At 44.7% G+C, this 72,089-nt stretch overlaps 3 protein-coding genes across 11 annotated transcripts; 1 reads left to right on the top strand and 2 right to left on the bottom strand.

Annotated features, from left to right (window-relative positions):
• Positions 1–4,907: 4,907 nt before the first annotated feature.
• Positions 4,908–16,441, bottom strand: LOC135519140 (immunoglobulin superfamily member 3-like). Of its 2 annotated transcripts, none has more exons than XM_064944209.1 (9): positions 16,227–16,441; positions 15,081–15,455; positions 14,459–14,875; positions 13,799–14,191; positions 8,516–8,905; positions 7,375–7,749; positions 6,883–7,275; positions 5,908–6,327; positions 4,908–5,797 (listed from the first exon to the last, which is right to left on the bottom strand). In XM_064944209.1, exons 1-9 carry the CDS (start codon positions 16,288–16,290, stop codon positions 5,598–5,600), a joined length of 3,027 nt encoding a protein of 1,008 aa, XP_064800281.1. In that variant the 5' UTR covers positions 16,291–16,441; the 3' UTR covers positions 4,908–5,597. The 2 variants fall into 2 exon arrangements, with proteins under 2 accessions (XP_064800281.1, XP_064800280.1); XM_064944208.1 differs by having other exon boundaries at positions 4,908–5,800; positions 16,227–16,440.
• An 8,868-nt stretch (positions 16,442–25,309) lies between these two features.
• On the bottom strand, positions 25,310–30,527 carry LOC135521122 (uncharacterized). Its single transcript, XM_064947058.1, has 6 exons — positions 30,420–30,527; positions 29,238–29,525; positions 28,895–29,140; positions 27,155–27,400; positions 26,923–27,069; positions 25,310–26,764 (listed from the first exon to the last, which is right to left on the bottom strand). Exons 1-6 carry the CDS (start codon positions 30,469–30,471, stop codon positions 26,679–26,681), a joined length of 1,065 nt encoding a protein of 354 aa, XP_064803130.1. The 5' UTR covers positions 30,472–30,527; the 3' UTR covers positions 25,310–26,678.
• Positions 30,528–62,843: 32,316 nt separating this feature from the next.
• On the top strand, positions 62,844–71,028 carry LOC135519141 (mucin-12-like). Of its 8 annotated transcripts, none has more exons than XM_064944211.1 (8): positions 62,845–64,024; positions 67,152–67,445; positions 67,911–68,165; positions 68,542–68,649; positions 69,055–69,114; positions 69,263–69,325; positions 69,415–69,516; positions 69,727–71,028. In XM_064944211.1, the coding sequence occupies exons 1-8, from the start codon at positions 63,973–63,975 to the stop codon at positions 70,887–70,889; spliced, it is 2,097 nt and encodes a 698-aa protein (XP_064800283.1). In that variant the 5' UTR covers positions 62,845–63,972; the 3' UTR covers positions 70,890–71,028. The 8 variants fall into 8 exon arrangements, with proteins under 8 accessions (XP_064800288.1, XP_064800289.1, XP_064800283.1 ...); XM_064944210.1 differs by having other exon boundaries at positions 62,846–64,024; positions 69,052–69,114; XM_064944212.1 differs by lacking the exon at positions 69,263–69,325 and having other exon boundaries at positions 69,052–69,114.
• Positions 71,029–72,089: the final 1,061 nt, after the last annotated feature.

Here is a 72,089-nt window from a genome sequence, read left to right on the forward strand (position 1 = left end):
TCTGAGCCAATGAGAGACACGTCTTAGTCCCAGTACATTAGTAGCGTATGTTGCCTCATCAGTTATTCATAATGATGTAGGATCTTAATTTGATCATCCTGTTGCATGAGAACTTTCCTGCATAGGTATAAAAAGGTTTCTGAAGTTAGTCATTTCCATTTGGAAATTTCAGACTTGATTTTCCCCTACAATAATGTCCATTCATTATAATCCACATAATAATTCACATGTCCCGTTGCTGCAGGATTATTTCCATGCAGTTGCAAACTGGCTCAAATTAAGATATGCACTGGTTCTATGTTGCTGTTACTGGTATTTGTTTGATAGGGATGCCTAATAAATTATTTAAGAGACACTGAATAATTCTGCAGGGAACGATAACAGTTATGATAGTGTGTGAGTGTGTGTGAGTGTGTGTGTGTGTGTGTGTGGGGGGGGGGTCCCAGAATGCTCTCTAGCAGTCACATACAAGCATCAACAGCATGTTGTTTATGCTGTTAAGCCTGTGAGACCAGACTGTGTTTGTCCTTAAAATGTAGATTCTGTGTCGTGTGTATACAGAACAGAGACAGCTACAGACTTACTTGTTTAGCAAAGTGGCCGGTGGAGAATAGAATAGAAAACACAAAAAGAAAACCATTAGAAATGTGAACACTGTACTGCAAAGTAGGCTAACATTACTTGCAGGCATACAGTATGAGTAAATCAAAACATCAAAACATGGCACCTGTCCAATGACTGGACAAAAGGAGGCTCCTAGAAAAGGATAAAGCAGAAGAGACTGCATGACTAGAGAGAAGTAGGAATGGGTGAGGTTTCACATTCATTTTCCTTGTGTTTGTGAAAAGAGAGAGTGCAGCTTATCAAGTTTATCTGGTTTGAGATTTGTTGTTTTATTCATGCAACTCCTGGCACAAACTAAATTGCATACCGCATTTACAATAAGTCTAATTCTATTCCCACGCAGGGCTTTATGAAGTCAGATGGAATTTTGAATTTTTCATTAAAATCCATATTTGTGTTTCTCTCTCAGTGGTCTTTCAAAAATTATTACAGAAACCCAGCTCATACATATGCAGTCAGTCAGGAAAGCAGGATGGTAGGCAGGCAGGAAGGCAGGATGGTAGGCAGGCAGGAAGGCAGGATGGAAGGCAGGCAGGCAGGCAGGCTAGCAGGTTGGTAGGCAGGCAGGAAGGCAGGATGGTAGGCAGATGGGAAGGCAGGATGTTAGACAGGCAGGATGGTAGGCAGGCAGGAAGGCAGGATGGTAGGCAGGCAGGAAGGCAGGATGGTAAGCAGGCAGGAAGTCAAGACGATAGGCAGGCAGGATGGCAGGCAGACAGGATGGCAGGCAGGCAGGATGGCAGGCAGGCAGGATGGCAGGATGGTAGGCAGGCAGGATGGTAACATGGTAGGCAGGCAGGAAGGCAGGATGGTAGGCAGATGTGAATGCAGGATGTTAGGCAGGCAGGATGGTAGGCAGGCAAGAAGGCAGGATGGTAGGCTGGCAGGAAGGTAGGATGCTAGGAAGGCAGAAAGGCAGGATGGAAGGCAGGCAGGAAGGCAGGATGGTAGGCAGACAGGAAGGCAGGATGGTAGGCAGGCAGGAAGGCAGGATGTTAGGCAGGCAGAATGGTAGGCAGGCAGGAAGGCAGGATGGTAGGCAGACAGGAAGTCAAAACGATATGCAGGCAGGATGGTAGGCAGACAGGATGGCAGGCAGACAGGATGGCAGGCAGGCAGGATGGAAAGATGGTAGGCAGGCAGGATGGCAGGCAGGAAGGATGGTCGGTAGGCAGGATGGCAGGCAGGCAGGAAGGCAGGATGGTAGGCAGGCAGGATGGCAGGCAGGACTGCAGGCGGGAAGGATGGTTAGCGGACAGGATGGCAGGCAGGCAAGATGGCAAGATGGCAGGCAGGCAGCATGGCAGGCAGGCAGGATGGCAGGCAGGATAGCAGGCACACAAGCCTGCCTGAAGGCAGTGATGCAACAGCAAAGATGAGGAACTGAATGTTTCCTGTCTTTTCACAAACAGTTGGGATGTCACAAGACAGGAAATACTATACATTTACTATAATTTACTCTGACAAGTGTATGTTAATGAGTCAATACCAGCTGACTTCAGTATTTAATACAATAGCCCTTCGCTACATTCAACTTTTAACAAAAACATTTTTTTATCTTTATTTAACTAAGCAAGTCTTGCCCCAATAAAATATCCTATTTAGCCCCATTGATGGACAGAGTTCCTTAGAGCTCCCCTGTCAGTGAAGAGTACAGACTATTACTTCCTATTGCACCATTTAGTATGTTTTTGTTTTGGGCTTTTCAGCTTCCTCTAGCAGCAGGCAGTGTCTCAGGGGATCAACGTCAGGACTGAGAGAGAGAGAGAGAGAGAGAGAGAGAGAGAGAGAGAGAGAGAGAGAGAGAGAGAGAATGACAGATTATACAGTCCTGAGTGTAGTCTGTGTGTTAGATAGATGGATTCCAGAAAGTTAAAGAGGGAGGTGGAGAAGAAGTAATGAGAGAGAGAAGCTGAGCGAGAGACGGAGAGAGGCAGGGAATCACCGAACATAAACAGGCTATAGATCAATAACAGTTGTTTTTTAATCTATTTTTGGATTCATAATTTCTGTTGCTTGTAAATGCATTGTCGATTAATTTGAGGCGTTTTGTCTGTTTCCTCGAATTGATAGAGTCTAGTATTGCTTTGGCGTGGTATGTTGTATGTCAATCAAGTGTATTATTTTTGCAAGCTAATAATTTCTTCATATTTTTTTCTACATTTGTATATTATGTAAATACAACTGGATCCAATTTTCATCTGCACTAAATAAATAAAACCAATTTACACCTGATATACTAATTCATCTCCTCCATCTTCCACACAGGATCAGGCGGCAAGGTAGACTAGTGGTTTGAGCGTTGAACTAATAACCGGAAGGTTGCAAGTTCAACCCCCCGATCTGACAAGGTGCAAATCTGTTGTTCTGCCCCTGAACAGGCAGTTAACCCACTGTTCCTAGGCTGTCATTGTAAATAAGAATTTGTTCTTAACTGACTTGCGTAGTTAAATAAAAAATAAAAAATATAAAAAATATAAAAAAATTAATAGAGTTTGATCAGCCCTGACACAGGATTCTGGATGAACACACACACACACACACACACACAATGACACGCGATTGACGAACGAACTCTGAAAAACGGTTTGTGCATTGTTTGCACTGTCAGCGCTGCCATAGCAACGCGAGTGGGCAGAAGTGTTGAAAGGGAGAGTTAAGAGTGTTTTTCTTTTGAAGAATCTCCCCTTGGTATTCTACTGCGCTCTGGACCGATGGGGGATTTAACAAGATCCAGACACACAAACCTACTGTATAGCCAAAACATGTATCTGTAGGTTGAAGATTGTGGATTCAATTTAAGCAATAAGGCCAGAGGAGGTGTGGTATATGGCCAATATACCACATCTAAGGGCTTTTCTTACGCACAACACAACATGGAGTGCCTGGATACAGCCCTTAGCTGTGGGTATATTGGCCATATATCACAAACCCCTGAAGTGCCTTATTGCTAGTATGAATTGGTTACCAATGTAATTACAGCAGTAAAAATAAGTTTTGTCATACCCCTGGTACACGGTTTGATTTACAGCTGTCAGCCAATCAGCATTCAGGGCTCGAACCACCCAGTTTATAATGTACATTCTCACCTCTCAACACTTGACAATCTATTCACAGCTTCTTATCATACATTTCTACTCTACATTGTCACATCTTTTAATAGGCTGTACACCGTACTGTTTCCCCTTACACTGTGACCCCGGTGTTTTTTACAGACTGTCCACAGCTGGTACACCCTCAGTTGATTTGCCAGGAACATCTCTTGTAATGTAGGAAGGAGCCTGTTGTCCGAGTCCTTTTGCTCAAAGGTGCGAGAGCAGTAAGTGATGGAGTCTATTCTCTCCCAAACTCCCCCACAGATGGGCTGTGTTAATCATTGATAGGCTGAATACAGAGAGGAGAAAGAGCGAGAAAGAAATAGAGAGCGAGATGAAGGTAGAAAGGAGAGCAGTCCCATGCTGACACTCTTCCTCTGTAGGCAATGTTCAGTACCGCCGGCATTCCATTGTGCAGGAGCAACATCTGCTAGAAGACGCAGCACTCTCTGAAACACAGAGACACACACACAGCATCCCTCTCGGGGTGGTACATGCAATACCACGAGCAATGTGTAAACAAAAGCAATATATTTTTAATATGCTCCTAGCACCATGTTCCTAATATAATATATATTATAAAGTGATTGGTTTATTCACATGTAAATCATAATAGTAGAATAGTATTACTATTAGAAACTGTTATAAATGAATATAAAGACTGATTACAGTAAAGCAACTCTCTGTGCCACCGCACACAGTTTCCACTAGAGTGAGCTGTTTCACTGAGAACCAGTGTACACATAACTAGGCAGCCATAACCACAACTTTTGTCATGTCTCGCATACATGCACAGCCCACTTCCCAATGGCCAAGGCACAGCAGAGATGGAACATTCACTGATGAAAAGCTTGCGATAATGTATACTTTGTAATACACTACTGTGCGTGTGTGAAGGTTTCCGTTCTCTTCGCAGTGTGACTGCTCTGACCTACATTCATGACATTCAGACCGCAGGACCAGAGATGACTGGGCCTTTCAGAGCTCAGCAGAACTCAGCAGGACCACAGATGCTTCCTCTTTACAGGGTAGAGACGCAATTACTTCCTGTTTAACGGGCAGTTAATATGTTTCACATACGACAAAGAGAGAGGTGACATAAACCACCACATTCACATCCACACGAGACAAAGAGGTAGTTTTCCACACAGTCCCATGCTGACAGAGTTAGAAAATCAAGAAGATCAATCATGTGATAATACTCTATTTATTACAAACCAGATAACACACCAGCAACTTTACAAATGATACATGTCTGAGAGCAGCGCTTCATTCATCTCTTCATATAAAATGTTTGTGATACCATAAAGACTTTCTCAGAGTTCTTTCAGAAGTGTTTCAAAAGTCTCGTAAGCAGTCCCAACTCAAACAAGTTAAGAAATAAAACGGATTCATTCTTGAGGCAAAATGTTACAAATGCGTACAGAGCATGGCAGAATATCTTTCAACAATTCACAAATATAATATTTGTGAAAAACTCATTCATACAAACAATGATCAGACATGATCCTTTGAGTTTTGAGTGATCAGAGAATACTGATGTAAAACTACATTTGAAAAAAGTTGCAACAAAGTTAAAGCAGTGCCAATGTACATTTCAAGTTCTAGAAAATGTGTGCAACTGTAAATTCTATTTGTAAACAAGTAAAAAACATCTTGGATCAAAAAATCAACAAGATTAACATTTAAAAAAATGCTCATTCCGCCCTCTCCCCCATCTCCTTTCCTGTTCTCTCACATATCCCCCTTCCCACTCTTATCATCCCTCCCCATCCCACATCCTCTCCTTTTCTCTCCTCATGTCTTCTCCTCACTGATGTACTCTTCCTCTCATCTATGCATCCTCTCTCTGTTTCACTTCTCTCCTCTCCCCTGTGCTCAGTCTTCTGGGCGTGGATTCAGTGGGTTAAACTCCAGCCACAGAGATTTGGCCTGTTTCTTGTTTCCAGCTGAGCCCTGCCGATTCAGCTTGATTGACAGCACCACGACAAGAATCACCAGGATACAGACAAGAGGGATGAAGATGCCTAGAACTGATTCAGTAACGAATCCTCGTTCAAACAGCGACTCAGACACATCTTCTGGGGAAGGAGAGAACAGAAGAAGGTGAGAAATAAAGACAACACATTCTGATTCAGTTGTATTTGTACAGTCTGATGTCATGGACTCATAAGTGATGCCATCATACCTATTGGTCGTCGTACAGTGAGGTTGGTTGTTCCTGATTGGTTGGTGGCGCTTAATTCCCAGTTGCTATGAATGAGCTTGTACTGGTCCACTTGACACTGGTAGACTCCACTGTCACCCTGAAGAGCTCTCTGCAGACCCAGCAGAAAGGTACCATGGGTGGGCCTGGAGAAGATCAGCCTCCCCTTCTGGTCCTGGAGCCCTTGATTGTCCTGGTCCTCAGGGTACTTCAGGACACCATCATGGCCCAGAATCACTAGAGGAACCCTGAGAGAGGAGGAGGAGCCACGCCTCATGTAGAACCAGGTGAGAGAGTAGAGAGAGGCGGGGTCACCTGAGGTCAAGACACAGGTCAACTCTGCCCCCTCCCCCTCTTTGACCTCCATCTCCAGATCTGTCTGGTTAACACTGAGGTCAGTCACTGGGACAGAGAGAGAGACAGAAAGAGAGAGAGGCAGGGTCAGATATTTGTACATTGTTACAACACTGTATATGTACATAATATGACATTTGTAATGTCTTTATTCTTTTGGAACTTCTGTGAGTGTAATGTTTACTGTTCATTTACATTGTTTATTTCACTTTTGTATATTATCTACTTCACTTGCTTTGGCAATGTTAACACATGTTTCCCATGCCAATAAAGCCCCTTGAATTGAATTGAAGAGAAAGTCAGAGAAACTGCAAATCAGCACAACAAGATACTCTATAGATGTGACATACATTGCAGATCCATGTCCTTCTACCAATGCAGCATTGCCTTGCTTTGTTATCAGGGTAACTCGGTTTTGACTTAGATGGAATTCAGCTTTTGTCCGATTTGACTTTTTGTAGCAAGTTAGGAGATCTTACGCTGCAGGTTAGGAGAATTCGAGCAGCAGGTTAGGAAAACTGGGTTAAGGTTAGGAAGAGTGTTAGGGTTAGCTAAACTGCAAAAAAAATAAAAATCACTTCTAGCCATGACCGGATAACACACCTGTCTGGAGTACACGGAGTTCCATGGCTACAGAAGAGGGCAGGAGCTTGTACCATCGACCAAGAGGATCCTGTAGCCACTCCTCCACCACGCAGTAGTACATCCCACTATCCCAGCTACGGGCCTGTCGAATGGTCAGCTCAAAGCTCCGCCCCTCACGTCTTCTCATGCTGATTCGCTGTTCTGTGCCTAATCCCAGCCCTAGTGTTATCACAGCATCACGGTCTGAGCTGAGGACCGTCTTGTTCCCCTCCCCGTTCTTCTGGGCCAACCAGCTGACAGCGAAGCGGGATGAGTTAGAGGTTGCTTTGGCTACGGAGCATTCCATCTGTATGTCTGTGTTGACACTCTGATCCAGAGGGGAGGAGCTAGAGGACAAGGTGAGTACACCCTCTGGAAGAGGGAGAGAGAGAAAGACAGATAAATAAAGAAAGCGTGATGGAGGCTGAGACCCTAACTCTAACCCCAGGTTGACCTGTTGACCTGACCTACTTGGAGTCTGGACCAGCACACCCAGAGCGTTGGAGTTCTGTGGCTTCCTGTGTCTCCCTTGCAGGAACACTGAGATCACACACTGGTAGCGCCCAGCCTCCTTGTGGCTCGCTTTGATGATGCGGAGGTAGTAACGCACTTCCTTCTTCCCGGTGGTCGCCCTCAACTGGTAGTTGCTCTGGTCGCCACTCCACGTGATGTCACCAGTGTACGACAGGGTCAGGATGTTGTCTGGGGCAGACTGCCCCTCACGCTGCAGGCTCCACGTTACAGTAACTGGGAGGGAGGGCCCTTGAACCCGACACACCAGCTCCACCTCACCCCCCACTGTCACCTGGACACCACGACTACTCAGGTGCACACTCAGCAGAGACTCTGCAAGGACAATGATGAGATATCACTGATGACAATGATGAGATACCACTGAGAAGACAATGATGAGATATCACTGATGACAACTATCAGGCCTCTTAGGGCCAAACTCTAACAGTGGCTGTGAGGATAATGAGAATATGGTCATCTGCAAAAATATTTAATCAATCTATCTGATGTGAGAGATCAGTCATCAAGTATACAGTTATTGATCTCTACATAGATAATGTGGGAGCTGAAAGCCTACCTCATGCTTCTTGCTCAGTTGATCTTTACCAACACTGTCTCCAGTAACTTTGAAGAATAAATATTTGTGCTGGGTTAAATTAAATATTCATGGACATCAACGAGGCAAGCAAATATTTTGTTTGAATTTTTATGTTATGTTTGTCAACTTTGAATCTCTCCCTCTCCCTTTCCCATATAGCCACAGGAAGTAGTTTGGGGGTGAGGGTGGAGGTTTTCTGTTTTGCCCTCATTACAGACTGTTATATAGGTCTGTTAATACAGGACTAGTAGGCCCAGCGCACATTTGTTTTTTATTCTGTTTTTTTAGGTGGTGCTGTAGCACCCTCAACAACCCTACTTCCCATGGCTATGACCTCTCTCTCTCATCCCGGCCGGCCAGACCACTAACCCTGGGCCAACGCTGGGCCAATTGTGAGCCGCTTCATGGGTCTTCCGGTCGTGGCCGGCTGCGACATAGCCTTGGATTGAACCCGGGCCTGTAGTGACGCCTCTAGCACCACGATGCAGAAAGTGCTCTTACCCACATGATGAACCTCTACGCTGCAGTCCTGTGATTGGCTGTGAGTTTTCTTGCTGTTGCCGTTGGCTTCCGTGGTCCACTCAGAGACGGTGCACTGATAGGCTCCTGCGTCAGAGGGCGTGACCTCACCCAGCTCCAGGGTGAATATGTCTGCCATGGGACGCATTGTACGAACATTACGCTTCCCAAACTCTGCCCCCAGTTCCATCACACCCACACGGCTCAGGCTGATGACATCACTGAAGGGGCCTGTTGCCATTGAGGCTGATCTGTGTTGCCAGGTGATAGAGAGCTGACCCTTGACCCCGCTCACTCTACAGCTGAGTTGTAGCGCATCCCCTTCGTCAACACTCACCTGTTGGGTCTCCATGGCAACAGCCAAACCACTTTCTGAGAACAGACAAAAAAAAGGTGTTGAGTGTGTGATGAGTGTGTGATAAGTGTGTGTGTGTGTGTGATGAGTGTGTGTGTGATGAGTGCGTGTGTGTGTTGTACATATGTAATAACTGTTTTCAGAGCCAGGTCAATGCACAAACTGAACTTATTGAGGATCTCACCCCCTGTTGTTGCTTGGTGTAGCAACCACATGGAAAGCTGATGAAACACCTACAATTTTGCTCTGGCTCTGACTCAGTGCTTGATGACTCATCTTAATGACCCAGCTGCTCTTTCCTCATCTGACAATGTTTTCTCTCATAGTCCGACAGCATCTGGTCGTCGCGGTGGTGGTACAGGTCTACTCATTTCTCCTAAGTGGAGATTTTCTCTTTTCTCCCTTTCTCACCTGTCCATCTCCTCATTTGAATTCGATGCTGTCACTGTCACTTGTCCACTCAAGCTTAACATTATTGTCATCTATCGCCCACCAAGTGCCATTGGAGTGCTCCTCAATGGGCTTGACACCTTGATAAGCTAATGTCCTGACGAGGGCTCACTGATCTTTGTACTTGGAGACTTCAACCTCCCGACATCTGCCTCCGATTAATTTCTTTCCAACTCTCTCTTTCCCCTCCTCGCCTCTTTTGACCTCACCCTTTCCCAGTCCCCTCCAACTCACAGGGCAGGCAATAATAGAGGCGTATCTGCCCAGCAGCTAGCTAAGCAGCTAGCTAACATCCACTGTCCACCAGCACTGTAGAAACTATTACACTCAACTGAACGACTCGATTAGCGTAGTGTCAGCTAGCTACATAGTTGTCTTCGCTGTCTTCGTATCCAAGATAATTGTGTAGTTTAGAGTGTGTAGACTTAGAGTGATTATCTTAATTTACCGAGGTTAGCTAGCCAGCTATTTGTCGTCCTTAACGTAGGAGATGCTGCTAGCTAGCTAGCCAACAGCTAGCCAACCTCTACCGAATTGAACTTCAACTACCCGGTCAACATTCCGCGTCGCTCCACAGGTAGTATCACATTTTCATTTCACTTCATTACAGTACAACGGTTTGATTTGTTTGATCGTAGCTAGCCAGCTACATAGCCGTCTTTGTATCTAAGACAATTGTGTAGTCTAGAGCGATTTTCTAGGTTAGCTGGCCAGCTATTGTCGTTCTTTTAACGTAGCTAGCCAGCTAGCCCCCGAATAGCAGCACTGTAGAAACTATTACAGTACAACGGTTTGATTTGTTTGATCGTAGCTAGCTAGCTACATAGCCGTCTTTGTATCTAAGACAATTGTGTAGCCTAGAGCAATTTTCTAGGTTAGCTAGCCAGCTATTGTCGTTCTTTTAAGGTAACGTAACGCAATCAACCTGCTAGCTAGCCAGCTAGCCCCCGAATAGCAGCACTGTAGAAACTATTACACTCGACGGAACGACTTGATTAGTGTAGTGTCAACATCACAGCCACTACCAGCTAGCCTACAAAGTCAACAACGCAGCCACTGCCAGCTAGCCTACTCCAGCAGTACTGTAGCATTTCAATCATTTTAGTCAATAAGATTCTTGCTACGTAAGCTTAACTTTCTGAACATTCGAGACGTGTAGTCCACTTGTCATTCCAATCTCCTTTGCATTAGCGTAGCCTCTTCTGTAGCCTGTCAACTATGTGTCTATCTATCCCTGTTCTCTCCTCTCTGCACAGACCATACAAACGCTCCACACCGCGTGGCCGCGGCCACCCTAATCTGGTGGTCCCAGCGCGCACGACCCACGTGGAGTTCCAGGTCTCCGGTAGCCTCTGGAACTGCCGATCTGCGGCCAACAAGGCAGAGTTCATCTCAGCCTATGCCTCCCTCCAGTCCCTCGACTTCTTGGCACTGACGGAAACATGGATCACCACAGATAACACTGCTACTCCTACTGCTCTCTCTTCGTCCGCCCACGTGTTCTCGCACACCCGAGAGCTTCTGGTCAGCGGGGTGGTGGCACCGGGATCCTCATCTCTCCCAAGTGGTCATTCTCTCTCTCCCCTTACCCATCTGTCTATCGCCTCCTTTGAATTCCATGCTGTCACAGTTACCAGCCCTTTCAAGCTTAACATCCTTATCATTTATCGCCCTCCAGGTTCCCTCGGAGAGTTCATCAATGAGCTTGATGCCTTGATAAGCTCCTTTCCTGAGGACGGCTCACCTCTCACAGTCCTGGGCGACTTTAACCTCCCCACGTCTACCTTTGACTCATTCCTCTCTGCCTCCTTCTTTCCACTCCTCTCCTCTTTTGACCTCACCCTCTCACCTTCCCCCTACTCACAAGGCAGGCAATACGCTCGACCTCATCTTCACTAGATGCTGTTCTTCCACTAACCTCATTGCAACTCCCCTCCAAGTCTCCGACCACTACCTTGTATCCTTTTCCCTCTCGCTCTCATCCAACACTTCCCACACTGCCCCTACTCGGATGGTATCGCGCCGTCCCAACCTTCGCTCTCTCTCCCCCGCTACTCTCTCCTCTTCCATCCTATCATCTCTTCCCTCTGCTCATACCTTCTCCAACCTATCTCCTGATTCTGCCTCCTCAACCCTCCTCTCTTCCCTTTCTGCATCCTTTGACTCTCTATGTCCCCTATCCTCCAGGCCGGCTCGGTCCTCCCCTCCCGCTCCGTGGCTCGATGACTCATTGCGAGCTCACAGAACAGAGCTCCGGGCAGCCGAGCGGAAATGGAGGAAAACTCGCCTCCCTGCGGACCTGGCATCCTTTCACTCCCTCCTCTCTACATTTTCCTCCTCTGTCTCTGCTGCTAAAGCCACTTTCTACCACTCTAAATTCCAAGCATCTGCCTCTAACCCTAGGAAGCTCTTTGCCACCTTCTCCTCCCTCCTGAATCCTCCTCCCCCTCCCCCCTCCTCCCTCTCTGCAGATGACTTCGTCAACCATTTTGAAAAGAAGGTCGACGACATCCGATCCTCGTTTGCTAAGTCAAACGACACCGCTGGTTCTGCTCACACTGCCCTACCCTGTGCTCTGACCTCTTTCTCCCTCTCTCTCCAGATGAAATCTCGCTTCTTGTGACGGCCGGCCGCCCAACAACCTGCCCGCTTGACCCTATCCCCTCCTCTCTTCTCCAGACCATTTCCGGAGACCTTCTCCCTTACCTCACCTCGCTCATCAACTCATCCCTGACCGCTGGCTACGTCCCTTCCGTCTTCAAGAGAGCGAGAGTTGCACCCCTTCTGAAAAAACCTACACTCGATCCCTCCGATGTCAACAACTACAGACCAGTATCCCTTCTTTCTTTTCTCTCCAAAACTCTTGAACGTGCCGTCCTTGGCCAGCTCTCCCGCTATCTCTCTCAGAATGACCTTCTTGATCCAAATCAGTCAGGTTTCAAGACTAGTCATTCAACTGAGACTGCTCTTCTCTGTATCACGGAGGCACTCCGCACTGCTAAAGCTAACTCTCTCTCCTCTGCTCTCATCCTTCTAGACCTATCGGCTGCCTTCGATACTGTGAACCATCAGATCCTCCTCTCCACCCTCTCCGAGTTGGGTATCTCCGGCGCGGCCCACGCTTGGATTGCGTCCTACCTGACAGGTCGCTCCTACCAGGTGGCGTGGCGAGAATCTGTCTCCTCGCCACGCGCTCTCACCACTGGTGTCCCCCAGGGCTCTGTTCTAGGCCCTCTCCTATTCTCGCTATACACCAAGTCACTTGGCTCTGTCATAACCTCACATGGTCTCTCCTATCATTGCTATGCAGACGACACACAATTAATCTTCTCCTTTCCCCCTTCTGATGACCAGGTGGCGAATCGCATCTCTGCATGTCTGGCAGACATATCAGTGTGGATGACGGATCACCACCTCAAGCTGAACCTCGGCAAGACGGAGCTGCTCTTCCTCCCGGGGAAGGACTGCCCGTTCCATGATCTCGCCATCACGGTTGACAACTCCATTGTGTCCTCCTCCCAGAGCGCTAAGAACCTTGGCGTGATCCTGGACAACACCCTGTCGTTCTCAACCAACATCATGGCGGTGGCCCGTTCCTGTAGGTTCATGCTCTACAACATCCGCAGAGTACGACCCTGCCTCACACAGGAAGCGGCGCAGGTCCTAATCCAGGCACTTGTCATCTCCCGTCTGGATTACTGCAACTCGCTGTTGGCTGGGCTCCCTGCCTGTGCCATTAAACCCCTACAACTCATCCAGAACGCCGCAGCCCGTCTGGTGTTCAACCTTCCCAAGTTCTCTCACGTCACCCCGCTCCTCCGCTCTCTCCACTGGCTTCCAGTTGAAGCTCGCATCCGCTACAAGACCATGGTGCTTGCCTACGGAGCTGTGAGGGGAACGGCACCGCAGTACCTCCAGGCTCTGATCAGGCCCTACACCCAAGCAAGGGCACTGCGTTCATCCACCTCTGGCCTGCTCGCCTCCCTACCACTGAGGAAGTACAGTTCCCGCTCAGCCCAGTCAAAACTGTTCGCTGCTCTGGCCCCCAATGGTGGAACAAACTCCCTCACAACGCCAGGACAGCGGAGTCAATCACCACCTTCCGGAGACACCTGAAACCCCACCTCTTCAAGGAATACCTAGGATAGGATAAGTAATCCTTCTCACCCCCCTTAATGATTTAGATGCACTATTGTAAAGTGGCTGTTCCACTGGATGTCAGAAGGTGAATTCACCAATTTGTAAGTCGCTCTGGAGAAGAGCGTCTGCTAAATGACTTAAATGTAAATGTAAATGTAATGCTCGCCTACTAATCTCACTGCAACTCCCCTCCAGGTCTCCAGGTCTGCTATTAATTTTAAAATGTAAGCGTAAAAATGTAGCTCTGACTTGGATTGGCTTCTTACTTGCTTACACACCTGTAGCCTTGCTTCTGATTGGCTTGGTGTCAGATCACTCACCTGTAGCTGTGATGGTGATAGTCTCTGTGGTGGAGTCCTGGGTGGATCCCTGTGTGAAGACTCCGTTCCCATCCCTCTCCTCTGGCCAGGCCCTGCAGTGGTATACTCCCTGGTCCTGGGTTCTGACAGGTCGCAGGGTGAGCAGGTGTGTCTTCTCCCTCGTTCGCACAGCTCTCAGCTCGCTCCCTCTCTCTCGCCCCCCATACTCCGGCCCCACAGACAGGACCCCCGTGGGCCCAATATGGGCCAGCTCCTGGTTGTCCTTGACCCAGGCCACTGAGAAGAACTGACCCACCGGGCCCTGTGTGTTCACAATGCACTGCAAGGATAGCTCCTCCCCCTCTTGAAGGTGTGTTTTGTGCACGGTCATACTCACCACCATAGAACCCTGGTCTGGAGCCACCACAGAGAAAGACAGGAAATAACTCACAATAATCTCTTAGACATACAGTTAACTCAGCCCTCATAATCACCTCTGAGACACAGGAGACCCCATCTCAGCATTTACTTAGAGGAAATAAGACAAAAGAGTGAATGGGCGTAAGTCCTCTTAAGCCACAAGTCCTCATAACCCAGAACAATCAACCAAATATTTGATGGCTGTGTAAACACAATTTAGGCTAAGGATGGGAAGCAAAAAAACACCAAGGTGTTTCTCACCTATGGCTTTGACCTCCAAAGTGGTTGGCTGTGTGTCTTTTTGGGCGATTGGGTACCAGCTCCGGTCTGGGTCTTGGATCCACTCCTGGGCCTGGCAGGAGATCCTCCCTGCATCGGACAGCTCAATCCTGGCCATCTTCAGCCTGTAGGTGGCCTCCTCCAGCTTGTCCAAAACAATGAACCCTGCCTGGTATCGACCCTCAAACCGCTGACCCGGACTCACCTTCAAATCACGGTCCAGAGAGATGATGGGGTGGGGTGAGGCTTCCCTGTCTCCATGGTGATACCAGGTGATGGACAGGTGGGTGTGCTGGAAGGTGTTGCTGGAGGCGAGACATTGCAGGGTTAGGTCGTCACCCTCTGATAGGCTAAATGAGGCGGGGCCAGTAGAGGAGGCGGTCAGGGTGTCCCCAATCACTATGGAAACAGGATTTGAGGGATGGACATCAACACTACAATATGGTTCTGATTGACTGATACAGTATATCTGGTAGACAAATCACTACGTGATAAGTCCAGAGTTATTTCAAATAATGGCTTGTTAATGATACACATACAGCAACCACAGAAGGCATTGTCATTTAGGCAGAATTAGATGAATAAGTAAGAAAAAAAACATTACCCTTCAATGTGGTCTTTGCGTTGTATGTCCCGTCATATACAGCTTCTGAGTTTGGGGTGTGGCACTCATACTCTCCCTCGTCCCCATCCTCCAGACTCTTCACGTGGAAAAGGACCGAGGTCACTGACAGGCGCTCCAGAGTGATGACACCCCCCCTGACGCGGTCACCGTACACCGCCATGGCATAGTTTTTGTCATCTGTGCTGATGATCTGGATCTCCTGGGTGGGGTTTTTTGGCTTGTAGACTGAGAATCTGAAGTCCTGCTGGGCCGACGGGTTAGAGAAGCCACTCACGTTGCAGGAGATGGAGATAGGGTAGCCAACCACACGATGCAGAGGGCCAGACTGCACCTCCACAAGCACCCTGGCCCCACCTAGATGGAGAACATAAGTAAATACAGGAAGATGATATTCTCAGACTAACTTAAAGAGAATTATATCTAGCTTCAAATATGACCTCTCTTTTTCAGAATGATTGCAGTCTGCACTGTCTGCCTCTCATCAACAAACTATAAATAATGCATTCATATCACAACTGTCATGTGACAATTGTAATGGCTTGAAAACAGCCACAGCTCCATCTCTCAGACTAACACCTGCTGTGGGGAGGTTTGATTGTGCTGCTAATCAAAATGTGTAATTACTGCTGTTACATTGCAATTTGGAATAAATCATTTTTATTTGTGCTAGTTTAATTGTTTTCATAGTGCTTGTTTGATCAAATCAAAAACATTGTGAATCATTCCAAGTAGACATTTTCTGTCACGCTAACGGTATTTCATAACATTTCATCAGTAGACCAACTATGAAGTGAGGAGCTTTTAGAAACACTGATATAGAACTGTGGCCATTTCAACAGTCCACCCCCATCATCTGACCCAAGGACTCTAAAATGCAACTCAATACTTTGGACTTTGCTGATAATTGACAGGTCAAAGAGAACCGAGAATTTGCACAACCTTTTGTACCTTTATGCAGATCATTTTTTCACCCAGCAAATTAATAGAGGAAACTGTATCACATTTTATATATAACATTAGAATGTTCTTAAATGTGTGTAGTGTTCTTCCTCATTTTGCCAACCGACAGGCACCCCCATGGGTAGGACTGGAGGTGTGTGTGTGGTGACCTGAAGATCCTCTTACCCCATTGGATGAGTCCACTCAGGATGAACAGGATACTGGTAATGTACGGCTGGAGACATCCCATCCTGCCCCTAACTGACCGACACGCTAGGCCAAACTGCACACCAAACACAAGGCTGTATCAACTACACACCACTTTCAGTTATCTGCTCTCAGACACCTCCGGTCTGTCTGTCTGTGTGTCTGTCTGTGGTAATATGTGTGGTGTTATGATCTTTTCTTGAATACTTTCTGCAGACAGACTAGGAGGAAGTAGGAGCTGTGGTTTCTTGGCAACTGAAAAAAAACACATAGTGTCTGTGTGTGTGTGATTGCATATGTGTGTGCATGTGTGTGCGTGTGTGTGCGTCAGTGTGTGTGCACGCGTGTGTGTACATGATGTGCATGTAGTGTACCAGTCAAAGTTTGGACATACCTACTGTTTCGGTTTTGTTATTTCACATTGTCGTTTATTGTTTTGTTCAGTGTTCATTATTCTTATTAAACATTATGGACACTTACCACGCTGCGCATTGGTCCTCTGATCCTTCTCGCTACTCCTCCTCGTCAGAGGACCACCGTTACAAGACCGTAGAAAATCTGCATGGAGGAGGAGGTGTGATGGTGTGTACTTTGCTGGTGTCACTGACAGTGATTTATTTAGAATTCAAGGCACACTTAACCAACATGGCTACCACAGAATTCTGCAGCGATACGCCACCCCATCTGGTTTGCGCTTAGTGGGACTATCATTTGTTTTTCAACAGAACAATGACCCAAAACACACCTCCAGGTTGTGTAAAGGCTATTTGACCAAGAAGGAGAGTGATGGAGTGCTGCATCAGATGACCTGGCCTCCACAATCCCCCGATCTCAACCCAATTGAGATGGTTTGTGATGAGTTGGATCGCAGAGTGAAGGAAAAGCAGCCAACAAGTGCTCAGCATTCCTCATGAAGCTGGTTGAGAGAACGCCAAGAGTGTGCAAAGCTGTCATCAAGCAAAAGGAGGCTACTTTTAAGAATCTAAAATCTAAAATATATTTTGTTTTGTTTAACACTTTTTTGGTTACTACATGATTCCATATGTGTTGTTTCATAGTTTTGATGAATTCTCTATTATTCTGCAATGTACAAAATAGTAAAAATAAAGAAACTCTTGAATGAGTTGGTTGCGTCCAAACTTTTGGCTGGTACTGTATGTGTGCATGTGCTCTCTATGCTTTCTGATTCTTGTCTCAGCATAATTTGATATTACAGAGAAACGATGCCTGTTTGTATTATGATTACAAATGTGTCTCAGCATGAAACAAGCCAATTCTCCCCAAGAGATTTTTGAAATCACATGTACATTGATATGCCACTGCGACCTAGTGGACAACGAGAAAATGCATGGTGAGAAGAGGGTGTGATGATACGGTGTACCTATAAATCTACTATAGTTTATTTAGTGAGCTTGGGCTGCGTGGCTCGATAGTGCCACTGTGTGGACTTCAACTATTTCTGCAGCTACAACTATTCAGGCTGCTTTAACGCTGAGTAAGACAATAACTTGTTACTTGTTCACAACGGTCATGAAAGCACAAAATAGGCCCTGCACAGATGATTAGATCTATCATTAAACAATGAGACCAGACGGGGTGGGGTGTGTGTCCAATTAGCCTCGTCGAGAACTAGTCTTCCCGTGACAATGACGCAATTTTGGAGGTACGGCAATGGAAGACTAATGGCCAATATAAACTAGGTGGCTTGAGCCCTGAATGCTTATTGGCTGACAGCTGTGGTATACCACGTGTATCACAAAACATTTATTTTTACTGCTCTAATTACACTGGTAACCAGTTTCTTATAGCAACAAGGCACCTCTAGGTGTTGTGTTATATGGCCAATATACCACGGCTAAGGGGTGTGTCCAGGCACTCCACATTGCGTCGTGCATAAGAACAACCTTTAGCCATGATATATTGGCCATATACCACATCACCTCGTGCCTTATTTCTTAAATATACCACGGCTCTGGGCTGTTAGTAGGCACAATGTGAAGCAAAGTGAGAGAGAGTGGAATTTGCTCAGTCTGGTCCTTAATAAAAAGATTGCTACAAATCATCAAACACATGTACCTGTGCTAGATAGAGCAGGGGAGGTGTCAAACGGCCAGTTCCAGGGATTGACAGCTGAGGGAGGGATCTACCGGCTACCCGGATAAAGCACTAAATAAACTTCAGTTAGTGCTAAATACGGCTGCTAGAATCCTGACTAGAACCAAAAAATGTGATCATATTACTCCAGTGCTAACCTCCCTACACTGGCTTCCTGTCAAGGCAAGGGCTGATTTCAAGGTTTTACTGCTTAACCTACAAAGCATTACATGGGCTTGCTCCTACCTATCTCTCTAATTTGGTCCTGCCGTACATACCTACACGTACGCTACGGTCACAAGACGCAGGCCTTCTAATTGTCCCTAGAATTTCTAAGCAAACAGCTGGAGGCAGGGCATTCTCCTATAGAGCTCCATCTTTATGGAATGGTCTGCCTACCCATGTGAGAGACGCAAACTCGGTCTCAACCTTTAAGTCTTTGCTGAAGACTCATCTCTTCAGTGGGTCATATGATTGAGTGTAGTCTGGCCCAGGAGTGTGAAGGTGAACGGAAAGGCTCTGGAGCAAGGAACCGCCCTTGCTGTCTCTGCCTGGCCGGTTCCCCTCTTTCCACTGGGATTCTCTGCCTCTAACCCTATTACAGGGGCTGAGTCACTGGCTTACTAGGGCTCTTTCATACTGTCCCTAGGAGGGGTGCGTCACTTGAGTGGGTTGAGTCACTGATGTGATCTTCCTGTCTGGGTTGGCACCCCCCCTTGGGTTGTGCCGTGCGGAGATCTTTGTGGGCTATACTTGGCCGTGTCTCAGGATGGTTGGTGGTTGAATATATCCCAAGTTGGTGGTTGAAGATATCCCTCTAGTGGTGTGGGGGCTGTGCTTTGGCAAAGTGGATGGGGATATATCCTTCCTGTTTGGCCCTGTCCGGGGGTGTCATCGGATGGGGCCACAGTGTCTCCTGACCCCTCCTGTCTCAGCCTCCAGTATTTATGCTGCAGTAGTTTATGTGTCGGGGGGCTAGGGTCAGTTTGTTATATCTGGAGTACTTCTCCTGTCCTATCCGGTGTCCTGTGTGAATTTAAGTATGCTCTCTCTTTCTCTCTTTCTTTCTCTCTCTCGGAGGAGAGACCATGCCTCAGGACCATGCCTCAGGACTACCTGACATGATGACTCCTTGCTGTTCCCAGTCCACCTGGCTGTGCTGCTGCTCCAGTTTCAACTGTTCTGCCTGTGAGTATTATTATTTGATTTATGAACATTTGAACATCTTGGCCATGTTCTGTTATAATCTCCATACAGCCAGAAGAGGACTGGCCACCCCACATAGCCTGGTTCCACTCTAGGTTTCGTCCTAGGTTTGGCCTTTCTAGGGGAGTTTTTCCTAGCCACCGTGCTTCTACACCTGCATTGCTTGCTGTTTGGGGTTTCAGGCTGGGTTTCTGTACAGAACCTTGAGATATCAGCTGATGTACGAAGGGCTATATAAAGAAATTTGATTTGATTTGATAATGTTATCTACTACAAGTAATGTTAGACAACAGTAAGGTTATCTACTACTATTAGTGTTAGACAACAGTAATGTTCTCATACTAGTAATGTTAGACAAACGTAATGTTATCTACTACTATTAGCGTTAGACAACAGTAATGTTCTCATACTAGTAATGTTAGACAACGGTAATGTTATCTAATACTAGTAATGTTAGACAACAGTAATTACAGTAATGTTATCTACTACTAGTAATGTTAGACAACAGTAATGTTATCTACTACTAGTAAGGTTAGATAACAGTAATGCTATCTGCTACTATTAATGTTAGACAACAGTAATGTTATCTAATACTGGTAATGTTAGACAACAGTACTGTTAACTAATACTGGTAATGTTAGATACCAGTAATGTTAACTAATACTGGTAATGTTAGATAACAGTAATGTTATCTAATACTAATAATGTTAGACAACAGTAATGTTATCTACTACTATTAGCGTTAGACAACAGTCATGTTATCTAATACTAGTAATGTTAGACAACAGTAATGTTATCTAATACTAGTAATGTTAGACAACAGTAATGTTATCTCCGACTTGTAATGTTAGATAACAGTAATGTTATCTACTACTAGTAATGTTAGATAACAGTAATGCTATCTGCTAATAGTAATGTTAGACAGAAGTAATGTTAACTAATAGTGTTAATGTTAGATCACAGTAATGTACTCTAATACTAGTAATGTTAGACAACAGTAATGTTATCTAATACTAGTAATGTGTGATAAAGTCCGTCTCGGTGAGAGGTGTAGGAGTCAGGCGCAGGAGAGCAGGGATTTTCTTTGAGAAGCGTGTTTAATGTAGAGATCTGTACACATAGTCCACCAATACAAAATTGGCCCAGATGAATGTCCAAACAACGCGCTCGAAGGAAAACAAACTCATGTCAGTACATGGAGGAACAACCACAGTCCCGACACCACATACACATACGTCAAATGCGAAAACAATAAACCGCATAGAATACCGAACGCTAATACTCACAAGCTTAATCCTGCACGAATTACGGCAGGTAACAGGTGCCCTATATACCCACAGAAATCAAAGCAATTGAAACCAGGTGTGAAAAGGAACACAGACAAAACAACCAGTTTTATCTCATGCAAAGTCTGAAAGTGTAATATCACATGCAAAGGGGTACTACGAAATAAATAGAAAACTACATTTGCATGAAATTCCTTTCTATCCATATTGAAGGAGTGTAGCAGTCAATCTACTGTCAGACCAGAGATCTACTCATGTATTAAATTAACAACCTACCCACAGGTCTCATCACCTACCGACAGGTCTCACCCCCTACCTATAGGTCTCACAAACTACCCACAGGTCTCACAACGTACCCACAGGTCTCACCATCTACCCACATGTCTCACAACCTACCCACAGGTCTCACCATCTACCGACAGGTCTCACAACCTACCTACAGGTCTCACAACCTACCCACAGGTCTCACAACCTACCCACAGGTCTCTTCACTTACCGACAGTTCTCACAAACTACCCACAGGTCTCACCATCTACCGACAGGTCTCAACCTACCCACAGGTCTCACCACCTACCGACAGGTCTCACAACCTACCCACAGGTCTCACAAGCTACCAACAGGTCTCACCACCTTCTGACAGGTCTCACCCCTACCGACAGGTCTCACCCCCTACCTACAGGTCTCACAACCTACCCACAGGTCTCACAACCTACCCACAGGTCTCACAACCTACCCACAGGTCTCACCATCTACCCACATGTCTCACAACCTACCCACAGGTCTCACCATCTACCGACAGGTCTCACAACCTACCCACAGGTCTCACAACCTACCCACAGGTCTCACAACCTACCCACAGGTCTCACCATCTACCCACATGTCTCACAACCTACCCACAGGTCTCACCATCTACCGACAGGTCTCACAACCTACCTACAGGTCTCACAACCTACCCACAGGTCTCAAAGCCTACCCACAGGTCTCACCACCTACCCACAAGTCTCACCACCTACCGACAGGTCTCACAACCTACCCACAGGTCTCACAACCTACCAACAGGTCTCACCCACTACCAACAGGTCTCAAACCTACCAACAGGTCTCACATCTACCCACAGGTCTCACCCCCTACCTACAGGTCTCACCACTTACCAACAGGTCTCACCACCTACCAACAGGTCTCACCACCTACCAACAGGTCTCACATCTACCCACAGGTCTCACATCTACCCACAGGTCTCACAAACTACCAACAGGTCTCACAACCTACCAACAGGTCTTACATCTACCCACAGGTCTCACCCCCTACCAACAGGTCTCACATCTACCCACAGGTCTCACAACCTACCAATAGGTCTTACATCTACCCACAGGTCTCACATCTACCCACAGGTCTCACAACCTACCAACAGGTCTCACATCTACCCACAGGTCTCACCCCCTACCAACAGGTCTCACAAACTACCAACAGGTCTCTCAACCTACTCACAGGTCTCACATCTACCCACAGGTCTCACCCCCTACCAACAGGTCTCACAACCTACCAACAGGTCTCACAACCTACCAACAGGTCTCACCCCCCTACCCACATCCAACCCACAGGTCACATACCCTACCCACCAGTCTCACACCCTACCTACAGGTCTCACCCCCCTACCCACATCCAACACACAGGTCACATACCCTACCCACCAGTCTCACACCCTACCTACAGGTCTCACCCCCCTACCCACATCCAACACACAGGTCACATACCCTACCCACCAGTTTCACACCCTACCTACAGGTCTCACCCCCTACCCACATCCAACACACAGGTCACATACCCTACCCACCAGTCTCACACCCTACCTACAGGTCTCACCCCCTACCCACATCCAACACACAGGTCACATACCCTACCCACCAGTTTCACACCCTACCTACAGGTCTCACCCCCCTACCCACATCCAACACACAGGTCACATACCCTACCCACCAGTCTCACACCCTACCTACAGGTCTCACCCCCCTACCCACATCCAACACACATGTCACATACCTTACCCACCAGTCTCACACCCTACCCACAGGTCTCACCCCCCTACCCACAGGTCACATACCCTACCCACCAGTCTCACACCCTACCCACAGGTCTCACCCCCCTACCCACAGGTCACATACCCTACCCACCAGTCTCACACCCTACCTACAGGTCTCACCCCCCTACCCACAGGTCACATACCCTACCCACCAGTCTCACACCCTACCCACAGGTCTCACCCCCTACCCACAGGTCACATACCCTACCCACCAGTCTCACACCCTACCCACAGGTCTCACCCCCTACCCACAGGTCACATACCCTACCCACCAGTCTCACACCCTACCCACAGGTCTCACCCCCTACCCACAGGTCACATACCCTACCCACCAGTCTCACACCCTACCCACAGGTCTCACCCCCCTACCCACAGGTCACATACCCTACCCACCAGTCTCACACCCTACCCACAGGTCTCACCCCCCTACCCACAGGTCACATACCCTACCCACCAGTCTCACACCCTACCTACAGGTCTCACCCCCTACCCACAGGTCACATACCCTACCCACCAGTCTCACACCCTACCTACAGGTCTCACCCCCTACCCACAGGTCACATACCCTACCCACCAGTCTCACACCCTACCCACAGGTCTCACCCCCTACCCACAGGTCACATACCCTACCCACCAGTCTCACACCCTACCCACAGGTCTCACCCCCTACCCACAGGTCACATACCCTACCCACCAGTCTCACACCCTACCCACAGGTCTCACCCCCCTACCCACAGGTCACATACCCTACCCACCAGTCTCACACCCTACCTACAGGTCTCACCCCCCTACCCACATCCAACACAAAGGTCACATACCCTACCCACCAGTCTCACACCCTACCCACAGGTCTCACCCCCCTACCCACAGGTCACATACCCTACCCACCAGTCTCACACCCTACCTACAGGTCTCACCCCCCTACCTACAGGTCTCACCCCCCTACCCACAGGTCACATACCCTACCCACCAGTCTCACACCCTACCTACAGGTCTCACCCCCCTACCTACAGGTCTCACCCCCTACCTACAGGTCTCACCCCCTACCTACAGGTCTCACCCCCCTACCCACAGGTCACATACCCTACCCACCAGTCTCACACCCTACCTACAGGTCTCACCCCCCTACCCACATCCAACACACAGGTCACATACCCTACCCACCAGTCTCACACCCTACCCACAGGTCTCACCCCCCTACCCACAGGTCACATACCCTACCCACCAGTCTCACACCCTACCTACAGGTCTCACCCCCCTACCCACATCCAACACACAGGTCACATACCCTACCCACCAGTCTCACACCCTACCCACAGGTCTCACCCCCCTACCCACAGGTCACATACCCTACCCACCAGTCTCACACCCTACCTACAGGTCTCACCACCCTACCTACAGGTCTCACCCCCCTACCTACAGGTCTCACCCCCCTACCTACAGGTCTCACCCCCCTACCCACAGGTCACATACCCTACCCACCAGTCTCACCCCCTACCTACAGGTCTCACCCCCCTACCCACAGGTCACATACCCTACCCACCAGTCTCACCCCCTACCTACAGGTCTCACACCCTACCCACAGGTCTCACCCCCCTACCCACAGGTCACATACCCTACCCACCAGTCTCACACCCTACCTACAGGTCTCACCCCACTACCTACAGGTCTCACCCCCCTACCTACAGGTCTCACCCCCTACCTACAGGTCTCACCCCCCTACCCACAGGTCACATACCCTACCCACCAGTCTCACACCCTACCTACAGGTCTCACCCCCCTACCTACAGGTCTCACCCCCCTACCTACAGGTCTCACCCCCCTACCTACAGGTCTCACCCCCTACCTACAGGTCTCACACCCCTACCTACAGGTCTCACCCCCCTACCTACAGGTCTCACCCCCTACCTACAGGTCTCACCCCCTACCCACAGGTCTCACCCCCTACCTACAGGTCTCACCCCCTACCCACAGGTCTCACACCCCTACCTACAGGTCTCACCCCCTACCTACAGGTCTCACCCCCTACCCACAGGTCTCACACCCCTACCTACAGGTCTCACCCCCCTACCCACAGGTCTCACCCCCCTACCTACAGGTCTCACCCCCTACCCACAGGTCTCACCCCCCTACCTACAGGTCTCACCCCCCTACCTACAGGTCTCACCCCCTACCTACAGGTCTCACCCCCTACCTACAGGTCTCACCCCTACCTACAGGTCTCAACCCCTACCCACAGGTCTCACCCCCTACCTACAGGTCTCACCCCCTACCCACAGGTCTCACCCCCCTACCTACAGGTCTCACCCCCCTACCTACAGGTCTCACCCCCCTACCCACAGGTCTCACCCCCCTACCTACAGGTCTCACCCCCCTACCCACATCCAACACACAGGTGACATTTTGTTTTTTCACAGGAGGCAGTTTACTACTCATCACGGCACTCTTTACCAAAAGTTTGGTTGAACCTCTTTAAAGTCACGTAGATCACATCATTACGCTCCTTTTGTTTACAAAGCCCTGCTCCCAAAGCTAAGCTAAGCTTGCCTAACATCACTGTTAAGATTTAAAATGACAAATGATCAAACTCGCTCACAGGGTTGGTTAACTTTGGAGATTCCTTCGGTGTCTACAGAGTTAGGTAAATCAGCCTTTAATTTCCTTGCACTCTATGTTTGGAATAATCTCCAAAAGACATTTCGATTGGATGGTTTGAAGTCCGTACGCTCTTAGAAAAAAAGGGTTCTTTGGCTGTCCCCATAGGAGAACCCTATATGGTTCCAGGTAGACACCTTTTGGGTTCCATGTAGAACATCTCTGTCATACACAGAGGATAATTATGGATTCATAACCAACTTGAAAGTATGCACTTCTCTTTCTCTTCTGTCTGTCTGTGTCTGTCTCTCTCTCTCTCTCTCTGACACCCACAAACACAAACACACACACACACACACACACACACACACACACACACACACACACACACACACACACACACACACACACACACACACACACACACACACACACACACACACACACACACACACACACACACACACACACACACACACACACACATTATCATGCAGTTTCTTTGTCTTGCAGGTGTGGTATAGAGATCTATACACCCATGAGAACTCAGCCTGTTGAGTGCACTGGAGGGCCAGGATGTGGTGTGAGTCTGAGAGACAGGCTGAGCCACAGCAGCCAGTTTACTGAACATTCAGTTAGAACAGGTGGACCCCAGGAACAATCATACAGTACAAACCACATAGCTACACAATACACAGACTATAACTCACAAGATATGTACTAATTACATTACCCATAGGAACGCATCCGATGAACAAGCATTATATGTTTCAACATATCAAAGATATTTATTCTTCTTCATCTCATCAGAAAAATATCTGAAAATATAGCTCCCTGATTATGATGCTATAGATGTCAAATGTCATGATAGTGACTTCTGATGCAGTACTAATAAAGTCAGGTTTGTGTTACTTTGAGGAAAGAATATAGATCTGACAGATTCCACTTTTGTGACTACAGGGGTTGTTGTGGTTAAGAAGAATTTGTGAATGTTTGCACACAAAACACACACACACACACACACACACACACACACACACACATCGTGAATTCCTGTGGTTTCGTGGTCCTGTCCACCTGGGCATTGGTATGGGCTGAGTCTGAGCATCATCTGGTGCTTGCTGTGGAGACCTGGGTCTGGAGTTTGGTGTGGCCTGAGACGCTGCTCTGTTATGGGGCCGGGGTCAGCTTTGGGCCCTTTGTTGGTGGTGGACGTGTGGGATGGGTGAGGGGGGCCAATCTCATCTCCTCCTCCTCTACAGGGAGACATGAGAGAAGAGATTACATCTGGGTAAATCAGGGGCTGGGATTCATAGGTAATGGAGTTAAATGTTGGTACATTGTGAGTAGCTTGGGTTTTATCATAATACTGTTTTATCATAATGTAGATAACGTGTGTTTTTGTGTTCAGTACCTTCTAGGCGTCTCTTGTGCTGCCTGCAGCTCCTGCAGACACACCCCAAGGTGATGAGGATGAGGAGCAGACCACCTCCGCCAGCCAGAATCAACACCATCAGCCATAGCTCCATCCCAAACAAGAGCACTGGAGAGGAATCATCATCTGCAGAAGAATCATCATGCATCGTCATCATTATAATCATTCTCATCACCAGGTATGTTCATTAAACGTAGTATGTTCTACACACCTGTACATTCAGGGTGAACATCATCACTCTTCTCCTCGCTGTCTTTAATACTCGCTGTACACGCATAACTGTCTTCAGGTTTGAGCGTTGCCTTGGTTATGGTCAGAGTAGCGCCTGTCTGTCCTGGCAGTGTGTTTCTGTTACGGCTCCATGTCACGTGCACATTCACAGGGTTTCCCACATCACAGCTCAGAGTGACAGATGAGTCAGTACAGGTGTGTGTCAGACGTGGTTTAGACACAGCCACTGGGAACACAATGCACACACACATTGTAAAGAGCACATACATTATCTGCCCTAACACTGGCTGTGAGTGTGTGAGTGGGTGCGTGTGTGTTTCACACACACACACTTGTGTAAACAGGTTACTTAAATGTAGTACAGTTGAAGTCGGAAGTTTACATACACTTAGGTTGGAGTCATTAAAACTCGATTTTCAAACACTCCACAAATTTCTTGTTAACAAACTGTAGTTTTGGCAAGTCGGTTAGGACATCTACTTTGTGCATGACACAAGTAATTTTTACAACAGTTGTTTACAGACAGATTATTTAACTTATAATTCACTGTATCACAATTCCAGTGAGTCAGAAGTTTACATACACTAAGTTGACTGTGCCTTTAAACAGCTTGGAAAATTCCAGAAAATGATGTCATGGCTTTAGAAGCTTCTGATAGGCTAATTGACATCATTTGAGTCAATTGTAGTTGTACCTGTGGATGTATTTCAAAGCCTACCTTCAAACTCAGTGCCTCTTTCCTTGACATCATGGGGAAATCAAAAGAAATCAGCCAAGACCTCAGAAAAATAATTGTAGACCTCCACAAGACTGGTTCATCCTTGGGAGCAATTTCCAAATGCCTGAAGGTACCACGTTCATCTGTACAATATCCAATATCTATATCCACAGTAAACTAGTCCTATATCGACATAACCTGAAAGGCCGCTCAGTAAGGAAGAAGCCACTGCTCCAAAACCGCCATACAAAAGCCAGACTACGGTTTGCAACTGCACATGGGGACAAAGATTGTACTTTTTGGAGAAATCTCCTCTGGTCTGATGAAACAAAAATGGAACTGTTTGGCCGTAATGGCCATCGTTACGTTTGGAGGAAAAAGGGGGATGCTTGCAAGCCGAAGAACACCATCCCAACCGTGAAGCACGGGGGTGGCAGCATCATGTTGTGAGGGTGCTTTGCTGCAGGATGGACTCGTGCACTTCACAAAATAGATGTCATCTGAGTCAGGAAAATTATATGGATATATTGAAGCACAATCTCAAGACATCAGTCAGGAAGTTATAGCTTGGTCGCAAATGGGTCTTCCAAAGGGACAATGACCCAAAGCATACTTCCAAAGTTGTGGCAAAATGGCTTAAGGACAACAAGAGTGGCCATCACAAAGCCCTGACCTCAATCCAACTTATTGTGGAAAGCTTGTTGAAGGCTACCAGAAACATTTGACTAAGGTTAAACAATTTAAAGGCAATGCTACCAAATACTAATTGAGTGTATGTAAACTTCTGACCAACTGGGAATGTGATGAAAGAAATAAAAGCTGAAATAAATCATTCTCTCTACTATTATTCTGACATTTCACATTCTTAAAATAAAGTGGTGATCCTAACTGACCTAAGACAGGGAATTTTTACTACGATTAAATGTCAGGAATTGTGAAAAACTGAGTTTAAATGTATTTGGCTTATGTCTATGTAAACTTCAGACTGTATGTTCTACACACCTGTACATTCAGGGTGAACATCATCACTCTTCTCCCCACTGGTTTTAATACTCGCTGTACACGCATAACTGTCTTCAGGTTTGAGCGTTGCCTTGGTTATGGTCAGAGTAGCGCCTGTCTGTCCTGGCAGCGTGTTTCCGTTATGTTGCCACACCATGTTCACAACCCCAGGGTTCCCCACGTCACACCTCAGAGTGACAGATGTTCCATCACAAGTGTGTGTCAGACGGGGTTTAGATACAGGCACTGAGAACACAAAACACACACACAAGACCACATAATTGTGAGTGTGTGTGTGCACATTGTATGTGTTTTCTGTATTGTTTGTGTGTTTTGTACTTACCGAGCAGACACAGGCGAGTTACGGTAGACTTCATGTGATTTCCCAGGTTGTCGTAGATGGTAGCCTGATACGTCCCAGCGTTATCCAGCTGTAGGTTCTCCAGTAACAGAGAACCATTCTTTGTGGTCTGGTATTTCATTGCAGTATTCTTCTTGTTGTCGTAAACTATCTTAGAGTCATGGGTCCACCGTAAGTGGAATGACTGTTCAAACAACTCCAGGCCCGGATAATCATGGTCAATCACCTTGGTCTTCCCGACAGTAGCGTACACACACTCCTCGTCAGCACCTAAACATACAATGAAATGTACATTTACTGTACCGTCAGCCACCACTGGAGATAACTGTTAGTGTCAAATAATCATTGAGCACAGCAGTATAAGTTCTACTTAAATAACTAAATTAATTACAATTTACAAAAAATACTTTAGGCCTAAATAATAGAAACAATTGAAAAATATGCACATCCAACTAATCAGGTGTATGAGAGAAAAATGTATCAAAGAAAAAAGAAATGTCCGCAACTCTGGTATGCTTCCATGGGGATTTAATCAGACACACAACAAGGACAACATTTCAATCCGAGCTGGATCTTCGTCAGGTAATACATACTAAACAATACATTAGTATGAAGGTTATTAAAAAATATTTATTACAGCCAGAATATATCATATGGTGACATGAACTTGAGCTCATTTGCATTGATGATGATTGAGAGGGGTCTCGGTAAGACTAATCTTACAAATCACCCTCACATCTCTTCTATCTAGGTCAGGTGTAGGAGGAGAGATCAACAACAAAAACTGTACTTTCAATGGAAACAAGTCTATGACATCAAATCAGTGAAATGGTTATTGGATATATTTTGTTGACAATTTCTTAGGGATGCAGGCTAACTGAAAACGATGAAATAAACTCATACACACTTGGATTCTGGTTTGCTCTATAGTGTTTAATAGATCACTGTGAGCGAAAATAAGACCATTAGTGTGCTGTTTTTTCCTAAAGATTTAGAAGTCAAATTAATGATTTATTTGATTTTGATATGAATATTGTGCAGCAATATTAGTTTTACCCAGCACATCACCCAGACTAACAGCTAAACCATAAAAACAGACAAAATGAGATAAACTTAATCTTTAACTTTAAGATTAAATTAAAATCAGGTTAAGTTCGAACTCACCTGCAAACCCCAGAGAGGGGAGGATAAGCGATATCAGCACCACCAAAGCCATTCTGAAGGAATGATTACACCTGTTACAGACTGGGTCTGTGTGTGTTAGCACTCTGTTCATCATTGTTCAGAGCAAGGGGACATCGTGTGTGTGTGTGTGTGTGTGTGTGTGTGTGTGTGTGTGTGTGTGTGTGTGTGTGTGTGTGTGTGTGTGTGTGTGTGTGTGTGTGTGTGTGTGTGTGTAAGAACTTTTTTCGTTCCAGGTAGAACCCTTTTGAGTTCCATGAAGAGCCCTTTCACAGAGGGTATTGGAACCCAAAATAGTTCTACCTGGAACCAAAAAGGGTTCTCCTATGGGGACAGCCGAAGATCCCTTTTGGAACCCTTTTTTTCTAAGGGATGGATTACATTTACATAATAGGTACCTGGAGGGAAATGGGGAGGGTCATGCTTTTTCAATTTTAGTCAAGGGAATAGTTTACTATTTTTTAAATCTAATTCAGGGGAGGGTCATGTAATTTGTTATTGATGAAATGTCTATATTTCTCAGTGTTTTAGAACTACACTGAACAAAAATATAAACGCAACATGCGACCATTTCAAAGATTTTACTGAGTTTCATATGAGCCCTTACGACGAAAAAACGTATATGTGACATTTAAAAAAAGAATGAAGTAACCATCAAACAGAATTATTTGATATCCTCCCTGTTAAATTAAGTGGTTTCGTGAGAATTTCGGAAAAAAAATAATGTAAGTTACACAACTAAGAATGGATGAACAAGCGCTTTCGTTTTCTGCTGCCGATGAAAATGTCGGAGAGAAGATAACAATCAAACCAAAGGACAGTCAACGAAAGACAGAGGGCTGTGGAGAAACCTCATATTAATCGCAAAGTACAAGAAAAAACTGAGAAAACATGTCCAAAAAAGGTATGTGGAAGAACAATCTATCAACCAGGCTAACGACGTTGTGTTGTTCTGTGTTGGCTTGCTTGTGTAACTTGCCAGAGCGAAACATATCAGCTAATAGGCAAGACATTATGAAAGTGGTTGCTAGATTATTCAGGGGAAAGGTATAATTTACATCTATCCACCTGGCTATCAGTAACGTTGCACTGTTACCTGCATTAGGGAAAAGGGAAAAGTGTGTGCCTAAACTATTAACTGCATTAGGGAAAAGGGAAAAGTGTGTGCCTAAACTGTTACCTGCATTAGGGAAAAGGGAAAAGTATGTGCCTAAACTGTTAACTGCATTAGGGAAAAGGGAAAAGTGTGTGCCTAAACTGTTAACTGCATTAGGGAAGAGTGTGTGCCTAAACTGTTAACTGCATTAGGGAAAAGTGTGTGCCTAAACTGTTAACTGCATTAGGGAAAAGGGAAAAGTGTGTGCCTAAACGGTTAACTGCATTAGGGAAAAGGGAAAAGTGTGTGCCTAAACTGTTAACTGCATTAGGGAAAAGTGTGTGCCTAAACTGTTAACTGCATTAGGGAAAAGGGAAAAGTGTGTGCCTAAACTGTTACCTGCATTAGGGAAAAGGGAAAAGTGTGTGCCTAAACTGTTAACTGCATTAGGGAAGAGTGTGTGCATATACTGTTACATGCAGAAGGGATGGTGGAAAATTGACAAAGGAGCGCAAATTGCAGCTTTTCAGAGAATTCTACACAGTCCCATACAGGAAGGAGCAGGCTTGGAGCAGGTGAGATCCAAAATGACTGAATAGCCATATTATTGTACACTTATTGACCGTTGAAGCAGATGACACACCAGTAGAAGTTGTAATCCTGCTGTGCTGGTCTGACGAGGGAGTTATCATTCTTCATGTAGTGTAACCTATACTGGGATATTCAAGCAGATTGTCTATCATCATTGTTACTCTTAGTTCTGGGTTCATGGACCTGTGTAGATGTTACATTGTTCGAGCTTATTTTTCTTCTTATTATGATATTATTTATGCTAGGCTAGTTAGGGACATGTAGTGCGACTTCATACATTCATTAAAATGGGTGTATAGAGTTATACAGGCATTAGTTTATTTTTGTAGCTTAATGAGATATTAGTGCCTGACTAGTACATGCCTGACTAGAGAGTGTGTGTGTGTGTGTGTGTGTGTGTGTGTGTGTGTGTGTGTGTGTGTGTGTGTGTGTGTGTGTGTGTGTGTGTGTGTGTGTGTGTGTGTGTGTCTGTCTGTACCTGTGTAGTCTCAGCCCAGGAATGAGCAGGGAGATTATCATAATAATAACAGGGGGAGACGGTGGGGAGAGTCAGGGGGATCAGACTTCTCACTGACTGACTAATATGATATAATGTTGCAAACTCTGAGAACTGTTGCAAACCTGTGTGTATGTGTGTTTACAACCCAGCTCACAGTGAAGCGAAGATGGCAGCCTCGGGTACACCTTACAACAGAGAGGCCAGAGACCGACTGTCTGCAAGAAGACCTTCATGCCAGTAGATCAACTGACAAACAGCTGTGTACAGGCATGATTAGGCTGTGTATTATGTCTACATTTCTTACTTAAATCAGAATATGCTTATTTGAACACTCTGATCCCAATAAGTACATCCACACATGATACTTATTGGCAAGAAAAAGTAATAGAACCCTTTGGAATTACCTAGATTTCTGCATAGATTTGACATAAAATGTTAATCTAAGTCACAACAATAGACATACAGTCTGCTTAAACTAATAACACACACAATTATACGATTTCATTTCTTTACTGAACACACCATGTAAACATTCCCAGTGCAGGGTGGAAATAGTAGGTGAACCCTTGGATTTAATAACTGGTTGACCCTCCTTTGGCAGCAACAACCTCAACCAAACATTTTCTGTAATTGCAGATCAGATCTACACAACGGTCAGGAGGAATTTTGGACCATTCCTCTTTACAAAACTATATCAGTTCGGTAATATTCTTGGGATGTCTGGTGTGAACCGCTCTTTTGAGGTCATGCCACATCATCTCAATCGGGTTGAGGTCAGGACTCTGACTGGGCCACTCCAGAAGGTGTATTTTCTTCTGTTGAAGCCATTCTGTTGTTGATTTACTTCTGTGTCTTTTGTCATTGTCCTGTTGCATCACCTAACTTCTGTTGAGCTTCAATTGGCGGACAGATGGCCTAACATTCTCCAGCAAAATGTCTTGATAAACTTGGGAATTCATTTTTCAGTCGATGATAGCAAGCTGTCCAGGCCCTGAGGCAGCAAAGCAGCCACAAACCATGACTCTCCCTCCACCATACTTTACAGTGGGGATGAGGTTTTGATGTTGTTGTGCTGTGCTTATTTTTCTCCACACAAATGTTGTGTGTTCCTTCTAAACAACTCAACTTTAGTTTAATCTGTCCACAGAATATTTTGCCAGTAGCGCTGTGTAACATCCAGGTGCACTTTTGCAAACTTCAGACGTGCAGCAATGTTTGTTTTTGGACAGCAGTGTCTTCTTCCATGGTGTCCTCCCATGAACACCATTCTTGTTTAGTGTTTTACCTATCGTAGACTCGTCAACAGAGATGTTCGCATGTCCCAGAGATTTCTGTAAGTCTTTAGCTGACACTCTTCTTAACCTCATTCTTCTTAACATCATTGACCATTCTGCACTGTGCTCTTGCAGTCATCTTTGACGGCAACTCCTAGGGAGAGTAGCAACAGTGCTGAGCTTTCTCCATTTATAGACAATTTGTCTTACTGTGGACTGATGAACATCAAGGCTTTTAGAGATACTTTTGTAACCATTTCCAGCTCTATGCAAGTCATCAATTCTTAATCTTAGGTCTTTTGAGATCACCTTTCTTCAAGGCATAGTTCACATCAGGCAATGCTTCTTGTGACTCAAATTTTGTGAGTGTTTTTTTTGTAGGGCAGGGCATCACTAACCAACATCTCCAATCTCGTCTCATTGATTGGACTCCAGGTTAGCTGACTCCTGACTCCAATTAGCTTTTGGAGAAGTGATTAGCCTTGGGGTTAACATACTTTTTTCAACCTACACTGTGAAAGTTTAAATTATGTATTCAATATAGACAAGAAAAATACAATAATATGTGTGTTATTAGTTGAAGCACACTATGTTTGTCTATTGTTGTGACTTAGACGAAGATCAGATAAAATGTTATGACCAATTTATGCAGAAATCCAGGTAATTCCAAAGGGTTCAATACTTTGTTTTACCTCTGTACATGTGAGCTGGATTTGTGTCTTCGGTCTAGAGTGGGTCCTCTGTAATGTTTCCTATTCTGATTAACTGAAGTTAATGTATGTGCTTTCCGTGGCCTGACTGCATCCACACTGGGCAGAAATATGTTCACAATGGGGCCCTGGCCACCTCGACCAGCTGAACTACACATTACCTCACTGATATGGGCAAACTCTCAGGTACTTTACAAAAAATATCTCTCTGTCTCTATTGCTGTCTGTCTGTTTTTTAGAGGGGTTCCCTAACCCCAGCACAAACATGATGGTAGGATATTTGGTTTAAAAAACAAATTAGAATTGTAAATATTGTTTCTGCCTTCAGCTGATCCTTGGAGCATACACACCAGACAGAGCTACAGCCAGTATGAGGGATGGAAGTCCTGGTCTGTCTGTAAGCTGAAGCGTGGAGCTAGACCTCAAACTCCCTCATTCTCAAGCCACTACCCCATTGCCTACGAGTCTCCTCTTCCAGTAAATACAGAAAGACACAGCAGTCTGATGACCATGTAGTCACTAGTATGTGAAGCTTCCCCACAGGAAAAGGCAAGCCCAAGTGCTAGAATCTTGTGTGCATTACTTTTTACAGTGACAGTGTGTTTAGACAACCTTCATGTAACATTCTATCTCCATAGCAGAGGTCCAAATTCATTCCAAATAAGTTGCATTCATTGGTGTATATGCAAACTTGCCTATCAAGCCCTCTACTTGTTGTTCTTTGACAAGACTAAGTCAATGTATGAGTTTTGGTACCTCTTACTCTGAATCACGTGGTCATATGTGTGAAAAGTTTATTGTGTTGTATGCATAATGTCTGTCCTGTCAGACTCCATTCTGTTTCTAGGATGAATAGCCAGATGAACCATACCCCTTGCACAAGATTTTCTGTAGACTTCACCCCTACCATCTAGCCACTGACTCAACGAGCATCGGCAGACCCAGATAAGAAGCAGATGACATTAACGACCACATACCCTTCACAAGGAGCAACACCAGACAAACTGGGAGCTTGACTGGACCCATCAAACCCTCGGCATTGGTGAGTCTGTGAAAACTGTGTGTGTGATTGAAATGTGGAGGGTGGAGGTTGAAACCGCAATTCATTCTTCAAGAGCACACTTCTCCAGTGAGCCAGTGGCCATCGAAGGGGAACATTTAACATTCAATTTTCTGGCAACAGATCTGGTGGACATTCCTGTAGTCAGCACACTCCCTCAAAACTTGAAACATTTGTGGCATTGTGTTGTGTGGCAAAACTGCACATTTTAGACTGGCCTTTTTATTGTCCCCAGCACAAGGTGCATGATCATGCTTGCTGTTTAATAAGCTTCTTGATATGCCACACCGGCCAGGTAGGGCAGCAGGGTAGCGGCAGGGTAGCCTAGTGGTTAGAGCGTTGGACTAGGAACTGAAAGGTTGCAAGTTCAAACCCCCGAGCTGACAAGGTACAAATCTGTCGTTCTGCCCCTGAACAGGCAGTTAACCCACTGTTCCTAGGCCGTCATTGAAAATAAGAATTTGTTCTTAACTGACTTGCCTAGTAAAATAAAGGTAAAATTAAAAAAAGATGGATAATCTTGAAAAAGGAGAAATGCTCACTACGATGTAAAAAAATTACAGGCTAGTTAAGGTAATCTGTACATGTAGGTGGGGGCAAAGTGACTGTACATAGGTAACAAACAAACAGTGAGTAGCAGCAGTGTACAAGGGGGGGGGGGTGATGAATGTAAATTGGCCAGTGGCGATTTTATGAATTGTTCAGCAGTCTTATGGCTTGGGGGTAGAAGCTGTTGAGGAGGCTTTTGGTCCTAAACTTGGCACTCCGGTCGGTACTGCTTGTCGTGTGGTGGCAGAGACAGTCTATAACTTGGGTGACTGGAGTCCCTGACAATTTTATGGGCTTTCCTCTGACACCGCCTATTATGTAGGTCCTGGATGGCAGGGAGCTTGGACCCAGTGATGTACTGTGTCGTACGCACTACTCTCTGTAGCGACTTACGGTCAGATGCCGAGCAGTTGCCATACCAGGCGGTGATGCAACTGGTCAGGATGTAAACTGTGGAACACCGAGAGACACTTGGAAATCAAAAGTTTGAATAATTAAACAATATTTATATTTTTGAGAATGTGGGAGTGGTCCGTGGATACTTAAGGGACAGTCATGTCGAGTGTGTTTCATTTGGCGATCTCATGAAGGACAGGAAACACACATTACTGTGTCTTTGGTTGTGTACACTTCTCAATTATGGGTTTTACATCTACATTTTGTGAAACGTATATGATTACATGTGAAACTATTTGAGAAAAGATTAAATGTGATGTTAGCCTTCTAAATGACAATATGGATTTTCATATGAAGTTTAACTAGTCAGTGGCCACGCCCCCGTGAGTACAGACATTTACATCGGCATAATGCATGACCCCCTTCTTCCACAGAGTATAAAACCACCTGTGACAAAATTGACATTTTATGCCAAAGTGACCCACGGTAAGCCGGACGTCTCGAATGGTTAAGAAGACTAGAAAACAGAGCTGACGCTACATATTGAAATGATTAAGAACTACAACTCTACCAAAGGACAAGATCAGAAAACATGAAGCGGTAGCTACATTTTGAAATGGTTGGCAACTCTACAAGAGTCAAAAACGCAGGGACGAGGTCCCCATGTTGAAATGGCTAAGAAATCTACAAGCTAAAGAACAACTATTCAGACTGCAGCTGTTTAAATACTTTAGTCCAGTAAATGCATTTCCGAATGGTACTCTGAAGTACCCATTATAACATCTACAAGGACTTCTGGGGAACGCAACCAGAGACTCTCTGATTTAACTATTATACAGCAGACGGACCAGTGACCACAGAGAGGGACAACAAAGGCATACACTCATAAATATGTAATATTAGTACAGATTTAAGGTGTTTAACAGGGGAAAGGGTTTTATATTTTGTACACATGTACTTAGCTACCTGGCTGTATCTGTATATCAGAGATTTGCAGTGTCCTGCAGAGTCAAGATCAGAGCTCCAGCAAACGTTTTGAGACATAGTTAGCAAGCTAAACAAAAAAATCCAGTGTACCAGCAATGTAAAAATACATAAACAACATATGGCATTCTGATGACAAGCAATCTAGAAAATGTATCGGTATGTTGTGGCTTGAGGCAAATTCACGTCTAAAATTACAGTGACATATCTATTAGAAATTAATAGTTCTTTGTCCTCATTTTTAAAAATATTACACATTCAAATTAATTTACTTCACATGGCAGAATACAATTGTACTGCATTGCATAATAAAATAAATTGAAAACAAAAAAACAAACATACATGCAACATATATTTAGGGAACTATTGTTGTTTGCAGTTGGCATCCCTGGTCCTGTTTTTGATTTAACCGACCTGGAAGACCAGGTGTTTTGAATTTAGGCAATCACTGAACTGATCAGTTAGCTCAGTTGGTCAGGTGTGGTGCGTAGTTGGAACAAAATTCTGCAGTAAATGTGGCACTCCTGGAACAGGGTTGCCTATCCCCTGATGTAAAGGATGGATGATCTTTAAGAATGTTTTTGCTTTGACAGGTGTGTTTTTCATCCAGAGGTTGTGATAAGAGGTTCCTGTTGTCACACTGGAGGAGATGATGGGCAGACGTTGATGGTTGAGTCTACTGATGTGTATCTGCTGTATCATGGTCTAAGGATATTCCACCATGCTTGCTTTTGTTTTCACTCCAATTGTGCTGTCATGGTTGAGCAGAGATAGGAGTGCAATGCCCGGGACACGATATTTTAGTACAGGCCTAACTTGGTGGTGTAGATGGTCACCAGGCTGGGTCTGTTGATGCTGAAACACTCGAGATGGTGCAGCACAAATATATATATGTATGGCATTTAGCTGACACTTTTATCCCAAGCACCTGTACATACATTTTCCATATGGGTGGCCCAAGTGGGCATCAAACACACAATCCTGGCGTTGAATGTGTCATGCTCTATACCAACTGAGCCACAGAGAACCACAGAGAGCTTCTGATTCCTGTTTTTCACCAAGGACTCCACCTGCTGGTCCACCTAGACATCCTGGATCCAGGGTTCCAGCAGTTAAATATCAGATGATGTTTGCTGAGTGTGTCTATTTAGATACAGAGGTTCCAAAGGGGGTGGGTTGTTTGTAAAGCAAACATGCAGGACTTTGCACTTGTTTGGGTTGAACTGCATGGCGTGCTCATTGACCTAGGAGCACATCTGTTCTAGAACATTTTGAAGGCTGACGAGCTGCCCCATCCTTATGCATTCTGCAATGTCATCAATGTTACTGAACTTCTGAAGTATGCCGTCGATGAGGGCCAGGGAGAAGGTCCAAGAAGGGTCTAAAGTCTTGTTCACACTGCAGGCCATAATGCTCAAATCACTTATTTATTTGTATCTATTTTTGACTACTGACTGGCCAAACAAGTTACAAGTGACCAAATCGTATTTGTGTGTGTTCCGACAGCAGTAATTTTCTGACATGGCTACGCTAGTCGCCATAGTAATGACAGGTGTGTGCACAGTGGTGTAGGCTGATTGGTGGTGGAGTTCGTGCTTTCTATCACTCAGAAATTATGTTGCAAGCTAAGGTGACAATGCCTGCAATGAACGTTTGCCAGTTGCTTTGAATGTTCAAAATCATATTGTAAGAACACTTTTTAAAGCTTTAAAGGATAATATGATTCAACTTTCAAAACTAGTCCTTTTCGGCTACCCAAGGCAGTCAACTAGTTAGGTAACTGTTTAGCTTGCTAGCACATTCACTCATTTGTTTGTAAACAATTAACAAGCTAGTTAGCTAGCACATGTTCTTGTCAAAATGTCAACAGAGGAGCTGTCTAAAAACTGTCTAAAAACCACTTGTCGGCAAATAAATCAGATTAGACAATTCAGACACAAGTCACATGGCCAGAAATCAGATTTGTATTTCTTAAAACCACCTAAGAAGGTGGTTTGAAATATGAGATTCCATGCGTTCCGACTGCAGAAGAAAGAACAGGTTTGAATTGGATATGCAACAAAATTGGATTTAAGTCACTTCAAACTGCCAATGTGAAGCCACTCCACAAGTCAGCTGTTGCACATTGTCACGATGAGAGGGTGCCTTAATATCTCACCCTCTACTTCCTGTTGGAGCTATATACCCAGGGGAAAAGGGACTCTCTGACTCCTAGATGAATCAGACACTTTCTTACCACTTTATGGACGTTGTCAAAATCTGTTGTTATTATAGTGCAGATGGTCTTTCTTGCATCAGTGGATTTTATGTTGTGTTGAAATGTTTATTTTAGTTTTATTTAACCTTTAAATCAAATCAAATTTTATTTGTCACATACACATGGTTAGCAGATGTTAATGCGAGTGTAGCGAAATGCTTGTGCTTCTAGTTCCAACAATGCAGTAATAACCAACAAGTAATCTAACTAACAATTCCTAAACTACTGTCTTATGCACAATGTAAGGGGATAAAGAATATGTACATAAGGATATATGAATGAGTGATGGTACAGAGCAGCATAGGCAAGATACAGTAGATGGTATCGAGTACAGTATATACATATGAGATGAGTATGTAAACAAAGTGGCATAGTTAAAGTGGCTAGTGATACATGTATTACATAAGGATGCAGTCGATTATATAGAGTACAGTATATACGTATGCATATGAGATGAATAATGTAGGGTAAGTAACATTATATAAGGTAGCATTGTTTAAAGTGGCTAGTGATATATTTACATCATTTCCCATCAATTCCCATTATTAAAGTGGCTGGAGTTGAGTCAGTGTCAGTGTGTTGGCAGTAGCCACTCAATGTTAGTGGTGGCTGTTTAACAGTCTGATGGCCTTGAGATAGAAGCTGTTTTTCAGTCTCTCGGTCCCAGCTTTGATGCACCTGTACTGACCTCGCCTTCTGGATGATAGCGGGGTGAACAGGCAGTGGCTCGGGTGATTGCTGTCCTTGATGATCTTTATGGCCTTCCTGTAACATCGGGTGGTGTAGGTGTCCTGGAGGGCAGGTAGTTTGCCCCCGGTGATGCGTTGTGCAGACCTCACTACCCTCTGGAGAGCCTTACGGTTGAGGGCGGAGCAGTTGCTGTACCAGGCGGTGATACAGCCCGCCAGGATGCTCTCGATTGTGCATCTGTAGAAGTTTGTGAGTGCTTTTGGTGACAAGCCGAATTTCTTCAGCCTCCTGAGGTTGAAGAGGCGCTGCTGCGCCTTCTTCACGATGCTGTCTGTGTGAGTGGACCAATTCAGTTTGTCTGTGATGTGTATGCCGAGGAACTTAAAACTTGCTACTCTCTCCACTACTGTTCCATCGATGTGGATAGGGGGCTGTCATCTCCTTAGTTTTGTTGACGTTGAGTGTGAGGTTATTTTCCTGACACCACACTCCGAGGGCCCTCACCTCCTCCCTGTAGGCCGTCTCGTCATTGTTGGTAATCAAGCCTACCACTGTTGTCGTCCGCAAACTTGATGATTGAGTTGGAGGCGTGCGTGGCCACGCAGTCGTGGGTGAACAGGGAGTACAGGAGAGGGCTCAGAACACACCCTTGTGGGGCCCCAGTGTTGAGGATCAGCGGGGAGGAGATGTTGTTACCTACCCTCACCACCTGGGGGCGGCCCGTCAGGAAGTCCAGTACCCAGTTGCACAGGGCGGGGTCGAGACCCAGGGTCTCGAGCTTGATGACGAGCTTGGAGGGTACTATGGTGTTGAATGCCGAGCTTTAGTCGATGAACAGCATTCTCACATAGGTATTCCTCTTGTCCAGATGGGTTAGGGCAGTGTGCAGTGTGGTTGAGATTGCATCGTCTGTGGACCTATTTGGGCGGTAAGCAAATTGGAGTGGGTCTAGGGTGTCGGGTAGGGTGGAGGTGATATGGTCCTTGACTAGTCTCTCAAAGCACTTCATGATGACGGAAGTGAGTGCTACGGGGCGGTAGTCGTTTAGCTCAGTTACCTTAGCTTTCTTGGGAACAGGAACAATGGTGGCCCTCTTGAAGCATGTGGGAACAGCAGACTGGTATAGGGATTGATTGAATATGTCCGTAAACACACCAGACAGCTGGTCTGCGCATGCTCTGAGGGCGCGGCTGGGGATGCCGTCTGGGCCTGCAGCCTTGCGAGGGTTAACACGTTTAAATGTTTTACTCACCTCGGCTGCAGTGAAGGAGAGACCGCATGTTTCTGTTGCAGGCCGTGTCAGTGGCACTGTATTGTCCTCAAAGCGGGCAAAAAAGTTATTTAGTCTGCCTGGGAGCAAGACATCCTGGTCCGTGACTGGGCTGGATTTCTTCCTGTAGTCCGTGATTGACTGTAGACCATGCCACATGCCTCTTGTGTCTGAGCCGTTGAATTGAGATTCTACTTTGTCTCTGTACTGACGCTTAGCTTGTTTGATAGCCTTACGGAGGGAATAGCTGCACTGTTTGTATTCAGTCATGTTACCAGACACCTTGCCCTGATTGAAAGCAGTGGTTCGCGCTTTCAGTTTCACGCGAATGCTGCCATCAATCCACGATTTCTGGTTAGGGAATGTTTTAATCGTTGCTATGGGAACGACATCTTCAACGCACGTTCTAATGAACTCACACACCGAATCAGCGTATTCGTCAATGTTGTTATCTGACGCAATACGAAACATGTCCACGTGATGGAAGCAGTCTTGGAGTGTGGAGTCAGCTTGGTCGGACCAGCGTTGGACAGACCTCAGCGTGGGAGCTTCTTTTTTTAGTTTTTGTCTGTAGGCAGGTATCAGCAAAATGGAGTCGTAGTCAGCTTTTCCGAAAGGGGGGCGGGGCAGGGCCTTATATGCGCCGCGGAAGTTAGAGTAACAGTGATCCAAGGTTTTTCCACCCCTGGTTGCGCAATCGATATGCTGATAAAATTTAGGGAGTCTTGTTTTCAGATTAGCCTTGTTAATTTTTATTTTATTTTAATTTTATTTTATGTCTAGGAGGCTGACCAAGGCATCTGTCGTCGACCTGCCCTTTCTGCATCCAAATTGTCTTGGGTCAAGCTTGTGGCCGATGTCTTCCATTATCCAATCGGTGGCATGGGTTAATTCACACTGTTGATAAAATGGGGTAAGGAGTCAAACTGATTGAGGCTTAAGTCATGTTGATGTATGATCTGGTCAGGCATAGAATAATCTTCCGCTATCTAAGACAAATTCAGATTGAGGAATACATTCAAACAGAGCACACAACACCCATGTGCATAACACTCCTCACCTCTCCACCCTGATAGCTGATGTGTGGTGAACTTTCTGGAACAATTCATCACCAAGTGGGTGCTACACAATGGTGGTGGATAAGGTGTATGTAGAGTGCTTTGAGAGGTCTTTCTGATTTAAACATTTCTTAACATTTAAACATTCAATTAAACTAAAACAAAAGATAACTTCAAACATTTGACTAATATGGTAGTCAGTATGCAGAAGTGTATGATAACTGTTTGATACATGATGTTTCAAAATGGATATCTTATCCTGAATATTAGGGACAATCGATAGTGACAATAGATCAAGTATTCCTGGTTGGCTGTGCAACTAGTTAGGTGTTAAGAAGAGAATGTTGGAAAGGATGTCAGCTGCCAAGTTCTTATTGAAATTCTTATTCACCCAATTGTCATCTGACAATTGCTACAATTAATAAATAAGGCCCAGGGGGAGGGGGGGTGTGTGTGTGGTATATGCACTTCCCATTTTCTAAATAACCCCCAGTTCACTCCTGGCTGTCCCCTTTTTTTTGTCTTTCATAGTCCGCAAGTCTCCATCGTATTTCTTCCAATTTCTTCATGCTCATTGTCCCTCCGAGTGGAAACCACCTTCCCTGTGCCACAGTGGGATCTCACTTGTTGTCTCACTAAGCCCAAACCAGATGGGATGTCGTATCACTGCAGAATGCTGTGGTAGCCATGCTGGCTGGTTAAGTGTGCCTTGAATTCTAAATAAATCACAGACAGTGTCACCAGCAAAGCACCCCCACACCATAACACCTCCTCCTCCATGCTTTACTGTGGGAAATACACATGCGGAGATCTTCCGTTCAACCACACAGCGTCTCACGAAGACACGGCGGTTGGAACCAAAAATCTCCAATTTGGACTCCAGACCAAAGGACACATTTTCCAGATTGACTGACCTTCATGTCTTAATGGTCGATTTCTCTTTGCTTATTTCAGCTGTTCTAGCCATAAAATGGACTTGGTCTTTTACCAAATAGGGCCATCTTCTGTATACCCCCTACCTTGTCAACACCACTGATTGGCTCAAATGCATTAAGAAGGAAAGAAATTCCACAAATTAACTTTTAACAAGGCACACCTGTTAATTGAAATGCATTCCAGGTGACTACCTCATGAAGCTGGTTGAGAGAATGCCAAGAGTGTGCAAAGCTGTCATCAAGGCAAAGTGTGGCTATTTTAAGAATCTTAAATAATCTCAAATATATTTTGATTTGTTTTAACACTTTTTTGGTTGCTACATGATTCCATATGTGTTATTTCTTAGTTTTGATGTCTTCACTATTATTCTACAATAGAAAATAATACAAATAAATACATAAAAACTCTTGAATGAGTAGGTGTTCTAAAACATTTGACTGGTAGTGTATTTGTGTGTGTCACATATACACGTGGCATGTGCTTGGGTACCACATTGACATCTCTGATCTGCTCGCCTCAATAAATGAATGCCAGAAAATAGTAGACAGGATTAGCTGTTTGTATCTAGTCTCCTAATAATTGCATAATGGTGCCAGTTAGACACATGTTATCTTTTGTTTGCATGTGAGCATGTCTTTTTTTTGTCATTCCTGTCAATGTTGAGTGATCACACATGCCTCAGCACATATAGGTTACTTGCCTGCTCGCAAATGTGTGCTAAAAGTGGAAATGTTTCATAGTATTTCTGATTATCTTAAGACCCCACCACAATTTACATTATTTTTTTTACAGAAAACCACGGAACCACCACTACAAGATAGGCCTACACTCTGATTAATAGGTGATATCTACAACCTAAAAGGATTCTTCCACTGTCCCCGTAAGAGAACCCTTTTTGGTTTCGGTTGAATCCTTTCTGTGTCTAGGTAGAACCTTTTTGGGATCCATTCCACAGAGGGTTTTTACATGGAACCAAAAACACTTCTATCTGGAACAAAGGGTTCTCCTTTGGTGACAGCCAAAGAACCCTGTTAGAACCCCTTTCTCAAATAGTGTACTCAACAAGTTTAGCCTGTTAAATTTACACCATTTCATTCTGTATTCAAACATCTGCCTGGTATTCAAGATAATATGCAACATAGTACCACCAACTTTGAAGGTTTTCGTTAACCTCTGCTCAGACTTAAATAGCAGTGTTCCAAGAACCTCTACTAGGGTGACTGTAGTATACTCAAATGGAGAAAAAGGAGACACAAGAGGGTACCCCACACTCATTTTCGATCCCAAGGGATCTTTGTTTTAATACTGTATGCAGTCACTCATCACTATCTCCTTTGCCATCTTCTCATGTCTTTTCTTGGAATCTGTCCATACACTCTCTCTCTCACGCACACAACTGTAGCAACTTGTTTACATTTCTCACATTTTAGGCATCCAGCTTTGGCCTTGGATCGATCATGTTGCAATGAGATGGGTACAGAGGTATGCATGTACAGTGCTTTTCAGTGTGGCAGCAAATTAATTGAACAGGAGAAGAGGATGTGGTTGCTTGTGGAGGGAGAGCAGTGTGGGTGGTGGCTAGAACAGCTACAATGATGCTGATTGGTTGCTCTGGCTCATCACTTCTTGACTAAAAGAAAGATAGATTTAGAAATTAGTTCAACCTTGCCACAGTTCAACAGCTGAAAAGCCTTCATTAACATACTCCCAGAGATAACAAGACATTCAGTATTCACTGAATGAAGTAGCCTACCCATCCTCATTTACGATTTCATTCATCAATGAAATAAATTGTACTATAGCACGTTCAATGACATTATTATTGTAGAGTACATGTCACGCCCTGATCTGTTTCACCTGTCTTGTGCTTGTCTCCACCCCCTCCAGTTGTTGCCCATCTTCCCCATTAACCCCATGTGCATTTATACCTGTGTTTCTTTTGTTTGTCTGATACCTGTTCGTCTTGTCTCCTCAAGCCTACCAGTTTGTTTTTCGTATGCCTGTTTTCTTGAGCCCGTTTTCTAGCTTTCCCAGTTTTTGATCGCTCTGCCTGCCCTGACCTTGACACTGCCTGGATTACTGACCTCTGCCTGCCCTGACTGAGCCTGCCTGCCGCTCTGTACCTTATGGACTCTGCGGTAGACTACCGACCTCTGCCTGGCCATGACCAGTAGGTTGCCTGCCCGTTTTATACATTAACGTCTGTTGATTCGAACTGTCTGAATCTGGGTCTTATCCTGAGACATGATACTATTGGCTACTCCTGTATCTACCTTGTACAATACTGTAATCATTGAATGAAGTAGCGTACCCATCCACATTCACAATTTAATTTATCAATTAGATAAATAATACTAGCACATACAGTTATAATATTGTAGAAAAGACCACTCCTGTATCCACAGTATATTAGGATACCGTTATGACATCATTGGTTCTTGTCAGGCATGATTTTAAGGTCTTTGATCTAATGTTGTATGTCGTACCTCGTTCCCCTGTCGTACCTCATTCCCCTTCCCTGTGAAAAGTAGTTATGCATTCAGTTTGAGTGTGAATGTGTAGGCCTAGTGACAGAGGAAAAATAAACCCACAGCTCCAGCACACAATGGCATGTAAGGGTAGTGTATAACAATGTAAAATATGTAAATATCCTTTAGCACCACGTGTGTATATTTTCATTTACAATTTAATTAATTCATGAAATAAATAATACTAATACTAGCACATCAAATTACATTATTATTGTAGACTGGCCTACTCCCCTATCGACACAGTAAAAAATATTGCCTACGTGCTTTTGGCAATACGTTATCAACGTATCAACAAAAAGTAATTATTTTCAAGTTAACCAAATTTGCCTTATCAACACAGTAGGCCTAAATATTTCCTAGCGACATCACAACTTAAATAAAGGCTACTTACTCCTCAATCGGATCAAGGACATCTTGGTAATTCTTTTCCTCGTCTCTAAGGAAACAATCTGGTTCAAACACTCTCGAAAATTGCATATGGTCACTGCTATCTGGATTCCTTAGGACATCCCTACCCTGAACCCTAACAATAACCCTTACCTAACACTAAACTTAACCATTTTACATGTATATTTGATTGATGTAGGGACATCCCAAGGATCCCGAATAGCACAGACCCTCTGGGAAAGCCTATGAACTCCTCTATTCGACTGAAAGCCACGGACACAACTCTTATTGATTGTCTGCTACTGGGAACTGGTAACACAGTCTGTGATTGGCTAACAACATTTAGATCTGTGTACAGCGACATAAGATAACATGAGGTGTTTTCTAGGCAATTAGCAATAACAATAAATACACAAGATGTAGGCTACACTATGGCTCAAGGTGGCTACTTTGGAATATCGGCTTTCACGGGGGAAACGGTTTCTTACATTCATGGTTGAGATTTAATTAATATAAACTATGATTTTCATTAACACGCAGTTGTCACACAGACGTTAGTAAGGCATTGGTATCAGACTGTCACATATACTCCCTCTCCGGCGCTCGAGGTCACCAGGCTGCTCATTATTACGCACACCTGTCACCATCCACCATTACACGCACCAGCACCTTATCAGACTCACCTGGACTCCATCACCTGCCTAATTACCTTCCCTATATATGTCACTCCCTTTGGTTCTTTCCTAGGTGTTATTGACTCTGTTTCATGTCAGAATGCTTTTTTTCTTGTTTTGTTCCATGTTTGTGTATTTATTAAATTTTTCACTCCCAGTTCTTGCTTCCCGACTCCCAGCGTACATGTTACAGACGTTCAATGGTAGGTGACAGCCACACGGTGGTACAGTTGCCTAGACTTAATTCTGGCACATATCACCCCCCATACCAGATCGACTATACGACTTAGCTAAACTATGAATGCCGTGAATAATCAAGTCAATAAATGTTGGGTAGTTAGTTAGATATCATAAAGTAAATAGCAGCCAACTAATGTTACAGTAGGTAGCTAACATACCCCGTACATTACTGCTGTAATCATATGTTATATGGTTCATAAGGATAGCGTAGCTAACAAATTGTCAGCCAACATAACATGTAACATAACTTATAACTTTATTACATTGCTCAACATTTTCTTAACATTTGTCATAATTAGTTAAAGCAACAAATTTGGATCCGCTCTTATAGGACTTCAGCTGCATATTTTCTTCAAAACTGAAAATGTTGTGAAGCCACGCCCATTTTCTGAAGAATTGCATTATGGGAAATCGTGTCCATTGCTTGTATACTTCGTATTTTAGTGAATGTAGTACGACATCCGGGAACTTTTCACATACTCACTATATCCATACCATGGCAAAGCATACTACATACTCGAATCACATCACAAATAGTACTGTTAGTATGAGTATTACAACACAGCTTTGGTTTTAACTTTAACAGACCTTCCCTGATATGAAGGTAGGCTATTTAAAGAGTGCATTGTGGGGAAATTGACAGACAATCTATGGATATAGCAAACTATAGCCAAATCTTGTCTGTCAAACAGGTAGGCCTATCTCTTATTTCTTTAATAGGAATAAATAGGCTCCAACACTAAGCCCTCTTGATGTTAGTAAAGTCGAATGAAAATGAAGACGGTTTGAAATTAATTATACCCACTCGAATTTGTCTACTTTCAGCACAATGAACTGTCAATTTCCAATTGATTGTGCCGTGGCTGCTGTTTCAAGTTTCAGGACCACAAAGTAAGTTACTCGAATCTGGCTTATTGTGAGGTCAATAACTGAGACAAATAGGCCTACATCATGGGCAATAAACATATTGTTTTTAATCAAATAAACTAAAGTAATAGCAAGCTATCAATGTTGACCTCAGGTCATCCTTCTCATCTTCACACTCTCCATATCAAACTGAAAAGAATATACAGTGCATGCGGAAAGTGTTTAGACCACTTGACATTTTCAACATTTTGTTACGTAACAGCCTCATACTAAAATGGATTAAAAACATTCTTGTCCTCATCAATCTACACACAATACCCCATAAATGGTTTTAAAAAGTAAGGCCCGCGTCCATAGAGATACATAACAGCTATCCAGCAGTACTACACCAGCACCTGTCGACGACAGGTTGTTCTGCTTCCACGAGCACATCCAATGCTAGCATCAGTAATTCTACATTTGTTGTTAGCCCAGCGAGTATGGATACTGACAGTTGTGAATCTTATGCAGCCAAAGAGCTACTGATCCCTTACCCGGGAAAGCACCGAACAACAGACAGGGACATTGGACCATCGAAGAGGCGCAAATATGATGAGAACTACATTGATTTGGGGTTCACTTACATTGGGAGTAGTGCCTTTCCTCAGCCACAGTGTGTTAATATGTGCAAAAGTACTATCTCACAACCAGATGAAAACTTCACTCTTGCGCAGACATTTTGAAAAAAACATGTCAACTTGAAAAATAAGCCATGGGAGTTTTTTTCAGTGAGAATTGAGAAGACTTTCGAGTAGTAAGACATGTATAAAAGCACAGATACCATTAATAATAAGAAGGAACTAGAAGTGTCTTATATGGTGAGCTACTGAGTGGCTAGGACAGGTAAGCACCATACTATTGTGGAGGACTTCATTCTTCCTGCTGCCGCAGATATGGATGGAACAATGCTTGGGGGAAAGTCCAAAAAACCTATACCGACAATGACTCCATCAAACAACACTGTTTCACGACGCATCAGTGACATGGCAGGAGATGTTTTGAAACAATTACTGCTTTGCATACAAGCCAGTGAAATCTATGCGTTACAGCTGGATGAGTCAACAGACATGGCACAGCTCCTGGTATATGTATGTCCGTTACATTCATGTGGGGTCAATTAAAGAAGACATCCTCTTCTGGAAACCAGGACAACAGGAGACAATATTTTTTAAGTACTGGGGAGCTTTGTGACATCAAATGGACTTTGGTGGTCAAGATGTGTTGGTATCTGTATCTGGTATCTGTTGCAACCCCTGTTACTAGCCTGTTCAAACTCTCTTTCCTATTGTCTGAGATTTCCAAAGATTGGAAAGCTGCCGTGGTCATCCCCCTCTTCAAAGGGGCTGACACTCTAGACCCAAACTGCTACAGACCTATATCTATCCTACCCTTTCTTTCTAAGGTCTTCGAAAGCCAAAGTTAACAAACAAATGACCGACCATTTCGAATCCCACCCTACCTTCTCCGCTATGCAATCTGGTTTCAGAGCTGGTCGTGGGTGCACCTCAGCCACACTCAAGGTCCTAAACGATATAATAACCGCCATCGATAAGAGACATTACTGTGCAGCCATATTCATCGACCTGGCCAAGGCTTTCGACTCTGTCAATCACCACATTCTTATTGGCAGACTCGACTGCCTTGATTTCTCAAATGATTGCCTCGCATGATTAACCAACTACTTCTCTGATAGAGTTCAGTGTGTCAAATCGGTCTCAAAAAATTGCCCGGACCTCTGGCAGTCTATATTGGGGTGCCACAGGGTTCAATTCTCGGGCCGACTCTCTTCTCTGTATACATCAATGATGTCGCTCTTGCTGCTGGTGATTCTCTGATCCACCTCTATGCAGACAACACCATTCTGTATACTTCTGGCCCCTCTTTGGACACTGTGCTAACTTACCTCCAGACGAGCTTCAATGCCATACAACTCTCCTTCCCTGGCCTCCAACTGCTCTTAAATGCAAGTAAACTAAATGCATGCTATTCAAACGATCACTGCCCACACCTGCCCGCCCGTCCAGCATCACTACTCTGGACGGCTCTGACTTAGAATACATGGACAACTACAAATGCCTAGGTGTCTGGCTAGACTGTAAACGCTCCTTCCAGACTCACATTAAGCATCTCCAATCCAAAATGAAATCTAGAATCGGATTCCTATATCGCAACAAAGCATCCTTCACTCATGCTGCCAAACATACCCTCGTAAAACTGACCATCCTACTGATCCTCGACTTCGGCGATGTCATCTATAAAATAGCCTCCAACACTCTACTCAACAAATTGGATGCAGTCTATCACAGTGCCATCCGTTTTGTCACCAAAGCCACATACACTACCCACCACTGTGACCTGTATGCTCTTGTTGGTTGGCCCTCGCTTCATACTCCTGCAGGTATATCTCACTGGTCACCCCCAAAGCCAATTCCTCCTTTGGTCGCATTTCCTTCCAGTTCTCTGCTGCCAATGACTGGAACGAACTGCAAAAATCACTGAAGCTGGAGAATCATATCTCCCTCACTAGCTTTAAGCACCAGCTGTCAGAGCAGCTCACAGATCACTGCACCTGTACATAGTCCATCTGTAAACAGCCCATCTATCTACCTCATCCCCATACTGTATTTATTTATTTATCTTGCTCCTTCGCACCCCAGTATCTCTCCTTGCACATTCATCTTCTGCACATCTATCATTCCAGTGTGTAATTGCTATATTTTAATTACTTCGCCACCATGGCCTATTTATTGCCTTAAATCCCTTATCTTACCGCCTTTGCACTCACTGTATATAGACTTTTTATTTTATTTTTTCTACTGTATTATTGACTGTATATTTTGTTTATTCCATGTGTAACTCTGTGTTGTATTTGTCGAATTGCTATGCTTTATCTTGGCTAGGTCACAGTTGCAAATGAGAACTTGTTGTCAACTAGCCTACCTGGTTAAATAAAGGTGAAATAAAATAAATAAAAATAAATCTGTACTGATTGCGAAAAAGCCATGACAGAGAGACATAGTGGAGTGGTAACGAGCATGCAAGCAGTTGTTCCCGACGCCACTTGGGTACACTGCAGCATCCACCGAGAGGCTCTTGCTGCCAAGGGAATGCCTGAAAGAAGGTTTTGGACACTACAGTGAAAATGGTTAACTCTGTTAAAGCAAGACCACTGAACTCGTGTATTTCTCTGCACTATACAATGATATGGGCAGTGACCATGTAAAGTTTTTACAACATACAGAAGTGCTCTGGTTATCAAAGTATTGACACATTTATTTTTTATTGAGAGACAAGCTTAAAGTTCTTTACTGACCATCATTTTCACTTGTCTGACCACTTGCATGATGACGAGTTTCTCACACGACTGACCTGTTGATGTTTTTTCTCGCCTGAATGATCTGAATCTAGGATTACAGGGACTCTCCGCAATGATATTCAATATGCGGGACAAAATTGAGGCTTTCATTAACTTAGGGATAGGCATCCCGCTAGCGGGACACCTGTCGACAACATCCGGTGAAATTGGAGGGTGCGCATTTCAAATAAATTATCGTAATATTAAACATTCTTGAACATACAAGTATTTTATATAATTTAAAAGCTTGCATTCTTGTTAATCTAACTGCATTGTCCGATTTACAATAGGCTTTACAGCGAAAGCACACCGTGCGATTGTTTGAAGACGGCACTACACATCAACATATTTTTCAACCAGCACCGGCTTAATAAAATCACAAATAGCGATTAAATAAATCACTTACTGTTGAAAATCTTCCTCTGTTTGCAATCCCAAGGGTCCCAGCTACAACATAAATGGTTGTTTTGTTAGATAAAATCCTTATTTATATCCCAAAAAGTCTATTTAGTTGGCACCATCGATTTCAGTAATCCACTCGTTCAACATGCAGACAGAGGAGTCCAAAAAGCTACCGTTAAACTTTGTTCAAACAAGTCAGACTACGTTTCTATGTAATCCTCAGGTATCCTAAAATGTAAATAAACTATAACATTTCATATGGAAAGAAGTATGTTCAATAGAAAAGTAGAATTAGTATGCACGCATCCTCCTCACCGCACGACAACAGACTGATTTTGAACCGGGAGTCTTTGTACAAAAACTCAATTCTTGCTAGTTTTTGAAGAAAAAAGCCTGAAACAATGAATGAAGACTGTTGACATCTAGTGGAAGCCATAGGAATTGCAATCTAGAACCCATAGCTTTCCACTATAAGAGCCTGGGAGCTCAAAAAAAAAATCTAGTTGGTTTTTCTTTGGAATTTCGCCTGCCATATCGTTTGTGTCATAGTCCCAGACATTATTTTAACATTTGTAGAAATTTCAACGTGTTTTCTATCCAATGCTACCAATTATATGCATATCCTGGCTTCTGGGCCTGAGTAACAGGCAGTTTACTTTGGAAACGTGAGTCAGGCGGAAATTCAGGAAAATTAACAAGGACAACACACAGGTTTTTCCATCCTATGATTTGTGTGCAAATGAACTCAAGCTTACGGACAATGTCAAATGTGATATAGCGAAGCACCTGAGTGAGTTGTGTGCGCAATTAGGCACCACAAAACAGATGACACAAACAACTGGATTCGTTATCCCTTTCATGCCCTGCCTCCAGTCCACTTACCGATATCTGAACAAGAGAGCCTCATCGAAATTGCAACAAGCGGTTCTGTGAAAATGTAATTGAAATCAGAAGCCACTGCCAGATTTCTGTTAAGACACTGATGCCCTTTGCAACCACGTACCTATGTGAGAGTGGATTCTCAGCCCTTACTAGCATGAAAACTAAATAAAAGCACAGACTGTGTGTGGAAAATAATTTAAGACTGAGACTCTCTCCAATACAACCCAACTTTGCAGAGTTATGTGCATCCTTTCAAGCACAGCCTTCTCATTAACCTGTGGTGAGTTATTCACAATTTTCGATGAACAAATAAGGTTTTATATGTAAGATGGTTAAATAAAGAGCAAATGTAACGGCGTTCTTCGTTTGTCGCAAGAAAGTCGGACCGAAATGCAGCGTGTTGGTTACTCATGTCTTTAATGAAACAAATGACGATACATGAAATAACTTATAAATACAAAAACAACAAACGGAACGTGAAAAACCTATACAGCCTGTCTGGTGAACACTAACACAGAGACAGGAACAATCACCCACGAAATACAAAGTGAAACCCAGGCTACCTAAATACGGTTCCCAATCAGAGACAACGAGAATCACCTGACTCTGATTGAGAACCGCCTCAGGCAGCCAAGCCTATACAACACCCCTACTCAGCCGCAATCCCAAATACTACAAACCCCAATACGAAAATACAATATATAAACCCATGTCACACCCTGGCCTGACCAAATATATAACGAAAACACAAAATACAATGACCAAGGCGTGACAGAACTCCCCCCCCCCCCCTAAGGTGAGGACTCCCGGACGCACCTCAAAACCATAGGGAGGGTCCGGGTGGGCTTCTGTCCATGGTGGCGGTTCCGACTCGGGACGTGGACCCCACTCCATAAATTACATAGTTCCTCCCCTTCGCGTCCTGGGATGATCCACCCTCGCCGCCGACCATGGCCTAATAGTCCTCACCCAGAATCCCACTGAACTGAGGAGCAGCTTGTGACTGAGGGGCAGCTCGGGACTGAGGCAGCTCGTGACTGAGGGGCAGCTCGGGACTGAGGGGCAGCTCGGGACTGAGGGGCAGCCCGGAACTGAGGGGCAGCCCAGTACTGAGAGAAAGCCCAGCACTGAGAGGAAGCCCAGTACTGAGAGGAAGCCCAGTACTAAGATGAAGCTCAAGCAGGTAGTAGGCTCCGGTAGATCCTGGCTGGCTGGCGGATCTGGAAGAGTCTGGCTGACTGGCAGATCTGGAAGAGTCTGGCTGACTGGCAGATCTGGAAGAGTCTGGCTGACTGGCAGATCTGGAAGAGTCTGGCTGACTGGCAGATCTGGAAGAGTCTGGCTCAGGTCTGTCTCCTGACTCAGCCACTCTCCCTCTGAGCCCCCCCCCAAGAAATTTTTGTGGCTGATTTTCGGGTTTCGCTCTGCGCCGCCGTGTCTTTCTTTTCGACTCCATTCTCCTATAGCCCTCTTCGCACTGCTCCAGCGAATCCCAGGCGGGCTCCGGCACTCTCTCTGGGTCGGCCGCCCACCTGTCTATTTCTTCCCACGTCGTATACTCCAAGCCTCTGCTGTCCATAACGTCCTCCCTTCGCTGCTCCAGCTGCCTGTTAACACGCTGCTCGGTCCGTGTGTGGTGGGTGATTCTGTAACGGCGTTCTTCATTTGTCGCAAGAAAGTCGGACCGAAATGCAGCGTGTTGGTTACTCATGTCTTTAATGAAACAAATGACGATACATGAAATAACTTATAAATACAAAAACATCAAACGGAACGTGAAAAACCTATACAGCCTGTCTGGTGAACACTAACACAGAGACAGGAACAATCACCCACGAAATACAAAGTGAAACCCAGGCTACCTAAATACGGTTCCCAATCAGAGACAACGAGAATCACCTGACTCTGATTGAGAACCGCCTCAGGCAGCCAAGCCTATACAACACCCCTACTCAGCAGCAATCCCAAATACTACAAACCCCAATACGAAAATACAATATATAAACCCATGTCACACCCTGGCCTGACCAAATATATAACGAAAACACAAAATACAATGACCAAGGCGTGACAGCAAAATTATTGATTATTATTATATTATTATTTGTGCCCTGGTCCTATAAGAGCTCTTTGTCATTTCCCACAAGCTGGGTTGTGACAAAAACTCACACTCATTCTTAAGTTTAATACATGTATCGTATAGTGTGTGGCAGGTTTACAATGATGGCAAAAAAGGAGGTACGCAGCTGTTAGGTATGCAGCTGGAGGTTGAATGTTTGAAGGGATACGGGACTATAAAACGTTTGGGAACCACTGTTCTAAACCATTGCTTTCTACTACATATAATAAGATAATTAAAGTGTATCTTTACATTAAAAACCAATGTCTATCAGAATTCCAGTCATTCCAATAAATGTTATACCCCTTGATCTTCAAGAATAGGTCTTGGAAATATGGAAGTATAGATGAGCCAAATTGTTTTACCTGAACATAACCCCAAAACTAAGGACTTATTAGACAGCCCTAACTGTTTTGTTTATTTTAAAGGGAATATCCACAGATGAAACCATAGCAAAATGGACCCCCCCCACCTCTGTTTTTGTAAAAAGCTGAGGGATGGGCCTGGAGAAATGTAACCACTCTCAGATTAATAGTCAGAGCTATGGATGCGAGGACTGACCATCCATGATATCAAAATTATTGTTTTAACCATGTAATGAGGCTATACAGTGTTTGTTTACATTTACAATGTTTACAATGTACGGAAGTCTGTGTCTAGCTGGTGTATAGGAGTCAGGCACAGGACAGCATATATGAGTAATTAAACGTATTTTACTCAACATATATCAATGCAATACAAAAACAGAGCCCACATTAACGGACCTTCCTACATACAAACAATCACTAACAAAAAACCATTGGGGAACAGAGGGTTAAATAATTTGATTGAAACCAGGTGTGTAAAACAAAAACAAAATGAAAAGTGGTTTGGCGATGGCTAAAAGGCCGGTGACGTCAACCACCGAACAAGGAGAGGGACCGACTTCGGCGGAAGTCGTGACAGTACCCCCCCCTTGATGCGCAGCTCCAGCATCACGCTGACACCAACCTCGGGGACGTCCAGGTGGAGACGGCGGACGTCCCGCAGCAAAGAATGGTTCAGGACGTCCTCCACTGGCACCCAGCATCTCTCCTCCGGACCGTACCCCTCCCACTCCACGAGGTACTGAAGGCACCTGGCCCGACGCCTCGAGTCCAGGCTCACTGCCTTGAGTCCAGCCTCACTGCGATGACGGTCGGGACTCGCGTTCTGCCGCTTCACGGCCCATTGCAAGTGCACATGGGCGGCGCCCCAGGTCTCCTCTGAGCGCTTAAACCATTCGTCCACCGCAGGAGCTTCGATCTGGCTCTGATGCCAAGGTGCCAGAACCGGCTGATACCCCAACACACACTGGAAGGGAGAGAGGTTAGTGGAGGAGTGGCGGAGTGAGTTTTGGGCTATCTCTGCCCAGGGGATTAACGCCGCCCACTCCCCCGGCCGGACCTGGCAATATGACCGCAGAAACTTACCCACATCCTGGTTTACTCTCGGGGCGAAAAGCTGCGGTGAGGCTGACCGAGACCCCCAGACGTTGCATGAACGCTCTCCAGACCCTGGACGTGAACTGGGGACCCCGATCAGAGACTATATCCTCAGGCACCCCATAGTGCTGGAAGACGTGGGTGAACAGGACCTCTGCAGTCTGTAAGGCCATAGGGACACCGGGCAAAGGCAGGAGACGGAAGGACTTAGAAAACCGATCCACAACGACCAGGATCGTGGTGTTTCTCTGTGAGGGAGGAAGATCTGTCAGGAAGTCCACCGACAGGTGCGACCATGGCCGTTGTGGAACGGGTAGGGGTTGTAACACTGGGCGCACACCGAGCAGGAGGAAACATAAACACTCTCGTCCTTGGCGAAGGTGGACCACCAGTACTTCCCACTAAGGCAACGCACCGTCCGCCCGATGCCAGGATGACCAGAGGAGGGTGACGTGTGTGCCCAATAGATCAAACGGTCGCGGACAGCAGACGGAGCGTACAGGCGCCTAGCTGGACACGGGGGGAGTGGGCTCTGTGAGTAATGCCCACTCGATATCCGCGTCCAGCTCCCACACCACCGGTGCCACCAGGCAAGAGGCCGGAAGTATGGGAGTGTGATCCATGGACCGCTCCTCTGTGACATACATCCGGGACAGTGCGTCTGCATTAGCATTCTGGGAACCTGGTCTGTAGGACAGAGTGAAAACAAAATGGGTAACGAATATGGCCCACCTTGCCTGGCGCGGGTTCAGTCTCCTTAACTGGTGAGGGTTCAGTCTCCTCGCCACCCGGATGTACTCCAAATTGCGGTGATCAGTCCATATGAGAAAAGGGTGTTTAGTCCCCTCAAGCCAATGTCTCCACACCTTCATAGCCTTGACAACAGCCAACAGCTCCCGTTCACCCCCATAATAGTTTCGCTTTGTAGGCATGCCCGAGCGCTAAGAGAGCACAGCTCCTATCCCAGTCTCGGACGCATCCACCTCCACTATGAATGCCAAAGAGGGTTCCGGATGAGCCAGCACGGGAGCCGAGGTAACAGAGATTTCACGTGACCAAAAGCCCTGTCCGCCTCAGCCGACCACTGCAGCCGCACCGGTCCCCCCTTCAGCAGTGAGGTAATGGGAGCTGCTACCTGACCAAAACCCCAGATAAACCTCCGGTAGTAGTTGGCAAACACGAGAAACCGCTGCACTTCCTTTACTGTGGTGGGAGTCGGCCAATTACGCACGGCTGAAATGCGGTCACTCTCCATCTCCACACCTGACATGGAAGTTCAGTACCCTTGGAAGGAGACGGACTGTTGGAAGAACAGACATTTCTGAGCCTTGACGTACAGGTCATGCTCCAACAGTCGACCAAGCACTCAGCACACCAGGGACACATGCTCGTAGCGTGTAGTGGAGTATTTCAGAATGTTGTCGATATACACCACTCCACCCTGCCCGTGCAGGTCCCGGAAAATCTCATCAACAAAGGCCTGGAAGATTGATGAAGCATTCATCAACCCGCACGGCATGACTAGGTACTCATAGTGCCCTGAGGTGGTACTAAATGCCGTCTTCCACTCGTCCCCCTCCCGGCTATGCACCAGGTTGTAAGCGCTCCTGAGTTTCAATTTTGTGAAGAATCGCACCCCGTGCATTGATTTGATCACACTGGTGATGAGAGGCAGCGTGTAGCTGTACTTCACAGTGATCTGATTGATATCTCGATAGTCAATACACGGGCACAGACCCCCATCCTTATTCTTCACAAAAAAGAAACTCGAGGAGGCAGGGGGTCATGACAGGTCAACCAGGGTAAGCCCAGCACCACGGGAAACGCAGGAGAATCGTAAGGATGAGACTGATTCTCTCCTTGAGACCCTCCTGCGTAACCATGTCTAGTGGAGTGGTGGTCTCCCTAATCAGCCCTGACCCTAATGGTCGACTATCTAGGGCGTGCACAGGGAAGGGCATGTCCACAGGAACGAGGGGGATCCCTAAACTATTGGCAAATGAACGGTCAATAAAATTCCCAGCTGCGCCTGAGTCTACTAGCGTCTTATGCTGGGAATGCGGGGAAAACTCAGGAAATTAAATAAATACATACATGTGAGCAACAGGGGGCTCTGGGTGATCCTGGTGCCGACTCATCTGGGGTGACATGATAGTGCCCTGCCTGCTGCCTCGACTCCCTGAGGAACACCCACAGCACCGACCAGCAGTGTGCCCTCTGTGGCCACAGATGGTGCAGGGAATGGCCCCTCCTCCAGTCACCCTAAGTGCAGCACCTCCCAGCTCCATGGGCATTGGAGCGGATGTGCTGGGGGATGGAACTGACAGGCCCCGATCCGGACGTCCGCGGGCAGTCTGCAGGTTGTCCAGCCGGATGGACAGGTCCATCAGCTGGTCCAATGTGAGGGTGGTGTCTCGGCAGGCCAATTCCCGACATACATCCTCGCTCAGTCTGCACTAGTAGTGACGGATCAGGGCCCTGTCCTTCTATCCCGCGCTGGCGGCCAGGGTCCAGAAGTCCAAGGCGAAATCCTGCGCGCTACTCGTCCCCTGCCTGAGGTGGAACAGGCGTTCACGAACTCGAACTCAGACGTTCACGAACCATTACGAACTCTGCGTAATGGTCATCTCCTTCACACCATACGGCATTGGCCCTCTTAAGGGCTTTGCCTGAGGGCTTTGCCGTCCACCCGCCCCGAAGGAAGCCAGGTAGAGCTCCAGCTGTAGTAGAAACACCTGGCATCCGGCAGCCGTCCCATCAAACTCCCTCGGGAGTGCGAATCGAATCCCGCTGGGACTTGGTGAAGGAGGGTTGGACAGTGGGACCTGCTGTAGTGAGGCTGGTGGAGGCACTGGGAAACCTCCTCTCTCCAAACAATCCATTGTCTGGAGCACGCGATCCATGGCAGTGCCGACGTTGCAACATGGTCGCGTGCTGCTGAATGCACTCCTCCACTGCAACCGGGAGGGTGTCTGCTCCTGCTGACTCCATTCTTCGGGTGAGTGATTCTGTAAGGATGTCTGTGTGTAGCAGGTGTATAGGAGTCAGGCGCAGGACAGCAGATATGAGTAAATAAACAAATTTTACTCAACATATATAAATGCAATACAAAAACAGAGCCCACATTAACGGACCTTCCTATATACAAACAATTACTCACAAAAAAAACATGGGGGAACAGAGGGTTAAATAATGAACAAGTAATTGGGGGACTGAACCCAGGTGTGTAAAACAAAGACAAAACAAATGGAAAATGAAAAGTGGATCGGCAATGGCTAGAAGGTCGGTGACTTCGACCGCCGAACGAACAAGGAGAGGGACCGACTTCGGCGGAAGTCGTGACATACAAACACTGAAGAAAAACAAGCTTATATTTTGGGTTCTCGTGGAGTGTGACAGTTGAACTAAGCTCAAGAGGCATGTATAAATTATATTCTTCAGTAATCAATGGATATATATATATATATATATATATATATATATATAGTCCAAAAATGGATGTAGCAACTACAGATTGCCTCTTTAAGTCTATCAAAGGTGTGCGAGTTTGAGCTTGTGTCCACTAGGCCTATGGATTTATTTATTTTATCAGCATGAATTACATTGAGCAATACAAGTCCCACTTTTATTCCATAGGCTTGAATCTGTGCTATGCAGCTGTTGCAAGAGCACATTTTTCACTGGCTGTCCACTAGTTTCATAAACAATGATTTATAAGCAGCTTATTAAACTTCTTGAATTCAACCATTATTGGGTTCAAATACACATTTAGATTTGTGAACAGCCATCCACAACAACCACAATACGTAAGGTGCAAATATCTAAATGACAGAGCAGTAGTGTGATTCACATCAAAATGTGCTAGCATGTGCTAGCTAACTAGCTTGTTAATTGTTTCACAGAATCAATATATAATGTAGAAATCTTAGGTAATCGAATTAATGAACCACTCCATGTGCATTTCCAACAACTCCCGCTTGTTACATGACAGCTCTGCAAACATTCCCATTTTCACTGAAAAACCTGTTATTTTTTCTGCAGTCGGAACGCATGGAAGCTCATATTTCAAGCCATCAGTACTGGACGTGAATGAATTTGCAAAAGAAACTACGCAAGCAAACAAAGAGTCGAGAGCTCTTATTCCGATGCGATTTTGGCTACCTGCACACAGGTAAAGTAACCTACTACGCAGGGTTGCCAGGGCTCAAAATCAAATGTCGAACGAAACGATGTCTCAAAACCCGCCCAAAAGGACTGAAAACGAGACATTTCTATTTTTTTGCAGCAAGATAGGAGTTTAGCCAATAAAACCTTTTTCCATAACGCCATCGAGCGAATTAAGGACTATCGACTTAATTTGTAAAGATGTAGGAGCCCTATGCGGACGGGATTAGTTTTACTGGAGGAGGTCGGGTAATGGAATTATGTCCACTAGCACAAAACACCACATCTTTCATTTTAGACCCATCCGAATCTGCCATATATATCAGTGACATGGCAGGAGAGTAACAATTCCATTCAGAATAACCTACAGTTTTTTGGCAAACTACAAAGTCCTCTGATAATACCAGTCCCGTGCGAATTGACATCCCTGTGTTATGAAAGAAATGTCTGAGTTTGACAGGCGCTGCTTGCGGTTTGCGCTAGAAAACAATAACTGATTCAATAAATTGGATCAAGTGCTACGCATAGCATATATATGAAGAGCCTACATGTATCCGTTTTCACAGTGAATGCTTTTGTTTATACTTTTTATGAATTACAGGGCACTTTGGAAAAAACTAAACCTTCGAATCGTCCTCTGGAATGACGGACATACTAGTCATGATTGGTTGACAGCGCTGTGCTGCCTGTGCTGCCCCGCGAAGCCAAAGAAGTATGAATGCCCTGACTTCTGCAGAGGCGGTATCACCGTAAATGTTGCACGGCCAATGCAGACATCGGATTGACCATGCAGCGCCATTCAACCAATGCTCTCAACACACACACACCTCCGGCACACCCCATCACTCACTCACTATTATTTTTAAAGAGAAATGCCATGGCGGCCGCTGTGCAACATAGAATTAGCACGAAAACCTGCAACCTGCGACCAATACATTTTCACCCTCAACCTTGTTTTCAAAGTAAAAAATTGAAGACATTGCAACCTGCTACAACGGAAGGGTATTGAATTACAGGTGGCAATCTTTGAAGGGTGGGGACACACTGTAGAGCAGGCCTATTGTATGGTGTGTGGTCTAAATTGTGGTCTATTTTAAGGTCTTTTTTTGCCTATTTAAAAGGTTAGGGTTAGGTTTAAAAACAGATTTTAAGAAGATATATTGTAGAAATAGGCAGTGTTGATGACTTTGTGGCTACATTTGTGTCACATTGAAACTCCTTGAGCTCTTCAGTAAAGCCATTCTACTGCCAATGTTTGTCTATGGAGATTACTTTTTATACACCTGTCAGCAACGGGTGTGGCTGAAATAGCCGAATCCACTAATTTGATGGGGTGTCCATATACTTTTGTTTATATAGTGTATATCATGCCGTGTTCCAGAGGTATGACAAAACATGTATTTTTATTGTTCTAATTAGGTTGGTAACCAGTTTATAATAGCAATAAGGCACCTCGGTATTTGTGGTATATAGTCAATAGCCTATATATACCACGGCTATGGGCCACATCTCCTCTGGCCTTATTGCTTAGTAATAGCAGTCAAGTTAAATTGACACCCATTGATGAAAAAATTATCTGACGAATTTAATAAGGGCCAATTATCTTTTTTGCGTCATTCTTAAACTTGCAATAATTATTACTGTTATGGAAAACCGAATTATGCTTGTTTTAAGCCCTAAACCCTATTATCATTCCAAGAACGACAGATTTGTACCTTGTCAACTCAGGGGTTTGAACTTGCAACCTTGCTAGTCCAACGCTCTAACCACTAGGCTACCCTGCTGTCTTGATGGCTTTATGGAAACAGGTTTTATTGGCTAAATTTGGAAACTCCTATCTTGCTGCAATTTTTTTTTTAAATGTCTCGTTTTCAGGCCTTTTGGGCGGGTTTTGAGACATCGTTTGATTAGACATTTAATTTTGACCCTGGCAACCCTGCGTAGTAGGTTACTTTACCTGTGTGCAGGTAGCCAATGTCGCATCGGAATAAGAGCTTTCGACTCATTGTTTGCTTGAGTAGTTAGGATAAATCTATGTGTTCGGATTTAGACTATATGTAAGGTTGTCGTCCATAATTTAGTTTGTAATTTGAAACCATCCCGGAGCATTCCAGATGGAATGATAACTGGAACGTGTATTTTCACTTTTACTTACTAGCATACAGGACTGTCAAACTCGGACCGAAGGAAATGGCAGGTAGCTTTTTTGGGAAAGTTATACTGCTTTTGGTTTATTTTCTCGGTGAGTAGCCTAATTTGTCCTTGACATAGTCATTGTGCACTGTATCCCGAGCGGGAGCCTTATTAGCCATACGTCTGTTCAGCCGCCCAGTCCGGTCCATACGATAATTCGTCATTCAGTGGTAATTTACTATGTTATAGTGTAACTCTAATCACACTGCTTTGAGTGTACAGAAAATTGACTTCATTTTGTATATTTTTTTTATTGGAGATTTATTTAACTAGGCAAGCCAGTTAAAAAACAAATTCTTATTTTCAATGACGGCCTAGGAACAGTGGGTTAACTGCCTGTTCAGGTGCAGAACGACAGATTTGTACCTTGTCAGCTCGGGGGTTTGAACTTGCAACCTTGCTAGTCCAACGCTCTAACCACTAGGCTACCCTGCCGCCCAAATTCTCATAATGGCGTTATGGAAACAGGTTTTATTGTCTAAATTTGTAAACTCATATCTTGCTGCAAAAAAATAGAAATGTCTAATTTTCAGGCCTTTTGGGCGGGTTTTGAGACATCGTCTGATTAGACTTTTGATTTTGAGCCCTGGCAACCCTGCGTAGTAGGTTACTTTACCTGTGTGCAGGTAGCCAGTGTCGCATCGGAATAAGAGCTTTCGACTCATTGTTTGCTTGAGTAGTTAGGATAAATCTATGTGTTCGGATTTAGACTATATGTAAAGTTGTCGTCCATAATTTAGTTTGTAATTTGAAACCATCCCGGAGCATTCCAGATGGAATGATATCTGGAACGTGTACTTTCACTTTTACTTACTAGCATAAAGGACGGTCAAACTCGGACCGAAGGAAATGGCAGGTAGCTTTTTTGGGAAAGTTATACTGCTTTTGGTTTATTTTCTCGGTGAGTAGCCTATACTAATTTTTTTTCCCGGTTATTGATTTGTAGGAAAGTAATTTGTCCTTGACATAGTCATTGTGCACTGTATCCCGAACGGGAGCCTTATTAGCCATACGTCTGTTCAGTCGCTCAGTCTGGTCCATTCGATAATTAGTCATTCATTGTATATTTTCTATTGGAGATTTATTTAACTAGGCAAGCCAGTTCAGAAAAATTCTTATTTACAATGACGGCCTACCCCGGCCAAACCCGGACGACGCTGGGCCAAAGAAATAGGCAGGGTTAATGACTTTGTGGCTAGCTAGTGACGACCCTATTGTGGTGGTTAAACAGGAAATACAACAACATGATAATTGATGATCATGATGATGATGCATCATAAAATAAATAACATAAAACCTAGGTTACAAATATGTTGACATCATATGCATGGTAACAAATGAACACCTCTGTGAAAACTACAGGTTTATTAATACTGTACACTCTTAGGGAGTGAACGTTATTTATAGTAATGGTTACATGGAGAAAGTCGGACCTCTGAAATAAAAATGGATGGCCCTCCCTTCAGCAAAATATATATATATTATTTAACCTTTATTTAACTCTGCAAGCCAGTTAAGAACCAATTCTTATTTACAATGATGGCCTACTCCGGCCAGACCCTAAAAGGATGATGCTGGGCCAATTGTGCACCACCCTATGGGACTCCCAATCACAGGCAGATGTGATACAACTGGATTCAAACCAGGGACTGTAGTGATGCCTCTTGCACTGAGATGTAGTGCCTTAGAACGCTGCACCACTTGGGGGTGCAAGTATAAACATAGGCCTCTGTTTACTATGAAATAGTTTATTATTTATTTTACTAGGCAGGGGTGCTCAACTCTTACCCTACGAGGTCCAGAGCCTGCTGGTTTTCTCTTCTACCTGATAATTAATTGCATCCACCTGGTGTGCCAGGTCTAAATTAGTCCCTGATTAGAGAGGAACAATGAAAACAAGCACTGAAACTGGCTTCGAGGTCCAGAGTTGAGTTTCATGGTTAGAGTTTTGATCAAGGGTGTGTAGAAATGCACAGTCATCTTGGCACTCCTCCAAAAAAAATGCATTTATTAATGTCTACATTATGACATGTTTAATCCATTACAGATAACTGCAAACATTTACATTATATTGTGTGAGCTCAACATAAAAAAAACTATGAAAACATATCTAATCAAATCAAGATTTATTTACAGCACATTTCAGACATGGAATGCAACACAATGTACTTCACAGGACAAATCTAATAAAACCAATGAAAATAAAAACTGAAATATTTGCTACACAACAAACATAAGAGGATAAAAAGCTAAAGAAATACAATAAAATCGGAACGAGTAAAAATCAGTTTTAAGTTCTCTTTGAAATATGTCCACAGTTTCGGCCCCCTCAGGTTCTCTGGCTATTCCAGAGTCTGGGAGCATAATAACTAAAGGCTTCCTCTCCATGTTTCTTGGTCCAAGGCTTTGGGATAGTTTAATGGGACCTACTGGGTAAATAACGTAAAAGCATGTCTGGCATGTATTGTGATGCACAATTATGGATTAATTTAAAAACCAATAGAAGTATCTTAAAATTAATTCTAAAACTCACAGGCAGCCAGTGCAGAGACCTTAAAACAGGTGTAATGTGTGCTCTCCATCTAGTCTTGGTCAGTATCTAGGCTGCAGCGTTCTGTATGCTTTGCAGTTGCCCAATGGCTTTCTTGGGTAGACCAGACAGGAGAGCATTACAGTAGTCAAGCCTGCTTGTAGTAAAGTATGAATGAGTCTCTCTGTATCAGCCTGAGAGAGAAATATAGTATTTTACTTTAGAGAGTACTAATATTACTATCCCAACTACAATGGCCTCTCAATGGCCAATACATAGCATCAGCAATCCAGGGTTTATATACGATTGCCAAGTATCTCAACTCCATAGTGATTTCAACCACGGAGTTGAGCACAGACTTTTGTTTTTTTAAATGAACCCCAGACTCCTTCAAGTCGCTATTAAATCAGTACTTTACAAAATTTCATTCTTAAACTCTTACCATTTACCTATGTTTGTCCTCTGTTTTTGCATGCCTTTCTTTCTTTGCTGAAATCTGTACTTTTTAATAAAACTTTAATCAAATACAACCACGGACTGTTTCCTCGTTGCTGTTGCTCTAAGATGGCAACTCAGCTTGAATGTGCATGTGCCAATTGAATTTCAACAAGGAAAAAGTTGGTGGTTGTATTTGATGAATTTTTTTTTAAGTATGGATTTCAGCAAACAACGAAAAGGCATGCAACAAACGAGGATAAACGTAGGTACACAGTAGGTTACATTTTTTAAGTATCGATTGCATAGTGACTTAACGGAGTCAGAGGTTCATTTCAAAAACTCTACTTTGCTTTCAACTCTGTGGATTCAATTATCATGGAGTTGAAGTACCCGGCTAGAGTTTCGATGGAGTTGACGATATATCTCTCCGTGCATGGCCAAGTTAATGATATATCTCTCCGTGCATGGCCAAGTTAATGATATATCTCTCCGTGCATGGCCAAGTTAATGATATATCTCTCCGTGCATGGCCAAGTTAATGATATATCTCTCCGTGCATGGCCAAGTTAATTGTATATCTCTCCGTGCATGGCCAAGTTAATGATATATCTCTCCGTGCATGGCCAAGTTAATGATATATCTCTCCGTGCATGGCCAAGTTAATGATTTATCTCTCCGTGCATGGCCAAGTTAATGATATATCTCTCCGTGCATGGCCAAGTTAATGATATATCTCTCCGTGCATGGCCAAGTTAATGATATATCTCTCCGTGCATGGCCAAGTTAATGATTTATCTCTCCGTGCATGGCCAAGTTAATGATATATCAAGATACAAGGTCTACAATCCCTCCCTGGCCAATCATTGTTTTGACAGCAGAGGAGAGCAGTATAGTGGGAGATTACTAAGTAGGTTGAATAGGTGGGATGTCTGACACTGCTGATACCTGAACTGTCCTTGGTGGTCTCAAAGAAGACCACTAGCCTACATTACATTATATCCACAGAAGTTTAGGGTGTTTTCAACATGTTTTCACCAGATCCTAATTGTTCTGTACTCAGTGGAGGTGACAGGTGAACAGCAGTATGGTGGCCTGGGAAGAGAGATCACCCTGACCCCCAAGGTCTCAGGTCAGCCTGAGGACATCCTGTGGAAACACAATGGGAACAAGGTGGTGGAGTTTGATAGGAGTCAGAATGTTGAGTATGGCAGGTATAAAGGCAGGACCATCCTGGACTGGGACTCTGGAGCGCTGACTATCAAAGGTCTCACTGATGCAGACAGTGGGCCCTATGAGTTAGAGGCTGTCGTCAGGGGCAAGCTGCAGTACTCTCAACATAAGGTGGGGGTTATTGGTAAGTATGTAATGTTGCTGTTTAAAGGCCTGCATGTCAGGTTTGTCTGTATACAGTATGTTTATTTACAGTATTAATAAGGGCTTTCAAATATATATATATAATTAAGCCTAGACAACGGCTGATTAAGTGATGCCAGTATAGTGAAAACCAAATCTAATTGTATACCTTGGTTACTGTATCTAATGAGTCAGGACCCACATATTCTCACCTAGCTCTTGAAATCTTGTTCCAGTGTGATATTGAAACTCCCCCTTTTCATCATTACATCTTTATTACAAATCTTCAAAGTTGCTGGACAGGTTTTCACCCACGCCAAGACACACCTCTCCTCAGATCAGTTGAGGTGAAACGGCTTCTCACTTTGTTGTTTGTGTGTGTGTGTGTGTGTGTGTGTGTGTGTGTGTGTGTGTGTGTGTGTGTGTGTGTGTGTGTGTCTGTACTCGTTTGTGCACATGTGTGTAGATGATGTGGCACAGCCCAGTGCAACCTGTGTGGTTGACACCACAACCCCAGAGAACATGGACAGAACCCTGCTGTGCTCAGCTGACCTCCAGCCCCTGACCCAGTTCATCTGGAGGAGTCCTGAGGGGTCAGAGAGTCCTGGACCTGAGCTGTTCATACCTGGGGGGGAGAACCAGGAGTCTATCTACACATGTGTGGTGAAAAACCCTGTTAGTGAGAAAAGTGCAGAGTTCACCCTGAAGGACTGCTACACTGGTAAGATAACACTTCTAAACTGTAGTTACAGTAATACAACGTACTCACTTTCATTCTGTCGTGTTCACAATTTGGATGTATTATTTAATGCTGCCAACACATTTGCGTGACATGTAGATTCTGTACATTTATTGATAGTGAGAACATGGTTCAGAAAGACATAGAATGAGATTGTTGTAAATACAATATTACATTGTGCATGCTAAGCATCTTTTTTGCAGATCCCGGATATTCATACGTTACAGTCACTGACATTACTATATAGTTCATAGAGTTATGACTGCTTAATTCATGTCTTATAAGACTGCTTAATTCATGTCTTATTAAGTGTGGAAATGCTGCTGATCCAAGATGTTTTAATGGTGTTTCTGTGCAGAGGAAGGCTCATCCAGTGTCCTGAATGTGGTCCTGCCCATTGTCCTTCTCGTCTTAGTTGCTGTTCTGGCATTTCTCTTGTGGTACTACTGGAGGAAATGCAAGAAACGTACGACCATCCTATGTCCTATGAAAAAAGTTTAGTTCCAGACTCCGGAAATATATGGGGCATAGTTCGGTATTACTGGGAGAAAAAGCCCCTCATTATAATGATCTGGCTAGACCAGAGTCAATCCATTTCCTCCCTACTCCCCTGATGTGTGCTGAGCTTTTTAGATGATCACTGTCCCAGTGATGCCAGCTGACTTGTTACAAGGTCGTTGACCTTGGATCTGAGATTAGAGTTGAAAAGGGGAGAGAAAAGAGTACAACCAGCAAACAAAGCAAAGTAACTACATAGTCTTTCTGGTTAGACATGTTCATGTTGCAGGATGTTCACCCACATTACTTCCCTATGTCTAATTCTGTCCTTTATCCCTCTTGTCTTTTCCACTCTGTGGTGGATGACCAGCAGCTGAAGCTGCACTGACAAAATCTGAAGAAGAGAAAGGACTGGTGGAAGATACAAATCAAGGTTGTTTAGCTGTAAAAATGTAATTTTGAACATGAGTTCTATTGCTATAGACTTAGTTTGGCATCATATACATTTTAAGACAAAACTAACACCTTACCACTCTACTGTTTATGAATACCACTATTTTGTTTATGTTTTAATTGAATAGGAAACAAAGATCCTGAGGATGACCATTCTGAGAACACTGGAAATATAACTTCTATACCAAAAGGTTCTCCTTATATAGTTTGTATTGCCTTGGGCACGAGAAAATGTGAATACATATGATATTAATGGGGATGAATGTTTTTGTGTGTACAGGAATGGTAAAAGAGCGGGTAGAGATGATAAACAAGCAGAATGCTGATCCAAATAGGAAATTGCAAACTGAACCAGCTGGAATAATTGTCTCTCCAACAAAAAGTAGGGGTCACAGCCTTCTATACAGACAGAATGACAGTCTCTCATACAAACTGACATGTAATTTTATGTCCCATGGCAGATAGGTTAAACATAACTCAATATTGAGACTGACAATGACATAATAAGTCATGTTATCATTAAGACAAATGTGTCTGTATAATAGTGTTTGTGTAGTCTTGTATCAACCCATCTTCTCATTCTGTGTTTCAGTGACAGACACAGAGCATGTACAGGACAAGCCCAACCCAGGCCAACAAGACCTAGTCACACCAGACCACACCCAGGCCCAACAAGACCTAGTCACAGCAGACCCCACCCCAGAGACAGCTCCAGGCCACACAGACTCAGCAGGCACAACAGAGACAGCTCCAGGCCACACAGACTCAGCAGGCACAACAGAGACCGCTCCAGGCCACACAGACTCAGCAGGCACAACAGAGACAGCTCCAGGCCACACAGACTCAGCAGGCACAACAGAGACAGCTCCAGGCCACACAGACTCAGCAGGCACAACAGAGACAGCTCCAGGCCACACAGACTCAGCAGGCACAACAGAGACAGCTCCAGGCCACACAGACTCAGCAGGCACAACAGAGACAGCTCCAGGCCACACAGACTCAGCAGGCACAACAGAGACAGCTCCAGGCCAAACAGACTCAGCAGGCACAACAGAGACAGCTCCAGGCCAAACAGACTCAGCAGGCACAACAGAGACAGCTCCAGGCCACACAGATTCAGCAGGCACAACAGAGACCGCTCCAGGCCACACAGACTCAGCAGGCACAACAGAGACAGCTCCAGGCCACACAGACTCAGCAGGCACAACAGAGACAGCTCCAGGCCACACAGATTCAGCAGGCACAACAGAGACCGCTCCAGGCCACACAGACTCAGCAGGCACAACAGAGACAGCTCCAGGCCACACAGACTCAGCAGGCACAACAGAGACAGCTCCAGGCCACACAGACTCAGCAGGCACAACAGAGACCGCTCCAGGCCACACAGACTCAGCAGGCACAACAGAGACAGCTCCAGGCCACACAGACTCAGCAGGCACAACAGAGACAGCTCCAGGCCACACAGACTCAGCAGGCACAACAGAGACAGCTCCAGGCCACACAGACTCAGCAGGCACAACAGAGACAGCTCCAGGCCAAACAGAATCAGCAGGCACAACACCCAAATTGATTCCACTAAATGCAGAAACAGATAAACCCAACCAGGACATAGGGCACAAGAAGGCCCTGCTTGACCTGAACAAACCAGGTCTTAAACAGGAGAATGAACTAGACCAAGAATCAGACAAGCCCCAAGAGGAGATAACAAACCTGTACACGGGAGATGGTAAACATGAGAGCGACTCAGGTACCTAATGATGAATGATGAATGATGAAAAGCCAGAGATAAAGATCCAAGGAGAAGGACCGTACACAGCAGACCATAAAGACAATAGCCAAACAAATCAACACACACAGGAGGACAACCAGGACATCCAGTCAGGGGAACCAGCCAGGGGAGTGAAGACAGAATAATGATGTGGAAGAATAAGGGAAAGGGCAAACAGGAAGTAATGAGGAGAACAGAGATGGGATAATGGACCACAATAGATGTATGGGTGCAAACACAGAGGATGATGGGGGAAATGAAGTAGAGATGGAGGAGGAAGGGATAGAGCAGAAGGAACCAGACACAGAGAAAGGAGATAATACCAACCAAACATCTACTCAGAGTGATGAGGAGCTGGATGAGACACCCATCACAGACCCCAATGAGCAGCACATTACCCAGACTACACTACAGGGTAGTCCACTGGGTAGTCCAGTGACAATAATCCCTAATGCAAATAACCCAGTAGAATTATGGGTAAACTGTATGACTTTAAATCCACTGTTTTTGAGATGACACTAAAGTTTGGATAACAGGTATCCACCTTATTTTCTGAGGTGCTACCCTCATACTGTTAGAAGAAAAACTCTGGTGAAGAAAATGCTGGATGCTACAGTGTAATAAAAGCCTTGGAATTTCTTGATTTTAGTTTCATAGTTTGCAAACAGCATTTTATTCTCTAGTTATGTTTCAGTTCTACGTACCTGTGGTAGCTAACATAATACATTATTTACTACAAGTTAATATACTATTTGTTATTTTCGCTCAATTTAAAGATATGTTTTAATGAACCTTAATATACTGTTATTGCTAAAGAACTTACTTAGGCTACTGATATGCCATCTTGATGGGTTGTCAGAGGTCCTCAGTGATCAGTGTAAATAAATAAATGTTAACCGAATGATGTGAATAAATTACTAGAACAAGTGGTTGTCACTTTGCATCATGTGGGACTAAACAGCCCTCAGTTGTCACGGCTTTCGTTGTGGGAAGGAGGAGAGGACCAAAATGCAGCGTAGTTGTGATTCATTTTATTAAATAAGGAAACTATACACGATAAACTAACAAAATAACAAAACTACAAAAACCGAAAACAGCCCTATCTGGTGCAAAACACAGAGACAGGAACAATCACCCACAAACACACAGTGAAACCCAGGCTACCTAAATATGGTTCCCAATCATAG

The sequence above is a fragment of the Oncorhynchus masou genome, chromosome 29, assembly GCF_036934945.1.
Source record: "Oncorhynchus masou masou isolate Uvic2021 chromosome 29, UVic_Omas_1.1, whole genome shotgun sequence".
Lineage (NCBI taxonomy): Eukaryota > Metazoa > Chordata > Actinopteri > Salmoniformes > Salmonidae > Oncorhynchus > Oncorhynchus masou.

Coding starts and splice junctions, on each gene's coding strand:
- LOC135519140 (XM_064944208.1), bottom strand. CDS start 16,290: ATGGGATGTCTCCAGCCGTACATTACCAGTATCCTGTTCATCCTGAGT. Junction 15,456..16,226: donor GAGTGGACTCATCCAATGGG/GTAAGAGGATCT, acceptor TTCTCCATCTAG/GTGGGGCCAGGGTGCTTGTG. Junction 14,876..15,080: donor CGCAAAGACCACATTGAAGG/GTAATGTTTTTT, acceptor CTGTTTCCATAG/TGATTGGGGACACCCTGACC.
- LOC135521122 (XM_064947058.1), bottom strand. CDS start 30,471: ATGGCTTTGGTGGTGCTGATATCGCTTATCCTCCCCTCTCTGGGGTTT. Junction 29,526..30,419: donor CCCCTCTCTGGGGTTTGCAG/GTGAGTTCGAAC, acceptor TTGTATGTTTAG/GTGCTGACGAGGAGTGTGTG. Junction 27,070..27,154: donor TGTTCACCCTGAATGTACAG/GTGTGTAGAACA, acceptor ATTCTTCTGCAG/ATGATGATTCCTCTCCAGTG.
- LOC135519141 (XM_064944210.1), top strand. CDS start 63,973: ATGGCAGGTAGCTTTTTTGGGAAAGTTATACTGCTTTTGGTTTATTTT. Junction 68,650..69,051: donor CTGGAGGAAATGCAAGAAAC/GTACGACCATCC, acceptor GTGGATGACCAG/CAGCTGAAGCTGCACTGACA. Junction 69,115..69,262: donor GGTGGAAGATACAAATCAAG/GTTGTTTAGCTG, acceptor TTAATTGAATAG/GAAACAAAGATCCTGAGGAT.